We start from the raw sequence: 71,538 nt of genomic DNA, 5'->3' as shown, positions 1-71,538 counted from the left end.
GTCCCCTCTCTGTCTTCTTGACCTTTGCTATTATGGGTCATCCTTACTTTCCCATTTTGCTCTCTGGCTCTTCTTCTTCATTTGCTCTTCTCTGAGCTCTAGCTTCTCATATGTTTCTGGTTTTCACTCTCCTCTAAATTGTTATCAGGTTTGTTGTCTCTTAATCTTGGTTTCATTTCAACTCCTTGTTGCTTAGTCTCTCTTGCTTTCCCTTCTTTCATAGCCTTTCTTCTCTGTCGCTCTGTCCTTGCTTTTCTTTCACAACTCTACTGTCAAAATCGTAAATTTCCCATATTTTCTTGTTTCCATCTCAAAAGACCTCTAGAAGCTATAGTTCCCTCTGCATTCTCTTCCACATCAAAATGCCTCCTTCATACTTCCCTCTGCGGTGGGAGAGCACAGGAGATCAGTGGTGGTACGCCTCCCCAATCGACTGGGCTGCTGCCAACGGCCACTATGACCTGGTCAGGGAGCTTCTCCATCTCGACACCAACCAACTCATCAAGCTCACCTCCCTCAGGCGAATTCGCCGTCTTGAAACCGTCTGGGACGACGAAACCCAGTTCAAGCATGTCGCCAAGTGTCGTTCTCAGGTTGCTCGGAAGCTGTTCGTAGAATGTGAGAGCAAGAGAGGAAACAACTCCCTCATACGTGCAGGCTACGGTGGATGGGTTCTGTACACTGCTGCCTCCGCTGGGGACTTGGGGTTTGTCAAGGAATTGCTCGACAGGGACCCTCTGTTAGTATTTGGGGAAGGAGAGTTCGGTGTCACGGATATCTTTTACGCTGCTGCAAGGAGCAGGAATTCTGAGGTGTTCAGGGTCCTGTTTGATTTCGCAGTCTCACCAAGGTGTTTGATGGGAAGTGGAGGAGAAACAGAGCAGCAGCCAGAGGAGGTTCCTTCGGTTTTTAGGTGGGAGATGGTGAACAGGGCTGTTCATGCAGCAGCTAGAGGAGGTAACTTGGAGATCCTCAGGGAGCTTCTTACAGATTGTACTGATGTCTTGGCTTATAAGGATCTTCAGGGTTCAACGATCTTGCATGCTGCCTCTGGCAGGGGACAGGTTGAGGTGAGCCTTCCAGCCATCGACTGCTTGCTTCTTCTTTTTTCTTAAATTAATTACCTTAACAAGTCCCTCTGAACCCAACCCTGCTCAAGTTTCTTAATGTTTAGGTGAAGTGGTTGTTGTGTGACTTGTGTCTGCTTTTTCCTTGTGTGATATTGAAGTTTAAGTAATCTGTGAAGTATCATCTCAGTTTAATTAATCATTTTCTGTTATTGCAATTGGGGTTTTCAGTAACGGCAAAAAGGGGCTGTATGTTGATCCTAGTCTGTTTAAACCACTGTTCTAGGTAATACTGATACGGATCAATTGTATCGGCCAAAAACTGGATTTTTTATCTTGAATCTGCCAGATACGGGCTGATACAGCCGATCCATACTAGTATCGGCATTGGTATTAGCAGAGACCGATATTATACCCGTCGTACCCGATACCGTGTTTATAACCTTGGTTTTTTTATTCACATCTGCACTATGTTGCCAAGTCTGAAAGGAACTTCAGGAAGCATTTTAGATCCTGAACACTCTTTAAGAATAATTATATGGGCTTTCATCTTAATTTGGCATGAATTATGTTTGGTGGTTATATACATTAAAAAATGACAATTTTATGTTATAGTGTTATTCACCTGTGGTTGTGGACATGGTCAAAGATGAAATTATGCAAGATCATGTTAGGTTCTGATTGTAGTCCTTTGTTTCAGTAAAGTAAATGTATGAGAAGATTTAAGGGGTTACTCAGTTAAATCAAGCCCTGGTGGTGGTAGGTATCTGGGGGAACCTAGTATTGGTGTGAACTTTTCTTTTGTTCCTTAAACTTTATCTTGTTATGTTACTCCTAGGACACATGCTAAACTGATAAGAAATGTCAGATAAGAGCATTGACAGTAACACAGCCTATACCCCTTAGCATTCATATATTTGTTTTTGTGTTTCTGATGGAACCATAGTGTGATAAATAATCTTTTTGACATTCACTTTATCTTCCAATTTTCAGCTCTGGGGGATGAAGAACCAGAGCCTTACCATTGAACATATTGGTATCTTCAAACTACTTTAGGTCCTTATCTGTTTGGGTATTGTCCAAGCATTTGGTCATACACTTTATTATATGCTATTAAGTAGTTAAGCATTTCAACCAGTTGATGTCTTCAAGAGTCGCATGATTTTAAAGAACATCCAGGGCAATGTAAAACTGCTGAGTAAAGGCTGGAAAAGATGTCCTGATTGAGTATAATTTTGGTCCTAAGAGAACATGTGATGGTTGAGTTTCCATATGGCTCTTCTCTCTGATTTTTTTTTTTCTCTTATAAATTTGCTAAATCCCATTTTCTTCCTTTTACCTTGCTCTTTATAGCAACCATCAGGATTCCTCTGTGGAACATCTTAGGGTCTGGTTTATTGGGGATATCTTTTTGTAAAATTCATGGTAGCAAAGGAAGTGAAAGGTTCCCTACGTAGTTATGATAATGTTAGTTACTTGGCTAGATAGAGTTTGGAGGTGCGGAGACTTTAGAAGCCTGATTGAACCTGAAGAGACGTGATGTTTTTGATAATTAGTAAGGAATTTTAGGTTTTGAAGACTAGTTCTTGAGGTTGGAGTGACAGCCATGGAAGCAAAAAAAGTCATGTTTCATCGGGTGAAGTACCGACATACACCTAATCTGTGTATGTAAATTATCATCATATCTCTAGTCCAGAAAACATAAATGGATTCATGGTTCTTATTGATAAACTGAGTTGAAATTTATCATTTTCTGAGAGCTGTTCAGAATGTGTGTATATGTCATGGAAATTTATCCACTTTTGAGATATTCGAATCAGAAATCTTTCTTCTCTTTCTTCGCTGCTGAAATTTTCTGGGACAGGTCAAGTTCTAAGTATATATGACTAGGATTTTATAACAGTAGTGGGAGAAAGGATACAAGCACCAGTGAAATATAAATTTTGAACCATGGTGCATATCTTGGAAAAGCTTTAACAGTGGATTTTTCTTTTTTGTTTTATAATAGAGACCTATGTTCCTCGAGTGAGATAATGGAGGCTGGAGCTAGTTATGGGGTTTGAAATAGGTTAAAGTTGTTGACATCAGTTCACTTTGCTTCTTTTATCAGTTTTTATTGATGTTCTGGTGTTTTAACCATTATATCATTGCATCAATTAATATGTAAGGGTTATTCATTTGATGGAGCTAAAAGAGGTAGGAGCAGGCCTAAAATGACTATTGGGGAAGTGGTAAGAAAGGATATGCATATAGTAGGGCTCGATCCTGGTATGATCGCAGATAGAGTTGTTTGGAGGACAAGGACCCGTGTAGCTGACCCCTTGTAGGGGGATGTTCCTAGGATGCTGCTTTGACTTCTTCCTCTATTTATTTTCCTTTCACTTCCTTTACTCCTTTTTACTTCTTTCTACTTCTCTATTTTTTACTATTGTCATAGCCTCTATCGGATCCATGTAGCCAACCCCATTTAGTTGGGATAAGGTTATGGTTGTTGTTTTGTTGTTGGTAGTTTATTCATTTGTTATATTTTTAGTGTTCCATATATACTACTAAGCTGTATTTTGAATACTGAACAAGCTATTACATTTTCCCCTATTTCAAGATTTGATCCTGACTTTCAAGAAACCTATAGTTCATTTCTCTTTAGGGTCCTGGATCATGACAGCTCCCTACAGGTTGCATGAAAATTGTATATCTACCGTTGGATTCTTATACTCATGCATGAAATGAATCTTCATGCATGTCTTACAAATTCAGGAACTTGGAACCAGAGTTCATTAAGTCCAACTGGGGTATCTCGTTTCCAAAAAACATTTTACCCTTTTTTTAAATGTCAAAGTCAACCTGACTGGATAATGTTTTCCTTGCAATGCATATAGTATCTTCTTCACTGCTCAATTAACAAGGAAAGAAACAAGGAGAATATTTGTTTCTCTATGCCATATATTAGTGGTTACAATCATCCAATTGTGTTGTAACTTGAGTTTGGAAAACTTGTACATGCCTTCTAATGGTGTTTGAGTTCCTAGGCCTAAATGGTTTTGCTTGTCTGGATATCTTGTTTATACACTGTAAGACTATTCATATAAACAAAAACAAACTCTTATCAACCATATATACACTCCAGAATATTTATATCCAAACATCCCTTGGAGATAGCTTTCTCAAAGTTCAATGTGAGGGATGATTGTGGTCATTTATCTCTGAACTTCTTATTATTGATCCCTCAACATCTCTTATTTTCCCCCCAACCACCCTAATCCTGGTCTTTTATGCAGGTAGTCAAGTATCTAGTGGCATCCTTTGACATCATCACCTCAACTGACAATCAAGGAAACACGGCATTGCATGTGGCTGCTTACAGGGGTCACTTAGCAGTGTTAGAGGCTCTAATTCTTGCGTCGCCTTCATCCAGCTCTTTGAAAAACAATGGGGGAGATACCTTCCTCCATATGGCTGTGGCTGGTTTCCGCACTCCAGGTTTCCGAAGGTTGGACAGACAGATTGATCTCATGAAGCAGTTGGTCTGTGGAAAGATCATAAGTATGCAAGATGTCATTAATATCAGAAACAATGATGGAAGAACTCCCCTTCATATGGCTGTTCTTGAGAATATGCACTCTAATCTGGTGGAACTCCTAATGAGGGTACCGTCAATTGATTTGAACATACGTGATGTTTATGGCATGACGCCGCTAGATCTCCTCAGACAAGGGCCAAAATCTGCATTATCTGAATTACTGATTAAGCAGTTGATTTCTGCTGGTGGAATGTCCAATTGTCAGGACTATACGGCTAGAAATGCCATCGTTTCTCACCTAAAGATGCAAGGCATTGGAAGCAGTCCTGGAACTTCCTTTAAAATCTCTGATGCAGAGATATTCTTGTACACAGGCATTGAGAATGCATCAGATGCTGGTGGTGATCTGGGAAGTGCAACGTGCTCAAGTGAAATAAGTAACTTTGACTCAGCCGATGGGAGCCATGGCTCTTTTGATAATAAAAAGCCTAATTCTGTAAACTATGCAGCAAGACGTCTAAAAATTCTCCTCCAATGGTCAAGGCGAAAAGAAAAGAAAACTGAAGATTTGAAGAAGTTGGGAGATGATGATTCAGTAGGATCATGTAAGAAACAGAGAAATTTGGATGACACTGCAACGCCACTCAGGCAAAGATTCTCAAAACCCTCATCTCTTCCGAACAACAAAAGGGCTCTTTCTGTCAGGAGTAATCTTCCAAGTCCATCCCGCAAGAAGAAGCTTGCTGTAGGACTAATCCATGGTGTTGTTCAGGCCATACCACAGTTATCTGTTCCCACCAGATCATCTACCAGTTCTTTCTCAAACTCACCGATTCCGTCACCTACTTCATTGGATAAACAAAAAGGTGTGCATACTGGAAATGAAAGTGCTGATCCCTCTTGCTCTAAGCAATCTCTAATTGGTGGAGCAGTGGACATGAGCCAAAAACAAACCCCAGTAAAAAGGAGGTTGATGAACCAGTACTTCTGTTTCGGTGCACAAAGCTTGGCTGTACATGACCCTGCTATGGGGCCTCCGTCAAACCAGGGTTATAAGCGTTCACTTCTATCAGTGTCTTGATTGAGTTGGTCTAAAAGGATGGTGCCTGTGTGGCTCCTGCCATTAGAGACTGTTCAAAATCATCTCATCAGGTTTACTTCACCTTTAAATGCATTAGATCAATAGAGATCTGAAGATGTTATTTTGTTCTCATTCTTGTGAGACAGTCATAACGTCTATTGTATTTGTAGTGTGAACCTTCCTTCGTTATTTAGTCTGAAATCCGAAAATGTTTTTATGTCAATTGGCTCTATGTCGAGGCACGATGAGAACTAAGCTTCTACATGAAATTGTTTCCCTTTGGAACTAACAAGTGCGCAGCAAAGAGCTTTATGCAGTTTGGTTTGGAGTCTAGCATTTTTGGCCATGTATGTGGATTCCATCTTTCAATACAAACCTAGAAGAGAAGATTATTCAGCATTTCTAGTTTTAGAGGGTTACCCACTGGTCCTAGTTTGCTTGAATCATTCCTCATTGGATCACCATAGGCTACATACAGTTCCTGGCTGCAGATTGTGGAAAACCCAGTGCAGAATTCAATCCAAATAGGCAGTGTTTTTAACTCTCAAACTGCAGGTCAGCCCTGGAATCATGTGTGCCAAATGAATAGTACTGTTCTATTGATTGTCATGCCAATATTCCCTGGAGATACCTTATGGATTGTCTTAAAACAAGATTGGTTCAATCGGCACAAGTTCTGTAGCAAGTTCTGTAGAGATTCCTATGCACTGGTTTGATTCACTAATGGGAAACCTTAGTTTTGTGGCGCTGCCAAAAATAAAATGGCGCACCCAGTGAACGACGCTCTCACTACTGCAGGTTCTTGGGGAGGGACATATGTACGCAGCCTTACCCTTATTTTTATGGAGAGGCTGTTTTCTTGTTTGAACTGCGACCAACAGATTGTAATGTAGCAACCTTACAGTTGCTTTGAGGCGCACCCTCTTGTGGCCCTGCCAAGAATTTCCAACAAAAAAATCTCTGTTACATTCAACCTTGGCTTCCACCTTCATGAACCAAAAGTAGAAGTTTGGGGTGGGGAGCTTCAGGTAATATGTGCAAGACCCATAGGCCATCATATGGACAAACAAAGCCTCTCATGCTTGCAGGCATCGACCTTCTCTCCAGGGAGCCCAGTGCCGAGGGGGTGCCCAAGGGGGGGGGCATCCAACAGCTGGGCTGTGTCGTACACATCCCGACAACTGACTGGCACACACCCTAGGGGCTGGGCTCATAGCCGTTTGTCAAATTTCAGGCCATCCATGCACTTTCATGAACCCTCCTGTAATCCTTACATTTGATTTATTTTGCCACTCGGTAAACTTTGTTTGAGATAAACCAAGTGATGTTTGGGCCATCCTAATCAAGATTATAAAAATCAAAATTGGGGACGAATTAGTTCCTACCATTTTGATTCAGATTCCGATTTTTGAAACTATGGTCCCAATAACAGAGAATTAACCCTGTTTTTGTTCTTGTTCGGGTTTTTGAAAATTCAACAAATTCTAGAGAATGAATGAAAGAGAATCATAAGACAATTGAAAGACATGGATTGAGAGTGAATCATGTGAATCATATTCATTGGGGGGGGGGGGGGGGGAGGAAGGTCCGAGTTACAAAAAATAAGGGATGTAAAGGGATAGTCAAAAATCCGGATTTGATTCTCATCTATGTCCATTTAGGGCCATCTGTATCTGGTTAAGGAATATCTCGATCCAATCACATCCTTTCCGTATCCAATCACTTCCGATCCGTTTACATCTCTAATTTTTTGTCCTCTTCCCCAGTAATTCCGTGTAAACGTAAATTATTAAAGATTGAGGTCTCTGATTCTGGTCGATTTGTACTTGTTACAAGGTTCAAACCGATTCCGAATTGATTTTTGTCGAATTCAAGGTTTTAAAACAACGAATCAATATCTGAATCGGGTCCAACAGATTCCAAACAAATTCCATTCTGAATTGATCAGAATTGGTCAGAAAATCAGCCAAAATCGGTCAGATTCACCTGAACCCTAGAAATGTAGTGGCGAATCAGAATCAGAATAAAAATCAAAATCAAAATCAAAATCAGATTACAATTTGAATCTGCCAATTTGCCCAATCCGATTACAATTTTGAATCAGAATCAGAATCAGAATCAAAATCAGAATCAAAATCAAAATCAAAATCCATTTCGTTACCAACCAAACCCTTTCTCGGCCCAAAACCCAATTGCCCTCTTATCATATGCGAACCCAATCAACCCCTTTCTTTCTTTTTATGATGGCCCACAGAGAACCACAGCAAATATGAATATCTAATCCTCTGTATCATCGTCAAGTTACAGTGGCTTATGCTGGAAGAATCTTTAATCGTTACTGAATTATTATTTAATTAGTACTAATGATTCTCTCTTCCCTTCTGTCTTCTTTGAATCTTTGCTTACATAGCTTTGCTTTGCCATCATCATGATCTCAGCTTTTTATGCGTACATGAAACGTATGTATCAATCAATCCGGTATTCTAAGAAGTCTCCAATCCTTATTTTTGTCAATAGTTGACGTAAACTTGATTCATACTCTCTCTCTCTCTCTCTCTCTTTCTTTCTTTCTTGTTATTGGTGAAGCTTGATCTCAATCCAGAAAGTGTAGTGGGAATCTTTGGAGGACCGTTTTGGCTTCGAATCGTGTCCAGATGGCCTGGCAGTCCTATGGAGTTCATTGAGACCTTCGAAATGCCTTTATAGCGTTCTTATTTCGTTGAAAGGGAGGTGTGAGATTTGAGGGAAACCATATTTTATCGCCGATCGTGGATGTAGCCTACATTCTTGGGGTTGAACACGTAAAATCCTTGTGTTGTGTGTTTGTTCTTCTCTTCTTTTTTGTTTTTTTCTACAAATCCCATTTTTGGGCGCTGGTTTTCTAACATAGAATTAAGTTTCACAACAATGGACGTTTTCTTATAACATTCAAAGGTTCTGTTAGAAGAAGAAGAAGAAGACGTTCATGTAATTACAGAGTTTTCGCCATCACAGAGTCACATTCACAAGCGACAATAGATTAGTTTCAGAGCAAATGCCTAAAAGTCTTGGAAACAAAGAGTTACTCCAAAATGGGTTTTCAAAAAAATTATTGGGTTTTGGTTGTTTTCTTGCCAACAAATTTGAATGAAAATCTGCTGGCGATTTCGATTATGGAATATAAATTCCATTCGACTTTTCTTATTTTCTCAGAATGCATATTTGTGGAGAGACTGTTTTCTTGTTTGAATTTGCGACCACTAGATTACAATAGAGTAACTTTACAGTTGCACTGAGGCCCGTTTTGTGGTCCCTATATTTTGAAAATTTTATTTTGTTACTTGACAAATTTAGTTTAAGATAAGGCTTTAATTGTTGACTTGTACTCCTCAAGGTCCAAATAAAAACCCTTTTTAAACAGGCTACCCCAAAACCCATCTAATTAGACCTTGTGGACCTTTCCCTTTCCCGTAGAGCTTGAGGCTATTGTAACTCTTGTTGCAGCCCATAGGCTTGATGAATAAAAAATTTGGCTTGGAAATTGGGAACCCAAAATTAAAAAGAGGTAAGAAATTGTCATCTGGTTGTCTAGCATCTGCACCAATGTGGGGTCAATAAGAGCGCATGCAGGGGCATTTGATTGAATGAGATTTTTTAATTCAATGGGGAGGGGGGGATGAGGGATAAATTCGTATGGTCATAGATTTTTTAATTCTAGGTGTGACCGCGTTCTATTTTTTTCATAAAATAAATGAATGAAAAACCATAGCAATTATAGTCCTCTTCCTCTAAGAATACATTGTAGACCCAGAATTTATTACGATAATGCATACGAAACAAACCCTTAATAACTATTAAGGATTGAGAGTTTACCTTCATTCATGGTGAATTAAGAATCTCTCAACCTACCACCACCAAGGCCCTTGGCATTATTCCAATAGTCCCTTGCAAACACTAGATCCCTGATTAAAATATTCTCTATTCATGATTGGTGAAGGATTTAGATAATGAGAACCTAAAACGATGCAGAAAAGAATAGAAATTGCTAAGAAACAATCAATCATACACAATGCACACAAGGATCTATGTAATTCGATAAGATTGCATACATCTAAGGTGAGACGAGATCTACTTCACTATCTATGGAGAATACGATTACAATCGTTCATCCTCACACCTCTCTCAAATTGATTAAAGAGAAAGAACCCTCGTTATAAAAATATAGCAAAACCTTATACAGACAATTTACCGAAATACCCATATAGCCCTAAAAAAAAGTCTTACTACCTCTTCCATGAATCAAGTATGAATACAGATATCCGCCATTCCACAGCTCTAAAAGTCGATTAACTTTTAGGAATGATGTGTGGTTTGTGTGATTACACTTTCATCTTCTTTCTTCTTCATTTTCTTTTCAATATTTCTCTATCTTATTCCTAGTTGCATCACTTGCCAACAGAACTACAACAATTAGGAATATCTTAGAAGAAGAAGACTTTCATATAATTACAAAGTTTTTGCCATCACAGATTCAAATTCACACAAGACAATAGATTAGTTTGCAGAGCAATTAAATGCCAAAAAGTCTTCGAAACTAAGAGTTTCTCCAATTGGGTTTTCAAAAAAAGGGTTTTAGTTGTCTTCTTGTCCACAAATTTGAATGAAAAACTGCTGGCGGTTTCGATTATGGAATATAAATTCGAATTGACTTTTCTTACTTTCTTAGAAAATCATAAGGAAGACTAATCTGCAAACTTACGATTTAAAAAGTTGTTTTTGAGTCTTAAACAACTACTACTACTGTTAATAATTATAGGATTAGTCTTCGATCTTTAGGTCTTATCCTTATAGATAGATCCAAGGAAATTGGCTGGAAAATTAATTAATATAAACTATGGGGGTTTGACTCTAAATTTAATGGTAATGCAAGTCGTGTTTTGAGTTTTGATTAGGTAAGTGATTGTGTTGTCTCGGTAGAGAAGACAGAGATGGTTGTGTCACAACAGGACGTGTTGACCACCAAAGCCTGCAGAGAATCTTTGGCAGCAGGAGATATGGGGGTGTTGCGGATTATTATCCATTCCTTTTCCCTGAAGCTCGGCAGTACTGAAGCAGTGTTAGGTGGAGTGTCGACACATGGCAGCTCAGACATTCAACGGTCGTTCTTTGTTTCTCTCATATCACTGAAGCCCAAGCGATAAGCTCGGATAGCACATTTGAAGATTCAAAAAATTCAAATCGAATCGATTGACCCCGTATAGATACAACAAAATGGTTTCATATATAGGAGGGTAGCAAGGTCATTTCACTTGAAGAGGAGAGAAATAGAGAGGGTGCTAGCCTGATGTATCAGAGAACTCCCCCCCCCCCCAAACCCCAAAACACGCACACAAAAAAAAGAGAACAATGTTTATATTTTAGGACCAAGGTTTCCTACGACGCTAGAGTGAGAAACTGTATCAATAAGACGAGAAATGGATTAGTCTAGAAAATATCAACATTTTGTTTGAAGACAAAGAGTGTCTGTGTGGACCCCATGATTCATTATTTCTCTCCTCTCTTTTTAAAACTCGTTTGCTTGTGAGGTCCCACCAAGAGTCTCTGACACCCCTGCCCCCACTAAAGACTATTTGGGCAGAGATTTCTTACGACATCATAATGAAAAACTGCACCAAGAAGAAGATGGGAAACAGATTCGTTTAATAAGGAGTCCACATTTTGTCTGAAGAAAAAGAGTGTTAGTGTGAATCCTACGCGAGAAGGCATGAGAAGGAATCCCCACATGCCTTTCAATATTACATTTATCAAAAGGAAAAAAATATATATATAACTATAACCCAATAACTCATATTTGGGAAAAACTTCCTCACAACATCATATTCCTGATTATTTTTTGGGAGAAAGTTCTCCGTCCGGGAGTGTGGGCTACGCCAGCACTCCCATGAGTCTATCTCTCTACCCCCTTGTTTTGAGGAGGAGAGAAATAGACATATGGGAGTGCTGGCGTAGGCCACACTCCCGGATAGAGAACTACTTCCCTTTTATGGAGAAAATAATTTATCTATGAGAAATTATACCATTCACGCCTAAGCACAAAGAAGGAGCGAAATGATCACCTAGCCCCATGAAAGGCAGAAATACTGCCCTTCATGGTGCCAACAGGCACGCAGAGTCAACGTTCCCCACCAGAGAATGCCAACCCTTTTAATTTTTTTTTATATTTTTTTTTCATCTGTTCTGACAATGTGATTTCCATGTAAATGATACTTTTTTAGAACAACCATTGATATCATAGTTAGATTCCTCCCCTACAATGGCAGCATGAGAAACCCTGTTCCCTTTTATATTTTATTTTGAATATTATTGGCCGGAGTTGTGGGAGAGAAAATTCAAAAAGCTAAGAATAATAAGAAGATTCAAAAAAGGATGGCTCTTCTAGTCTTCTCCTACCCACTGACTCACTTTCCCCACTTGAATTGAACACTGAAAACCCACAAACACAAACACTTTTCTATTTGAACATTCACATTTGCCAAAAAGCTTACATGATAACTACATCTTCTTTGGACTTTATAGGCCACCCCCACCTTTTTTTTACTTGAAAAGTCAGGTTTGGAGGTCTGAGTGCTCATCTTTTTTACAAGTCAAGAAAGGGAAAGGAGATAAAAGAGATTTGAAAAATTGTCCGTACCGTATAAACTCATCTACCTCGTTAGGGTCTCACCTTATCATTAATCCATTCTTTTTTGTTTGACTTCTTGAGATTATCATTTAAAAATTGAAATTATCAAATCAATCTTATGATATGATTTGTTATAATTAAATTGGGTTGGGTGAAAACTGCACCAATGAAAAGTAGAGAATCCATATTTTGTCTTGTCTTCAAATATCCATGTGGTGAATAAGTGATTAGCGCACTTGGTAGCTTGTGGTGTGTAAAAGCCACACCAATTAAGAATCGTTCCGTCATTCAGCCAATTTACTATCGATACTTAGAACCATGGTGTGAATCCCATAGCTTATAACATGAGTGGGTATGGGATGGAATTCTCACTCCAGTATCATGAGGGTCTTTTTTCCTTAAATTTGGGATTAATATTTAATTCCATTACTTTACACTTGATTGTTTAGATTGAGTTCTAATCCTAATATTCATCTTAATTTCTTATTCAAATCATTTAATTGCACACTTTTTCAAAAAGAGAACCGTGCAGGTAATTGATTTGTGTTCAAGTCAAGAATTGCTACCCCCTTTATCAGATCAGGAGCAATGAAATAACTTTGCCCTAAAAGTATAATGTTTCAATGTTTTATATTATAATTAAGGGAGAGGGTTACCTGAGCAAGCGGCATAAGGGAGCACACCAATAAGGTGCAACAAAATGATACCGTCCGTAGGAGGACAATAACGTCAATTCTTGTAAAGAAAAGAGAGATAGACACAAAGATGTTAGCGCATCATGTCCCAGCGGCTCAAAACGACCTTTTCCCTATAATTAGAGTGCTATAATATGAACATGGGCAGGTATATATTATAGCACTTTTTTTCAGTCGTATTACCACGGTTATACTTTGTAAGTGTTATCCTGGTGGGAATTACAGAGTTATACTCTTACATTGGTTTGTTCAGGTCCTTGGTATCAGAGTCATTTCTCGGTCATCTTTCCTTTAAGGTTTTGTGTTACATTGGAACCTCTTATATGATATCAGAACAAACCAACGTGAAACTATAATTCTATAATTCCCAACATCTCTTACATACAAACATTAATTGGAGAGAGCTCCTCAAGTATGTGAAGGCATCAAAGACTAGAACAAATTGATGAGGGCAAGAGAAAGAAAAAAAAAAAAAGAAGGAGAAATTGAGTCATCATCATTATATCGTAAGAAGATTTCAGATTTAGAATCACATTTCTTCCATTAGAATTCAATATGCTATTGGGACGGCTGGTATGTAAACATCTCAAAAACAAATTAGAAAACAAAAAGGGATCAAATTTCCCTTCACCCATGGCGAAGGAACTTTCCTTCATCTCAGGGCTCAATAATACTCAAATGGGACCTAGGGGCATTTTGATCTCGTACTGTAGGGGAGAAGTAATTAATACCCTAGGATGGTGGGTGAACCCTCCTCCTCGGTTGGAAGAAATCTTTTCTAAAAATAAAAAAAACAGAAAAAATCAAACATTAAATTGTAGAGGAGTGAACTGCAAGGAGAAGAAAAACTTTCCCCAAAATGATAATTGAAGACAAAAGAAATCTTTCTCTGTATATGAAATATAAAAGGATGACTTCAAGCTGACAACAAAAAAAAAAAAAAAACCCCTCCTTGTCTTTTAAATATGGGGTTGTGGGTAGGATTGGAGATTTAAATGTTACCTTCACAATGACTATAGAATCAGAGTGATCGTAGCATCATTGTTTATTCAAATAAATTTGAAAAAAAAATCCTTTACACGTTTCAATTTTAGAATGCCTTTTAAAATGGTCCATTATTTTGAATCACGTGAAGAGAAAATGTGGCAATTCGGACTATTGGATAGATAATATTTTAGTTTGCGTTGATATGAATATTCATGTTTGTCCATGCAAGTCCATAGTTTTCTAACTACTATCTTGCACTCTCTTCTAGTGGACCATTTAAAAAACATTTACCAATATTTTAGTTAAAAGAAACAAAGAGAAGATGTATACGAATGAGATATCTAGCAACAAGAAGAAGGAAAGGGATTGAATAGAAGAACTCCCAAGCATTTGGTGATCACAGATGTGTCCATATCAACGGAACAGGTGACTCATTATTTCGATGAATCATTTCTTCGAAAAAAAGAAGATTATGGAAACACTTACTCAAAATCTCACTTATCAGATTCCATTGTGGAAGACACCATTTTTTCTGAGGAATTGGCCACGAGATATCTGATCCATGCATACTGAGTTTCTATACACCCATAACGAAAAGGAACCTTCACACCTTCTCCCCATCCATACCATCGGATTGCATTAGGGAGGGATAAGGAATATGAGTGTAACAATGATCCAAAAGTCCAATCACCCGCATGGTTTTAGTAATCGATATCAGTAATGGTAATATGTCAAACCATGATCATGGTTCTAAGTATCGGTATCATATCACCCGTATCGGGCGATACATATCGATTTTGCTAGTCATCGATGCCAATACCATATCGGTAGCACGGTACCGACAAAGGGTAAAATGATTAGAAAACTTATTTTTTAAGAAAATTCAAGAGTAATTTTATCCGATACACCCGATCTAGATCGATACCGTTTCAGCATCGTAACGTTTTTGCATGTTGCCAATACCCGTTCTAATAGCATGCACTAAAACCATGACCATGATGCAATGATATTTTTCTTATCTTTCCCTCAAAAGATGAAAAGTCAATGGGCTTTTCATTACTATTATACGTACGGCTGCAATGTTTATGTGATAGCTTGGGAAAAGATAAGAATTATAAGTAGGGCTGGTAAGGCATCTTTTGTTCTAATGTGTGGAAGTTAGAAAAAAAAAAAAATAGAGATATCGTCCAATTGTGTACAAGGCGCATGACTGGGTAGCGTTCTTTCTTTCAAAAACTAATAATAATAAAAATAAAAAATAAACCGTAGTCAATCGTGTGGTTAGCATGGCCCTTGATCAGTATCGAACGTCAAAATTTTGAATCGATCATTGTCAATTCCAATCTGAAATGACCAATTCGATCAATCTGATTCTGATTTTGAAATAGAATCATCATATCAAAGGTGGTTTCAAGAAATGGGAGAGATACAATAATTTAAAAAAATCCATGTGAGAGGACGATAGTACATTGGTGTCGTGGAAGAATCTTTTCTAATAATTAATTGAAGAATTTATTTCACGAGATGTTAATAGATGTGAAGTAAAAATTTCTTCTATGTATGTATATATTGATCATTGTACACATTTTACATTAAAATAAATGAAACCTAAGTGTCAAATAATTTTTTTTATACATAAGAAAAATAGAAAATTAAAATTAACAAAATAAGTCAACTACATGAAAAATAAAAATAAAAACCCTACACTGCTTCCAATAAACTAAACATGATAAAGGAGTTAACATAGGCATCACACATCAAGTTTTATATGTAAAGTTTAAACTTATTTTATCATTTGAGAATGTGAAATCGACCTAGAATGCATATTAAACGTAATTTTTAAAATTTTCAAAATATCTAGAATATGAACCATCTTCCATTGCCAAACCCTATGGTCTTCAACCTTAAACCAACTAGAGAACAATCTCTTCAAAATCAATCCATATCTCTACCGTCGAACACCCCACGTGCAATGCCCTCTACACACCCTGTTGGATTCACTTGAATTGTTGAAATAGAAAGATATAGCAGCACATCCACCATTAATTAGAGGTATTTGAGTCAAAACTTCCATGTGCTATCAAAACTAGATGATCCGTAACAAGCAAATCATGGAAAACTGATTTCAACTGCCCTAGAAGGGTTTGGTTTAAGTCCAGTCCAATTTGTTTAAGAAGACCTTTCAGAACATTTATATTTATTTATTTATTTAGTATACTTGTGCAGTTCTTATTAATCTCTCTCTATCTCTCTTTTGTTTTCGTAAGATTAAGAAATGTTGGTTTGGTGGGGGTGCGTTGCGTGTACACAATGGAAACAGGAATATTATTATTATTATTTTTTGGTAAATTGGGAATAGAAATATTGGATGGATGCTACACAATGTCATGATCTACACGTCTAGTATCGACGATGGGAATCTCTATATGTATTGAGTACAACTTGTTGACTTTTGAGTTTGAATTTGTTTAAATATTGAATTGCCGTTGTTTCAGATATAAATAATGAGGTGGAGAGAGAGAGAGAGAGAGGTGACTATTTTAGATACTTGGGGTCAATCATACATAAAGAATGTGGCATAATCATATAAAGGATAATGTTTCATAGAAAATTGAAGTGGGATGGATGAAGTGGAGATGTGTATTTGGAGTGTTGTGTGACCGACATATTATTTTAAAGCTTAAAGGAAAATTTTATAGGACTGTTGTGCGACCAGCTTGATGTATGGGACGGAAGGTTGGACAGTTAAAAAATGTCATATAGAGAAATTAGGTGTAACAGATATGAGGATGTTAAGATGGATGTATAGTAAAACTAGGAAGGATAAAGTTAGGAATGCGCGTATTAGAGCTAATCTAGGAGTTGCCCTGATTAATGACAAACTCCAAAAAAGTCGTTTAAGGTGGTATGGTCATGTCCAACGAAGGTCTCGGGATGCCCCAATAATGAAGAGTGATCTAATTCAGATTGAAGTAGGGGCAAACCTAAATTGACCACAGGAGAAGTTGCAAGAAATGACAAGCTTACTCAGCCTTGTCCCAAGTATGACCTTTGGTAGAATTGAGTAGAGGGTAAGGATCCATGTAGCTGAGATTTTCTTGTGTTGTTTGGTTGTGGTTTTATCTTTTTACTTTCATACATTCTATTACCATTTCACCCCCTTTTTTTTCATATTTTGTTTTTGCTTAGATCCATGTAGTCAGTCGACCTCATTAAGTTGGGATAAGGCTGAGTTTATTATTGTTGTTGTTTATTACAGATATAGATAGTAAAACAGTACAAATTCTTCTTAATGACCTATGATTTATTACCCAAAAAAAAAAAGGATGAGAAAATAAATAGTCCAATATGTAGTTTAACGAGAAGAGAGAGTGTGTCAAGTCCATGGACAGGATGAAAATTTGCTCATTGGCATCGTGGCAATTCTTTTCCATTAATTTTATAAAAGCATAGGGCTTCAAAGAGCGGGAATCGATCTAATCTCAATCTGGATCAGCCAAAATCTACCAAATTCTGCCCTAAACCTAGAAATGGAGTAAGGCTTGGCCTTTTAAAACCTTGTACTAGGGTCAAGAGCCGATCATATGTGCAGTAGACCCGGACTCCTTCAAGGATGGATCATTATGACCCAATCTTAATGTATTTTGGGGCATCACAATGACAATGGTTTTTTGTGGTACCATTTTTATGAGATTATCATTTTGGTTTATAAATTAGGGTAAAATGTATCTAAATGTGATTTAGGTATGCTAACACTTTTTCTTTCTCTCTGACACTCTCTCTCCTCCATCCATACTTACTACCAACAAATCCAATTGACATCCATTGATTAATCCGCTCCCTCATACCATTAGCTCAAAGAACATAAGCCTATAAATTAATATCCCTAAGTCCAACTAGTGATTAATTATATAATTAAAATTAATTAAAATGGGATACAACTACCACTTGGATTGCTTCTTTCCTTTTGCTTATTATAAGATTAAGGGTAATTTACACATACCACCCATGAGGTTTGCCGAAAGGATGATTTTACCTCCCAGTTTTGAAAAATTTTGCGTATCCCTGAGATTTACAAACGGTAACAAATAAATCCATTCCATCAGTTTATGACTAACACTGTTAAAATCAAAAGGTAAAGTAACAAAAATGTCCTTTCAAGGAGAAAAAAAAAAAAAAAAAAAAAAAAACCTGCAACTCATCTTTCCCAAATGGATTAGGGAAGATGAGTTTCAGGTATCCCATCGATTGCTCCATCCATGGCTTCTAATGGATCATCTCCGGTGAGCTTCCAGTGGATCATCCCTGGTGAGCTACCGGTGTTCATTTGGATTAACGAAACTAGGGTTTTCTTGATTTTTAGCATAATTCCAATGATTTATTCTTCTGTGCAAGAAAACAACAGTTTGGGTGAGTGGAAACGTCTGACGACCAAAGATGGAGATGGAGGGAAATGAAGAAGAGACCGTCACCCTATTCGAGTACGTTCGCATCAATGGGAAGCTGACGCCGGTGTCACTCTCTAGCGACGGAAAGCTTCGGTGGACGGAGCACAGAAAGCGCTGCTTAAACCTGGATAAGGAGGTTTTGGGTTTCACACAGGAAGGTTCTAAGATCACGATTCGGGCTTTCGTCGAGAATTATTGAAAACACAAATGGGGCTTTTGGTTTATGAGGAACTAACCACAGATTTATAAGCAACGAAGTCCATTAAGGCAGGTCTGCAATTTCCGGTGGGTCGTGTTGCCCTTTTCTTGATGAAAGATCGTGCCAAATGCATTTGCAGGTTTCAATTCTCACAGCAGGGATGGATTTACACCGTGAGGCTCTAAGGGTTTGTTCGCCCAAGGAAGAGCTACCTTCAACACAAATCTCAGGGAGAAAAGGCAACGCACTTCAATGGATTCAGATTCTGGATATTTACAGATGAGATAATGGCGTGGGAGAGCATAGCCCCTGACATCTTTGAGAAGGTCTTCGGGGGCTTCAACTTTGACGGCGACTGCACGGCCATTTTGGGCTTCGCCAACCACTCGCCCGCTATATTTGGTGGCGAATCGGCGTTTGGAGACGAAATAGCATATCCCAATTAACTGATGCCACTGGTGCCTCACAATTCACAGTCATAGTCAATGTCTCTGTTTCATCAGTTTCTCATAAGTTTCAGTAATAAACATTCTAATTCTATTTTTTAAGATGATAACCATAAAAAGAAGAAGAGAAATTGAAATCTGAAATCTGAAAAAGGTAGAATGTGAAACCTTAAAGCTAAGCGTCCTTGAGCTTATCCTCGTCTTTCTCCATTGAAGTCTCACTTGAAACATTAAACCCTAGACTTCAAAGTTGAAACGAAGAGTTTTGTTTTGAGAGACTTGCACAGACTCCATCCTTGCAAAAGGGTTTTGAGAAGCCAGTGCTCCATCCTTGCAAAAGGGTTTGATTTGGGATTTTTTCCCAATTTGAAACCCTAAATTCCTTAAGGGTTGAAAGGGTTTTGAAACCTGCAACATATCTCCCCCAATCGATTTAGAGAAGATGAGTTGCAGGTTTTTTTTTATTTTTTTTTATTTTAGAAAGGTAATTTTGTCAGTTCACCTCTTATTTGTTACTGTTTGCAAACCTCAGGGGTTACGTAAAATTTTTTTAAATTGGGAGGTAAAATTATCCTTTCGTCAAACCTTAACGGTGGTATGGATAAATTACCCTAAGATTAATTATATTCGCCATTCCTCGGTTCTAAAAGTCGATTAATCTTTTAGGGGTGGTATGGATAAATTACCCTAAGATTAATTATATTCGCCATTCCTCGGTTCTAAAAGTCGATTAATCTTTTGAGATAAATACGTAGATTATGATGATTACACTTTCGTTAAAAAAAATTACCACTTGGATTGAGAAGCGTGTAACCTTAGTCCTACACTAATTGTAATTGATACCCATAGTCTATATTAGAGAGAGAGAGACAGGGGAGACTTGAGAGTCTTCAACATGGACAGCTCCATTGAGAAAGGAAGAGGTAGTGGGTAGTGGGTAGTGGGGTAGTGTGAGTCTTACTGTTTACATCTCAATCAACTATTTATCAAGGTTTTTAAATTCGGAATCGGGAATGGAAACTGTCTGAGAGGATTTTGATCCGAATCGGGTCAAAATTGGTCTGAATCGGTTAAAGAATAGAGATTTAAACTATTTTATAATGAAAAAATCGATCTAGGAATCGAAAAATCTACCAACGAATTGATCAAATTCAAAATGGTTTATAAAGAAAATGACTAAGAATCATCCGATCCAATTCCAATTCAGAAAGCAACGATTAGAAACGGTGGAAACCAGGATTGGTGTCATCCTCAGTTTCTTCCTCTGCTCTCTCCTTACAGTGCTGCGGCCTTTACTGGAAAGGAGAGAGAAGGGGTCCACAAGGAAAGACGCGTTACCGACATATCATATACCTCATTTATTTCCATTAAATACCTTCTTCCAATTAAGGTAATATCATTATCTTATCATCAAAAAAAAAAAAAAAAAAAAAAAGAAGAAGGTAATATCATTATGTATATATATCATATCATCTCCTCCTCCTCGATTTCCAAATATGGAAATATTGCTAACTTCGTGGGAGTCATAATGGAGCAGAACATTTCAAATCCAATACTAACGCATCTTCTAAAATCTAAATATAGTAAATTAGTGGGTGAGAAATAAATATGTTCTGTAAATAATAAAATTATTTTTTTTTTCTAAATAACTAATTAATTTGTTCCCCACATACTGATATTTTTGTTAAAATATTATTTAGAGAGAATTCATGGGGAAGCGGAATAGTGGCGTACATCAATGAGATGCGATAAAATTGTATCATAATTCGTACATGAAAGAGCAACGATATCATTTCATGTGAAAAGGAGATACAGAGAACCTATCTCCAATATTATATTAGAGTAAAAGTTTTTCTTTGCTGTAGATGAAGAGAAGAGAATCTAACCATTGATGCATGTTTTGTTATTCTCTCTAATCCCCCCCCCCTCCCTTATTGTATGAAGTTTGAAATACTCATAGCATTGTTTCAGGAGTCTCATCCAACCACCATAACTATTCTCTCTTCACCAAGGGTGAAAGGAAACTCGTTTAGTTATGATAAATTCCTTTATTGTTCTTAGTTTAATTGCCCATGCTTTCTTTATATGTATGATCGGAAGACTTTCATGGTCAATCATATTGTAAATCCTCTCTTATTGTATTGCGGAGGACTACAACTATGTTTGGAAGGCAATACAAAAAAAAGAACAAACCCATTTTGAAAATTTTCGAAAAGAAAAGAGAGAAAAAAACATAAAGGTAGGTTGCATGGTTATAAATATCAGTATCAAGATATACCGATGCCAATAATGATGTACCGAACCATATTGGATAATTTTGCTCTCAATTTCAAATAAAAAAATTTATTTTTTTTAATAGATTCACCGTTGATAAGAACCGTTCCACTGATACAAGATCAAACAAGCATCAATATCGAGTATGGCGGATAGCCGTTATTGGACACCAATATTTATAACCATGGTAGGGCATATCAGTAGTAGTAGAGTCCACAGATGAGATCATAAGATCAAAGTAGCCATATTTGACCGCCATATTTTTTATAAGAATGAACCAAATCTACAGCCTCAATTGTCAAAAGTTCATATTTTGATTTCTATGATTCTTATTATTCAACCCACCCAAATAGTCTAAGGACTCTATCTCAAATCGAATTTTTATCCATTATTGTGCACTACAGCACTGATGTGCCATTGTACGGCGCAACAGTGGCCATGTGTGCACATCGGGTTCCACTGTACACACATGGCCGTTGTTGCACCGCACGATGGCACAGCAGCGGATAAAGATCCATCTCAAATCCCTTCCCATAGAAAAGTGGGAAAAAATAATCATAAAAACAAAGAAAGAGAAACATCAAATAAACCAGAGTGGAAATGTGCAGTAGTGTGTGTGTGCACATATTAGCCATTGTGGCTAAAGTTCCAAACTCAAAAGGATCAACAACAGTAGTTAAATTCCACTCTCCCCTCTCATTTCAACTACTCTTAACTGTCTATGAACTTCCTATATTGTACTCTTGTTTACTTTCCTTTTCTTAATTTATGATTTCTTTCAATCTACTTCTTTATTGGCAACAATCTCATCCCTCTTCTTAGTTATTTGTATAATGTATCATCGAAATACTATACCATTCATGCATGAATATTCATTTCAAAAGCTCAAACTATTAGATGGAGAAACATTGCAAATATACGAGGGCATAGAAGGTCTCAACTCAAGGGTAACTGATATAGAACTATTCTTTCATCACTCCCAGTCACGTGTAGGCAAGATGAAACTACGTACATATGAATAGATTAACAGATGCAAGTCTAAATACATGTATAGCAAGATTGGAGAAAACCTACTTTGATAACGTTGTTAATTAAACTTTTTTAACAAAATTCACAGTACTTAGGTTGTTTTAAAAAAAAAAAATTTTAAAAACAACTACGCCAAAACCTAGAGCACTTCCTTCCAAGAATTTTCGGCGAAGAAAAAGGTTTATAGTATATAAATAAATTATTATACGATGTACAAGTTGTTCCTTTGCTTAACTTTCTTTTAAATTTCCTCACATTAAAAAATGGAGAAAGTTTTCTTCCCCTATGACAAAGGATTCACCCATAAATTTAAGGTACTTCGAGGAGAATTGATAGGATTTTATTATTGGGAGAGAGTTTCCTACTCTGCCACATTGAGTGGAGAAATCCGCCACATCAATGGGTGTCCTAAAAATTATATTTTTCATATAAAATTCATATTTTAAGAGTAAGTAAGAAAAAAAAAAATTTCCCTGTGGAAGGAAACTACAATTTTTTTTATTTTATTTTTCAAAATAATGGCAAATGGGAACAATTTATTAGGAACTACAAGGTGGAAGTCAATGACCCAAAAACTTTTTTTTTTGTTTTGTTTGGGTGAAAGAGAGCCAAAAACGTCAACTTCAGAGACTTCAACAGTCACCCAATTACCCAATACCCTGCACCGCAGGGAAAAACTCCTTTAAATACAGGAATTCCTCTGCCATCTCTCGACCATCTTCTTCTTTTTTGAGGCCTCTGGTTTCGTCCTCCTGCTCCTCCTCCATTCTCCACATCCTCCCCTGTATAATTCTATTTTGAAGCAGCCATGGGAACTCAAGCTGCATCAGACGAAAGCCCTGTCAAGGTATGCTTAGTTTGATAAACTTTCTCTGGGTTTATTAAATTAGAATTTTCATGGTACTCAAAACTCCCTCTATGTCCTCATCTGGGGATCTCACTATCCTTCCATATTGGAAAATTAACCTCTCCTACCCTTCCATATCCCTCTCTTCTCTTGTATGATAGAACTAACAGAACAGAAATACAGATTGGGTAGTTCTTTTTTCCTCTTTTTTTTTTTTTTGATGGGGGGTTTCTTTCTTTTCTGTTCTCTTTCTGGTTAGTGTTTTAATTTGAACTCAGAAGCTAAGGTAGTAGATTGACTGCTATAAAGTCTATTAATTTCATGGTTCACTGGAGTTGGGAATTGGATTTTGGGTTTTGCACTGAAAAACTTGTCATCAACCTTTGTTATTATCTGTAACTTGCAGCAGTAGATTAGTCTTACTATATATGGACTCCTTCTCTACTCTTCTCAAGATTTGCATTTCTTCAATAATTGAGCTCTAGAAGAAAGATCCTAGATTGGTCCTTCACCTGTCTATATTATTAAAAATTGGAATCATCAACTTACAGAGCTTGAATTCTGGTGTTTGTGTTTGTATTAGTTGTCCTTTTCAGTTTTCTCCACCTGCAGTTCCCTACCCAATTCCCATAACACACGGTGTTCTATGATCCTATCAGAAAATGTTAAATTTGTTGACTGACTTGAGCTGGGTTTGTCTCAAAGTCCCTTTCATGAGATGGGGGTCCTTCAAATTTTGGGCTTATCTTTCCACTCACCTTCTGGCCTCTGGGCCTTCAATTTTTTGATTTGAAAACAAAGAGAACAAAATACATAAAAGATAGCTGCCATTGACTTGGCATTTTTTTTTTGGTAGAACCATTGAGTTTGCATTTTGATTTTGGGTTTTTGCTAACCTTCTCTCTCTCTCTCTTTCTTTTCCTTGAGGTGTGATTGGGCTGTGAGGCTGACAGAAACTGTGATTATAGTTAGCATCTTGGTTTCATCAAATTTTTTGGATGCATTCATTATAGATATGTAGATATTTTACCATAGCTTCAGTTGAGATTCAAATAAGTTTGAGTCTGAGTTTCGGTTTGCATTTGGATTTGGGTTTTAGGTTTGAGTTTGAGTTATCTATTTGGTGGTGGAGGAATGGGTTCATTGTTACAGTATTTCTTGATTGGTTCTAAACTTGCATGCAGAATTCCTGTATCCTTTTGGTAATCCTAAGTCCTTATTTATGAGAAAAAAGGATTCAATTTCTCTTAACTTATGGTGAAAACAGAATATCGTCATCCATGGGTCTAACCCTCTGTTTGGACTCAAGAAAAGTGTTTCAGACCCTCAACAATAAGGGGTGAGAGTCCAATCAAATCACCATTGGATATCTCAAGAAAAATTGAGTCAAATAAAAAGATAACAAAGAGAGAGAGAAATTGAGGAAATTTAGGCTTCCCAGCTGTTGAAGAACGTGCACCCACCGAAGGATCTCTTTTTTTTCCTTTCTTTGTTGTTCCCTTCCCTCTTGGGGGTGGTGGAGCTGGGTCAAACAATAATATAAAATAGATTATTAGATTTATTTATTATAATCATTAGTAAGGAGAGGGATACTTGAAAAGTTTTGGGACGTGTAAGGAGATGAGAGGGAAAAGAGAAAAAGACAAAAGAACAAATCCGGAATGTTCCCTCTCTGAGTTTTGGAGGCGATCCCAAGCTACCATACACATGCCCAGTTCAGATCTTATAAGTTACAACGCTCTTCTTAATTTCCTGTGCTTAGTTTGGTCTTCCCTCCTGTGGTGTTGGCAGTTGTGAGTTATTGGCTATTTCTTAATTTTACTTACTGGGTCTCCACCCACTGATCTCTAAAGAAAGAGTAGACTGGCTAGAAGGGTTAAGAGTATAGGGTCAGCATGAGCTGGCTCAATCTGTTATTGGTGGATTCATGGATCAATCACAGACTTTGGTAAGAGATTCATTACTGGGTCTCCACCTCAAATGTGTATTGTTGACTTCTGAATCCAATTAAGAATCTATTCTTTTCTTCCTCCAATGAAGGAACTAGGAAGGAAGACCATGGATGGTTTCCATATTTCATTACTTGAAAGTTTTCTTCATAATAGTATTAATTTCCCTGTGTTTCTGGAAGTTGCCTGGGTTCCATTCTCTGGATATTTTTTTTCCAATTGTCTTAGGATTTTTCATGGCATGCTTTATTTTTTGCATGTCACTTGTTTGTTGTTATGATCTGATTCCGTGTCCTCTTTATTTTCCTGATTTGTTTGTGTTTGGGGGTTACCCAATGGCAGAACACATCTGATAAAGAAAAGGCCATCAATGACTGGCTTCCCATCTCTTCTTCTCGGAATGCCAAATGGTGGTATTCCGCCTTCCACAATGTCACTGCTATGGTTGGTGCTGGTGTTCTCAGCCTTCCCTATGCCATGGCCGAGCTTGGATGGTTAGTGCTTCTTTTACCCATTCACTTTCTCATAAAACATTAATTTTGGTATCATTCTATGGATTTTGTAGTAACAGTACTTCAGGTTTATGGCTGCTTTCAAATGGATTTTGATAAACTTTTATTACCCCTTGATGTGTCTTTACATTATTTAACATCAAATAACATTCCTCTTTTACATTTCCTTTTTTTTTTTTTTTTCTCTTTCTGGGTTTATTTCAGGGGTCCTGGTGTGGTTATTCTTATTTTATCCTGGGTGATCACTCTGTACACTCTATGGCAAATGGTTGAGATGCATGAAATGGTCCCGGGGAAGCGATTCGACAGGTACCATGAGTTGGGTCAGCATGCTTTTGGTGAAAAGCTTGGCCTATGGATTGTTGTTCCACAGCAACTGATAGTGGAAGTTGGTCTGGGCATAGTATATATGGTCACAGGAGGGAAATCACTGAAGAAGTTCCATGACACTGTGAGCCCCAACGCCCCAAACATCAGGCTCACCTACTTTATCATGATCTTTGGCTCTTGTCACTTTATTCTCTCTTTCCTTCCCAACTTGAACTCCATCTCCGGTGTCTCCTTGGCTGCAGCTGTCATGTCCTTGAGGTAATTCTCTTTCTCCTTATTGTCCTATGATACAAGCTATATATGGTTTCTGGCCTGAACCACTCTACTCTAACGGTGTCAATCGGTTTGGTTTTGGTTCAGATAATGATACAATATGTACAAATCGAAATTGAATTGAATTGGTTTGGTTTTATTTGGTTTCTACTTTCTAAATTCAGTTCATATATGGTCTCAGTAATTCGGTTCAAATTTAGTTTAAGCGGAATAACCTGATGAAACAAATAGAGTTGGGAAGAAAACTACAACCTCATGCAGATATAGTCCCACAATGTCAAATCTGTACCTTTCAACCCTTTTTACTAAAGTCAGCAAAGAAACCCATATTAGATAATTTCACACGACTATGTGGCATATGATTGTAGTGTTTAGTATGGTTTAGGTTCGGTTTGGATTCGGTTTATTCAGGTTACACTACATTCAGTTCAGTTTGATTCAACCAACGGTTTTTAGTCAATACTGGAATCAAACCAAATGAAATTTCACTTTTCAAAACCAAAAACGAATTTTTCTATTCGATTCAGTTTGGTTTTAAACGACCGATTTCGTTTCCGGTTCTTAATTGACTGACACCCTTAGTTTCTAGCCAGAACCACCTATTGAGTCCTACTCTTTAGATGATCTCATGAAATTAGGTGACAATTCTATTGGTTCAACTGGTTTATAATGCTTTTGTTGTTCATATATACAGTTATTCCACCATTGCTTGGACAGCTTCAGTTCACAAGGGGGTTCAAAACGATGTGAGCTATGCCTACATAGCCTCAACCTCAACAGGGAAAGTCTTTGGCTTCTTTAGTGCCCTTGGTGATGTAGCTTTTGCCTATGCTGGGCACAATGTGGTCTTAGAGATCCAGGCAACAATTCCCTCTACACCTGAAAAGCCTTCAAAGAAGCCTATGTGGAGGGGTGTGATCGTCGCCTATATCGTTGTTGCCATTTGTTACTTCCCTGTTGCACTTGTTGGGTACTATGTTTTTGGCAATAGTGTGAAAGACAACATTCTTATCTCACTAGATAAACCCAGGTGGTTGATTGCTATGGCTAACATGTTTGTTGTCATTCATGTTATTGGGAGTTATCAGGTGCAGTTCTTATTCCTTGATAGCTTTGATTACAGCTTTGATTACTTCATTTTTTTCTAGCCAGTGTTCATCTAATCCTGTATCTTCCTTTTGTTTTGTTGGATTCAGATTTATGCAATGCCAGTGTTTGACATGATGGAAACTGTGTTGGTGAAGAAGTTGCATTTCACTCCTTGCTTTAGACTTCGCTTCTTTTCAAGGACAACATATGTTGGTAATATATCTCTCCTCACTTCATTGAATGGGTTTTTTGAAATCTTACTAATATTCACTGCTTAGGCTCTTCTGGTTGCTGTTAATGTTTGTTTTTATTCTTGGGAGTGCAGCATTTACTATGTTCGCTGCTATGTCCTTCCCATTCTTTGGTGGGCTTCTTGGGTTCTTTGGAGGCTTTGCTTTTGCACCTACAACTTACTTTGTAAGTCTAAAATTTCCCTCCTCTTCCTTTCTGAAACAGCCCAAATGCTTTTTCTCTTTCTGAAACAAAGAATCCATTTTAACATTTCGTCTCCCTTTCCTTCTGAACTTTCAGCTCCCTTGCGTCATGTGGCTTGCAATCTACAAGCCAAGAAAATTCAGCTTATCTTGGTTCGCAAATTGGGTATGTATGGACAGGAATTTAGTCCTTTCTCTCTCTCTCTCTGGAGTTACAGTTGTTTATTAACTTTGGGTTCATGGGTTTTTGCAGATCTGCATCATACTGGGAATTATGTTGATGGTTGTAGCACCCATTGGTGCACTTAGGCAGATTATCCTTGATGCCAAGACCTACCAGTTCTACTCATAGATCATCTCGGCACAAGATGTGGTTATTTATAGAGGAACCAACAAAGAAGAAGAAGAAGAAGAAGATGCAAGTGATGAACAGGCCTCACCTGGCTGAGAAACGTTAGTCTTTGTAAAAAGATGAGATTTTCAATTGGGAGGATAAATCCTTGGATGGGCCCTTTTCCACTTGTAGTTTTGGGGTTTACATTATTTGAATGACTGGTGTTATTATTTGTAAGTTTGAATTCTCTAAGGTCAAAAAATGGATGTAAATGATGTTTTGTCCCTCTGTACCTCAAGTCCTGTATTTGTTTCAAACAAGAATAGAATGTCAAAGGCTCCCTTCTCTGGTGGCTTTTAACAATTATCATATTTCAAAATGAGTTATATTGGATCCGGATCCTCTACTGCCGAGCTGCACCCCAACTGCCCTTGTGAGTTCAGATCTGATACCCACATGGGGACGGGAGGGGACAGATCTGAACCCTCCATGGGGGTGTGGGACCCATGCCCCATGGAGGAGTCAGATCTGTCCCTACCCATCCCCATGTGGGTAGCTGATCCGGATTCCTGCCTTGCTGTGTCTGCGCAGCACCGCGTAGGACGGGCAGCTTGGCAGTAGAGGATCCAAATTGGAGTTATATAGGCCATGATAAACCCAAATTCATACAGACCAATCAGAAGCTGCCACGCATCCCGGGCCAACAAGGTGGGCCGGCTCAGAACCAGTGGAGAACCAGGTAGGCGCGGACCAAGGATGAAGACCAAGCGTTGGGCGCGAACCCCTCGGGCGGACACCCTCGGACGCGAACCCCTTGGGAGTGAACCCCTCGGGTGTCGACCCCTGGGCGCGGCCTCCACGGGTGCGGTCTCCATGGGATGGACGGCCTGTGGACGTGAACCCCAGACACGCATGAACCCAAGCGGGGGTACAGACCACCCTCAACGGACCTGGACTAAGACTAGGTTACTACCACTGTCATCAATAAGACCTACACCATCTCCAGGACTCTATACCATCACCTATTAACTACACAATCCAAGACGGATACAAGCACCTCATCTCACAACACATCTACGTTTATCTATCGGAGACATCATCTTTATCAGGATACTGTTTCCCCGTAGAGAGGCAACCAACAATGGAAGACCCTTGACACTCCGGGACTCTATCTACTACGGGGATTATTCGCCATCAACAGGGACTCTCCACACCGCCACACTCCACTATAAAAGCAGAGGTACTCTACCCCCATCAACCCATCTTGAATATCTTGAATTCTATTATTCATCTGTTTGCTCAAAGAGATTTAACTTAGGCATCGAAAAGTGCTAGGCCGGAACCACACCGGTTCTCCTTTGTCACCCAGGCCTTTTGCAGGTAACAGCACGCGAAGGGACCACCGAATGATTTCTTGACGCAACACCCCCGCTGCCTGGTGTGCCTCTCTGACCTATCACCCCTGGGGGGTGACCTCCTAGGGTTCTGCTCCTGTCGAGGGATAGGTTCCATCCTTGGTGGTGGCAACGTTCTACGGCGGTGGGACGTCATACGCTACCGCAGGTAGTCTCGAAAGAGTCGCTGGTCATCGAGGATCTGCCTCTGCAAGTTATTGATCTAACCCACAGTAGCTGGTGCATTAGGAACAGGTACTAGCTCCACGGCTGCCTCAGGGTTGAGGTCGACTACCTAAACCTATTGGTTCTCTTGGACCTCCCTCTCCTGAGAGACATGGTCATTGGTTCTGCGACGCGAGCTCTCTGGAGGAGGTGATCCATTCCCCTCCCTCGCAGCATTGTTGGTGGAGGGAGTGGTCTTCTTACCCCGTGGTGCCATTGAGTAGTTATGGAATCGAGCTAGTAGGTACGATGGCTAGCGTCGTTCCCATAGACGGCGCCAATCTGTTGCGTCCGATGGTCCTTCGAGTGTCGTTACCTGCAAAAGAACCTAGGTGACAAAGGAAAACCGATGTGGTTCCTGCCTAGGACTCTCCGATACCTAAGTTAGATCTCTCTAAGCAAACAGATGAATCATTGAATTCAAGATATTCAAGATGGGGTAGACTACCTCTGCTTTTATAGTGGAGTGTGGCGGTGTGAAGAGTCCCAGTTGATGGCGAATAATCCCCGATTTCCCGTAGTAGATAGAGTCCCGGAGTGTCAGGGGTCTTCCATGGTTGGTTGCCTCTCTACGGGGAAACAGTATCCCAATAAAGATGATGTCTCCGATAGATAAACGTAGATGTGTTGTGAGATGAGGTGCTTGTATCCGTCTTGGATTGTGTAGTTAATAGGTGATGGTATAGAGTCCTGGAGATGGTGTAGGTCTTATTGATGACGGTGGTAGTAACCTAGTCTTAGTCCAAGTCCGTGGAGGGTGGTTTGTACCCCCGCTTGGGTTCACGCGTGTTTGGGGTTCACGTCCACAGGCCGTCCACGCCCATGGAGACCGCACCCGTGGAGGCCACGCCCAAGTAGACCGCGCCCAAGGGGGTCCGCGCCCAGGGGTCGGCACCCGAGGGGTTCGCGCCCAAGGGGTTCACGTTCGAGGGTGTCCGCCCGAGGGGTTCGCGCCCAGCGCCTGGTCTTCGTCCTTGGTCCAAGCCTACCTGGTTCTGAGCCGGCCCACCTTGTTGGCCTGGGACGCGTGGCGGCTTCTAATTGGTCTGTATGAATTTGGGTTTATCAGACCAGTAGGGAAAAGATCACTGAAACTGAAACAGATAGCTATCAGTCCAGTCGGTTTTGAGTTTCGATCCAATATCATTTTCTTTCAACGGTCTATTAACTAAGGTCTGGTCTTGCTTTTCAAGTATAAAAAAAGGAGAGTTTTCTCCCTGTCACTATGTCTAGTGAAGTATAACAGTTTTCTATTTGTCACATGTTAACCCATGTGATAGAAGACCAGGCAAGCATCTCATTGGTATTATTTCAACTTAGAGTCGCTAGCTCTATATTAATCTCCATGGCATTTTGATAATTTTATTAAAACTTTGAATCAAATTTTATTAGAGAAATTTACAAATACCTCCCTGAGGTATGGATTTTTTACCAATGCATCCATTTGTACTTTGGGATGTAAACGGATATTCGTAAATCCGTATTCGATCCGCGTTTGTATCCGTTTAGGAGAATCCAAATCCGTCCGAAACTAATCAGAAACGAATATGATAATCCCCTTATCCGACCGATTATTATCCAATCCATTTAGCATTCCAACGGTAATAAAATATCTGAAATATCTTTGTGTTCATCTATCCTTTTAAGTTACCCTATTGGATTTTGTTGTCTTATTTTTATAAATTTATAAGTTAAGATAATGTGATTCTTTTTCTAGGTTTTCTATTGGTTTATATATATTATTTTACGCAATGTGATACATGGAATCACATATTTATTAAAATAATTACAAGATAAAATCAAAAGTAAAAAATGTAAGAAAATGAAAGACTAAGAAGAGTAGAAGAAAAGGTAGTTGTTGAACTCTCAAGTCTCAACCCAAACCCTCATCATAAAAATGGTAAAGATGTCAATGGATATTCGAAAATTCGTATTTGATCCATGTTCATATCCATTTAGAAGAATCTGTTTTCAAAAAATCACTATCCGGAAACTATCCAAATCCATCCGAAAATCGATAGGATATTATCCGATTCCGTCCGAATATAATCGGATACGAATATGATAATGCCACTATCCGACCGAATTCGATCCGTTTACATCCCTAAATTTTGCACGCACCATTTACACTTACCGCCCCTACTTTTCATATTAATTGATAAGTTAGTCCAAGCAGTTAATTGTTCCCCAAAAACACGTTAAAATTTTAACTAAACTGACCATATTGCCCTTCAATACAAACTAAAACCTCTGCCATTCTTTTATACTTGAACCATTGTAACAAATCGAAAGGAGAAGAAGGAAGAGGCGGAGGCGGTGGCGGTGGCGCTGGTTCTGGCGTCGTTCAAGCCTCAAATGGTTTCTTAGATCAAAATCCAACAATTAGAGTACAATGACCTTGAAACCGCCACTAATCCACCACTAATGGTTTCTCAGATCAGAAACTACTACTGGGCAGATCATCATTCTAGGGATATCATTCTCATCCATCCATTTCTTAACGCCAGTCCTCTCTGCATAATTGCTCTCTTCCAGATGCAATTTCAGAGATATTACAACATCTTTACCCTCAATTTTGATTTATTAAAAGAAAAGGATAGATCCTGAAAGAAATCCAACGATCATAACGACAATCAACCCAACAGCCATAATAGTTTTCAACCTATTGAGAATCCCACGACTTAGGAAAGTGCTAATTAAGTTGGGTTCGGCAAAAGCTACTGGTTTTCAGAGAAGAGACAGCGGATATGGTGGAATCGACAGTACCAGAAGTGAACATGAAACCTGAGACCAGAAGCATAAGAGACCCCAAATTAACCACCAATCTGCTCATAAGCAATAAGGAAGACTCCAAAAGAGACGAGCCATTGTACAAGGTTGGAGAACCGATTCCTGGCCTTTGCGGGAACCTCCGTTTCTTCACCGCGGCGGCAGAGAACGAGGATCATCACATAGTGATCATGTGATCTGGTTTCAATACAAAGAATAATGGAATGTGAGTGGATCACATGTTTGATGTGGTTCCATATAAAGAATAATGGAGTATTGAGTGGATCACATATGATCTGGTTCCCATACAGAGAAAGAACAAAGTAATATTTGAGTGGAATTGTGATCACGTGTGTGTGTGTCTTGATAGATATAACGAAACCCCTAAAAATGAAAACAGGGACGACTAGAACAATTTCCGTGAGCCTGCTTTCAAGGGTACGTTGAGACCAAAAATCGACGAGGGTATCCTGAGTACCTCTGAGAGGGATGGGAACAGATGACTGCCCATTAATAGAAGCCGATCGATCAGGTGATCAAGCAAAGGCGACCCTTACTCCAAAGTCCAAATTCTCAAGAGGAACAAGGAGAGAAAAGGGTTTTCTATTTCAAGTTTCAACATTTCAGCAAGCGTAGAAATAGGGGAGAAGACGAGGTTTGGTCCACGAGGAGGGAAGAAGGAGAAACAAATCTGCTGGAGGAAGCTTAAGGCAGAGGAGGTCTGTTAGTGCAGAAGAGGAGGACATTAATGTCATTTTACTCTATCTAGGGTATATTGGTCCTAAATTTTTTATAAAACACCTATCGTTTGTCACTAACAGGAACAACTAACGGCTTGAACTAACTTATCAATTAATATGAAAAGTAGGGGAAGTACGTGTAAATGGTGCGTATAGATGGATGCATCAATAAAAAAATCCATACCTCAGGGGGGTATTCGTAAATTTCCCATTTAATTAAAACTTTGAATCAAAGTTCAATTAACTTTCCTTGTTGGATTGTTTGGATGCCAAGAAAAGAAAATTATAATGAGACAAAAATCATAAAGATGTACATAAATGATGGGTAAATTTCACGGACTCCCCCTCTAAGTATGCAATATATCACAAACATGCCAAACTTTGAAAAAATATCACAGACTACCCTTCTTTTATGATTATATTTCAACTTAGTCCACTCCACAGTTAAGTTGCTGTTAATTTTTTTATAATGCCCAAATTACCCTTAATAAGGGATGAACTTACCAACACCGGAATGATCAAAACCCTAGATATTGGAATCAGACGACGGCGCTGAATTCCGACTACCTGGAGTGTTCTTTGCCGCCTGTGGAGAGTTAGTAGAACGGCATGGATCCTGAAGAGGGAATCCACACAATGAGGGATTGTCGAGGAACGTAGTTGGCCCTTGGTTGGCAAAAGTCCCATACTGAGGAATCTCGCCGCTGAGATTGTTATGCTGAAGATTGAAACTCACGGCCTGAGAAGTGATTGAAAGAGAGGTTTCAAGCTCTAATGATCCCTTAAAACCCAAAAGCTCAGAGAAGCAAAAGAAGAAATTATTATTACAAGTTCTATGATTGCAAGTGTTCTTGAGAGCTAACATGAATTTAAATTGATCAGTTAATCATTCTCAAATGGGAATGAAGAATTTAACTATAACAAAGAGAGTTTCTCTTCTCTGTTTCAATTATACTTATAAATGTAAGCATTTGGTATTCTAAAAAAAAATCAGAATTGCAGATAAGAAGTACAAACAGAGAAGAAGCAGAAACAGAGAAACAAGAATTCATGTTGATAGACTCACCTGAGAATTGAAGCTAAGCTAGCTAGAGTCTTCTTCTTGAGAAGGGAGTCCAAGGCTTCAAGAGCATGAAATGGAGGATCTCAGAGAGGAATTAATGGAGGACTCTTAAGGTTAGGAGATGGGTTGAAGACAGTTTCGTGTAATAGTATCAAAATTCTACGTGGGCAACTCGCCAAGGTCCGAGGGAACCGATCCGCTGAAGCCGTTCGACGAGAGGTCGAGCTGAACCAGACTCAACAGTTTGGGCCAAATTCCCACTGGAATTTGGCCGGAGAACTTGTTTTGGTTGAGAATGAAGCGCTGCAACTGGCCACAGTTGCCGAGATCCCTCGGGAGGGTACCGGAGACAGAATTCTGGGAGAGGTCGAGGTTCTAAAGGCGAGGGGGGTGGCAGAGGAATTAATGGAGGACTCTTAAGGTTAGGAGATGGGTTGAAGACAGTTTCGTGTAATAGTATCAAAATTCTACGTGGGCAACTCGCCAAGGTCCGAGGGAACCGATCCGCTGAAGCCGTTCGACGAGAGGTCGAGCTGAACCAGACTCAACAGTTTGGGCCAAATTCCCACTGGAATTTGGCCGGAGAACTTGTTTTGGTTGAGAATGAAGCGCTGCAACTGGCCACAGTTGCCGAGATCCCTCGGGAGGGTACCGGAGACAGAATTCTGGGAGAGGTCGAGGTTCTAAAGGCGAGGGGGGTGGCAGAGGGAAGGAGGAAGGGGACCAGAGAGGCTGTTGCCGTAGAGGAAGATGCTGTGGAGGGAAGAAGCATTGAAGAGCGATCAGGGATGGTGCCATAAAAGTGGTTGCCGAGAGGTTGAGACGGCGGAGGTAGAAAAGGGAGCCCAGCTCGGAGGGGATATAGGCACAGAGGTTGCGGCCGGCGATGGAGATGGCGACGACGCCTGGATGTTATTTTATCTTTTTTTATTTAAATAAGTGCGTAAAATGGTAATTTTCACTTTGGGTGCTAACTGAGCTTAACGTCCGGAGAAGTTGATATTTTGCCCAAGTTTGACATGTCTGTGACATAATGCATACTTAATGGGGTGCCCGTGAAATTTACCCATAAAAGATTGATTTGTGTCTCTCTCCTCAAATTCAAATTTTTTTTAGCAAATTAAATGCACCAAACCTCGTGTTTGAACCAAATTACACAAGGGGGGATGCGTGTAATTGGTTCAAACACGAGAGGGTGCATGTAATTTACTCCATTTTATATTTTTTTCTTTTTCTTTTATTATAACCTAAAATTTTGCCATTGAAATGTATGTAGGATCTTCTATCACGAATTCAGCTCTCCTCCAACCATAGCAAGAACTAAAGGATCCAACCCAACAAAACAAGAGGCGTTTGGGTCATTTCACAGGCAAGCTGAGCTGGATCCTCCAGCTCCCACTACAGCGGGAGGAGAGCCAGATCCTTCTATCTTCTATCACATGTACTTGTGCTGCCAAATGGTAAATAGTGAAATGTTATACTTCACTGGGCATAGCAACATGTATAAGAACCCAAAAAGAAAATGTAAAATCAATAAAATAGGAGACTTATGTTGTCTCTGTATGACTTTCTACATGGACCAAGTGAATACAATGGCCAGAATCTATTTGTAATATCTGTTCTTCGACATGGTGGCACTAGTTCCTAGATGGGACTCCCCAAAGAGACGGTGGTTCCCCAATTCCTTTTGTGATTACACACGCGCATAGAAATGCCACTCACAGGTCTTGTTCTGTTGTAGTCTGTAACAAGACTGACCTGCTTGCATTGGATCCTCATTAAGTTAATTCTCAATAGATTAAAACCTACTGTTAATAAGAGGTTGTTCTGATGAATCCGCACTAGACTCGGCAACAATGCTGTAAAGAAACTCATCTTCATCCTTCCCATCACTGTCCATTAATCCCTTAGAACAGGTTTCTCTGCACATCTGCTGCTTGATCACCGCAAGGTACTAACTCTTCAGTCCTGGATTTATATCCTTATAATTGAAGCACTTGTACTGTCCAGATTCCCATGATAATTTAGATGTACAAAGGTCCCTCCTCCAATACCCTTAGCCAACCTCCCAGGATTCACGCATATGCACTTTGATTGCTCGTCCCCATCTATTCTCCCGCCAACAGATAGTACCTGTGAAAAGCAAATGTGTTGTAGGCTTCAAATCCCTCTCAGTACAAGATTAAAAAACCATACACAAATTTCACCCAAAAAAATACCTTGCAATGAAATATCTAACAAGTCTCTTCTAGTATTTAAGAAAGAATTTCTCAGTAAATGTGCCCCTGCCACCGTGAAATGGTGCTGAGCACATGCAACCATTTACATAAGTAATCCTTTCCATGAGTGTGAACCTTGGTGCAATGGTAAAGTTGCTCCATTGTGACCAAGTGGTCACGGGTTCGAGTCTATGGAAACAGCCTCTCTGCAAAGCAGGGGTAAGGCTGCGTACATTATGACCCTCCCCAAACCCCGCAGTGACGGGACCCTCGTGCACTGGGATAAGGATCCACCACACTCAGTCTGAAAAAGACAGGAGACTGACAGGGCAATCATAATTACCTTCACAAATGGAGCCAGGTCTGAAGTCAGGACTAGAATATCAGGAATGGAAGATATCTGCATAGCTTCTGGAGCAAGTGACAGATCCAAGGGAACACCTTCTGAGGGTGGATACAAGGGGTAAAAGCTGTCAAAACAAAATAATTAGTTCTCTGATTATTGGAAACTACTGTCATCATTTAAAGTTAATAGGTTTCTTAAAAGAATAAGGCATAACACATGCCTACGCTGGCCAAGTAAATGAATGGCTAATCGACTCATTCGGTCACCAGATGATCCATTGGCTGGGTTTCGTGAGATTTCCTCCCCACTAAGCTGTCTCAGGATATCCACCGTGCAGCAACCTACCTTGACCTGAAGCTCAAAACTGTGATTCCATATACTCCCAAGATATACATAACTATCTAGAGATGACAGAAGGAAATCCTCTAAAGCATAAAACAAATTATTTAATCAAAATTTCAATGATATCATGACATTCATAAATAGCATTGTCCAAAGGAAATTTCTAGTGACTGGCGTTACTAATTCTTGTAAAACTCTAGAAACTCATCCTGAGAGTTTAACTTGAAGAATTAGAAAATTACTTAGCTCAGTCACCTATAACTACCCAGCTATCCAACCATGCCGTAATCATAAAATTTTTATAGAAACTGAATAGGCACAGACAAAATAATATGGAATTCAAGTATCTACTCCTTTGATTTTGGAACAAAAGGAAGGTCATTGGTCAACTCTCACTGATCTTTTCTACATGGTAGGTTTCTGTCAAATGAACAAAAGAACCACCTTCCTTTAGGTGCAGTTGTCAAGTGAGATACGAGGGAACCATATTTTACTTCCATTTTTTCTTTTGACAGGCTTTTGATACTGCATCTACAAGTGCTATCGAATTTATCATTTTCATACAACCTTGCATGGGATTGGGATAATGCATCGCCACATACAAGATTAAGAGGCTAAAAACACAATGTATCAGCCAACTTCAAGACGTATAGAGCACTTTTGACCAGCTCAGTTGTTCCCCTTTCGCACCCAAAACAACCTGACCTTCAACTTTCCTTTTCAAAGCTTGTCAAATGTCATATCCAAGGTTACTAGGTTTTGGTTGTCTAGTGGATACCTCACACTGCAACTTCATGCATGTGTCAAGTAGGAGTTACTGTTGGTCGTCCACATAACTTGATCAAGCTTTTGGTTCTTCCCTTCACAGACATTAAGAAGCAGTGCGAGATCATGACAATAAGTGACATGGATAAATTCCTCATGATTAAAGCTATCGTGCATGAACCATGAAGGCTATTTATGTTGTTAAAATAGACCTGGGCTTGGACACCTACTTTACCCACTAGCCCTGCTTACCTGCCCAATCCTTGCCCTCCTCCCCAACACCACACACACACACGAATAAAGTAATGATAGAAAGGGATATTCAGGATGTACCTCATTTGCATAGAAAAGGCCTGGATTTGAAAGACTACTTATCTGGATCAAAACAAATTCGAATTCAAGATTTATTGGATTTCAATAATAATCAAGACCAGGAAGATCTTCATGATCCGATATTTTCGAAATGTGATAAATCCAACAAAAGGGCACATACCTGATTTTTTAGATCAGAAAGATGGATATCAAATGCAGGCTGTAAAACCAAAATTAACATAATCTGAGTCCCAATTTTGCATATTTGGATGGCCTTTTGAACACAAGTCAACGGATTAAATCAGTGCAGGAAATAAACTTATAAAACCCAGGGGAAAAAAAACACCTGAGGGAAAACAAAATCATGGTTTGCATCTCGTATGGATGGGACAAGAATCACGTGTGCAGCAGAACCCATAAATTCAGCATAATCTTGCAACTGCATCAGAAGATAGAGATAAGAAAATTAAACGTCTCCTTCTAAACAGTTTTACAAATGTAGGACTACTAACCCTTCTAAGAATTTCCACATGGAAAAAATCTGCAAAGCTTCTATCAACAGTTCCTTTCTTAATCTCTGGATGTTCAGAATCAACAAATGGCCCCAGCTGCCAAAAGATTTCAAGAAGTTTTTTAAAAAAATGAAACTTTGTTAGTCAACTATTAACGTAAAAATTCTATATGCTAACTGAATTGAGCAATTTAAGGTTGTTACCAGCATAAGCAATTGAGGCTGTTTTCTGCTTGCATAAGCTAGCAGTTCTACTAAAGGCTCAAATAACAAGTTATCAGTTGTCGTGAAGGGACCTGCCGCAATAACCTGTCAAAAATTTCCAGAGCTAGTGTAAAGACACCAAGAAAGGATCTGCATGTAAAATCATGACGAGGAAATAAATGCAGCACCTCCAACAGCTATGTATTTGAACACTGGTTTACATGACATTAACGAAATACAGCTGTCAGAGCATGCTCGGCCATAAGAACGATAATATCTAATCATAGGTATGTACAGTAGGTAACATGTCAATTGTTCCTTTCATCTTTCCAATAATTAGACCATATGAAAAGTAAGGAAATAAAATTGATTATACACCACAGTTCTAAGATAATTTACTGTTACCATTCATTTTAGTTAATACCATATGCACAATAGTGACAAGGCACAATGTGTTGTTTGTGTATCTTAATCTCAGGTGACATTCAAATACACGCTTACATACCAATGATAGCTCCCCATGCATAGTGGAAGGAGTTGCCTGAAATTCTTGGTCAAGAGCTTGCTTCTTTGTAGGAGGCAAACCCATGTCAGTAGGAGCCAAGAAAGGAATAGCATCTACTACTGTAGATGCAACCAAACAGTGTCCACTGGGATTGTGACCCTCGACACGAACCACCTGCAACAAATCAATTCCTCCAAATTTCACTTAATTCATTAACCTGACAAGAACTGAAATTTCACTGACCAAGAAGGAAAATAAAAACTGAGCTTCAAGTTATGGATAATCTGAATATTACCTGTCCTGGGAAGAAGGAAAACTGGGTCAATTTCTGTACGTCAAGACGCACGTGTTGACCACCAGAATGCTCAACACTGCCAAAAAGTCAAAACTCAAAAGTAGCAACAAAGTTTATGGCAACTGTAACAGGGCAGGAGAGGACGAAGTGTCATCTGTGGGAATTTGATCAAGTGTCCACTACTTGTGTCCAACCAAAGCATTTTTAAGCTGAAAAAAAGGATGCACGCAGTGCATGAGGCTCCCACCATTGCGGGGTCTGGGAAGGTCATAATGCACGCAGCCTAACCTCTGCTTTCGCAGAGAGGCTGTTTCCAGACTCAAATCTGTGACCACTTGGTCACAATGGAGCAACATATTTAAGCTAAAAAGCTACCAAACAATGCTCCTAATTGGCCTCTTTCTGTGTACCCTACCCTGGTCATCAAAATATCACGGGTGGACCAGTTTACACATAAAACCTTTTGGCCTGTTCTGTTATGAGAAACAGCTTCTTCCTGTCCTCCATTCCTTTTGCAATAATTCTTTGAGCCAAACATTCAGACTCATTGTAACTGAGATTTCCTATCCATACAGTGCCTGTAAATAAATGATGGGGAAGGAGAATTGCTCCCTACCTGCCTTGCAACAGAATGGACTTCTCATTCAGACGACCTTCTCCATCACAACAGATCATGCCAACTGAAAACACATTGTTCTGAAATAACAGAATTTGTCAAGAGCATGGGATGTGTGACTAAATCAAGTCAACAATTAATTTAATTGGAAATTGAAGCACAAAGAAAATGCCAACAGCATTAAAGCTATAATTGATGAGTGAATTTATCAGTACCAAAACCAAACTTCTAAATTCAAATGAAATGCAGCAGAGGGGCATTTCATTTAACTTCAAAATTGAAACTTCAGATACAAAAACCAAAATTGCAAACTCAGTGATTAGTACAAAGAGTTAAAACTAGCATATTTTGCACACTATTTCTTCTAAACATTTCATAACCCCAAGTGGGGTAAAAATCCTTATGGAAAACATATGATTTGAGAAAAAACAAAGAGGTTCATGAAACAGCCCAATCACCTGAGAGGCCACTGTGGGATCCGTTGGTTCCTCATAGAGTCCAGAAGCAACAAGTGCATTTGCATACTTTATGATGCGGTCTTCAAGGGAACTGAACTGAATCATCAAAAATTGATTTAAGGATAGCATACTAGACATCAATTAGAGTAAAACCTAGATAACAAAGACACAGAAACTGGTGTCAGTGACCTACATGGCACCCAATGTGAAAACCAATATAAGGCTATGTAGAAGATTTTTTTTAAAAAATGAGGTTCCAGAGATGGCATTATTTCACAAATAAATAGAGTTTTTTGGATAAATAAAAACTTTCCAGATGTACTTACCCTGTCTTCAATTCTGTCATACATGAATCTGCAACCGGGTTTTGGCTGTGACATGTGAATTTGCAAGGAACACTTCTCACTGGGTCTGACCCTCCTGATGACATCATCCTCAAGACTCTCAAAAGTGTCCTCTTTTATGCCATTCTCTATACCTGGTGGGTTATTGAAAGAAAGTTGTACCACGAACTTGGTTTTCCTTTGTCCAAAAGGAGTGATATGGTTACTCGCAAGTTTTAATTGTTTTCCAGATGTGGACTTCCCATTTATTCCAGGTGTAAAATTAGATAAGTCTGAATGGATTATTTCAGATCTATCCACTGGAGTACCAAGAATACCTTCTTTTGTATCTTCAGGTTCATCATTTAGAATCCTACAAAAAGGTTGTTCTTTGTTGGTTGACATGTAGATAATCTCTGTTAATTGTTAATATTTGTAAACACAAAGGATGAGTAAAATGGATGAAAACTACCAAAAAAAGAATAGAGAAGATAATAATATTGGATGATCAAAGAAAGGTATGGACCTATCACACCTTAATGGAGCACTGACACACTTGTTTGTATCCATAGGTAGGCCAAAAAGAGAAATTGACAAGAACATTTAAATCTCTACTTTCATCAACATCACCCTCCACACCCATCTAAAAGGTTATTAGGGTAAAAGGTTTCTTTGAAGGTCAGGTGAGAGGTTATGCTGAAATGCCAAATTGCTTAATAACAAAGTAAGAAGGAAAAAAAAATTCATTCTCATGTCTTGACCTGACTATTTGGGATGGAAATAATAATTTGAAAGCTTATAAACTAAATTCGATGCTCACATATCGACATCATTACTGGAATAGATGTGCAACTGGGGATCCTCTTTAATAACCACGTCCTTCTGTTCATTTTGAAGGTGTAATAAGAAACCATCCATGTGAGCATTCTGCACCGAGGTTACGCTAAGTTGCCTGTTGAAAAACAGAAAAATTCAAAAGTATTAATAGACCTATCTGGAGTATAATACCCCTGAAGACTAATGAACTTCATAGTATTCCTCTACAGCTCTCTCTCCAAGCACGCACTAGTACTTAACACTAGTACTAAATCAATAATTTCTACCAAAAATTAAGAAAACGAATGAAGATCGTCACACTAGTACTAAATAGTAATTCTCAATTTCTCACACAACGGTCCCTACATGCCTTGGATAAAATGAAAATAAGTTGGTGAACAAAAATATACCAAATAAGCTGAGAATTCGAGATTGCGGGAACTGGTTTACCTATTGAGATAGTAAACCTCCCAGCTTGAAACGAGATCGGAAGGTTTGAGCTTGAAATTTATGCAGAAAGTGAGACCTAAACAAAGCAACATACATTTCAATAGATTTGCAGGAAACGGGAAAGTGACAACATAAGGGAACGGAAAAGAACTAACATTTCTTGAGTACTTCTTCCTCATCATCGAGAGAAAAACCACTCCTTTCAAACTCTGCTTTGATCTCTTCCTCCATAGTAGCGATCTAGGGTTTGCTTTCAGGCTTGAGTGCAAACTCACAAATAGCCAGTGACGGACAAAAAAAGGTAACGAAGAAATAATAGGCGGGAAATTTGTTTTGGGCCCATAAATACTTTTGAAGGACCCAAAAGCTTTGTTTTTTTTGTTTTTGTTTTTTTATTTGGTTATTTGTGGGTACAAGGACAAAACAAAAAATAACGACAGGAAAAAAACCGGCCCGATTAGATAAACGAGCTGGTTCTGACCTGAATCCCTGATCCCTTAGACCTGGAATTGATTAAGAACTGGATCGATTTACCACCTTACTTTTACTCTGGTGTTGATTACCGTTTGAGCACACCCTGTGTTTTGCTACATGGAAGAGTGATGTAACAATTCTAATCATTAGATGCCAAAGAATGCTATGTATTGAGCGATATGTAAAATTTCAAAACAGAAAAGTAATATATCCACCAAGATGCAGGCTTACCCTTCCGCAGATATCTATCACTGTTTTAGGTATCGGTATTGGATTAGTCGTATCGGATACATTGTGACCAATTCTGACGGTTTTAGATATCAGTATTGGATTAGTCGTAATGGATACATTGTGACCTATTTAGATAGAACGATAGGTACAGATACTGTATTTTGATGAAGAAAATGGAGTTTTGATCTTCAATTAGACCAATACAACTCAATACAACTTACTGATCATGTGAATTATAACCATGATATCTGCCACCATTCCGGTTTCAATAGATGGCCACTATCTACACTGATACCCGTAGATATTGCTAATATCAATCAAGGAAAGAGAATGCTACCTAGGCACGTGTGGTGCACTGTTCCTACGCCCAAACACAGAGACGCATGAAATGATTGTCCCATCCCTAGGAATTTACGCTTTTCCATGGGGTGCCAAAAAGGGCAATCGTCAAGATTCCCTACTTATAAAAAATAAAATTAAACCAAAAATACCAATTAATAAAAATTATCCTATTTGTTATTATTCCCAAAAAAAATAATTTTAAGACAATTTTCCTACACCCATATAGGATGATTCACCCACCATCCTAGGGTTCACAAACCCCTCATAGGGTTTTAATATGTTCCAAAATATACTCCCAATACGCATTCCCACCTTCTCCTGCCCCTCGGTGAATGGGATCCCATTCACCATGGGTGGATGGAACCTGTGTCCTATTTTTAGATAAATGCCCCTCTCCTTTAAAGTATGAACACACTGCAAAACATAAATCAGGTATACACGTCTAAATCTTACTTGGTGCTTGTTTCTGTAAGCTTATGGGATCTCTCTGCTGCCATATTTTGGTTGATGACATGTTATTGAAACTCAAAAACCCCATAGCAGGGGATTTTAAAAGTCGGATTGAAATCAGCTCAAGAACATTTGTATGCTCAAATGAACCCGTCTATTTGAATGAGTACTTATAATGTGAGGGATTTTCATTGTGCTTCAGATATCTTGGTTTTTAAATCCCATTCCAATCTAACATTTGAAATAACATCAGACAAAAATTTCAACCTGCAGGTCATTGTCAACGGAATCCCAAGGTTACAACAACTATAAAACAAGTATACGCAGAAACCACCAAAATTTTACGATCCTTCCGTTCAAGTTCATGATCTATCAGATCCAACGGAGATGCACTGATTTAAACAGATTTTGTGATGCACTAACATAATCAGCTCCAAGATTTTTCAACCCTGTACAAGTACATCACCTTCACTATGAAGCCAGAACATAGTAAAGAAGGGACCGCATGAAGCACTAATGAAAAGGCGCACTCATGGATTGAAGAATATAAGGAATTCCATTCCAATGTATCTCAGAATCTCTAAACAAACAACCCCCCCCCCCCACCACCCTCCTTTTTCTACAGTATGGGAATGAGTCAAAATGAGGTTCTCCTCCTCCACCTTTGTATCACAGCCCCTTGAAATGCATCTTTTACCTTGAGGCACGAGTACTAGTGAATTGTCTTTACAGACAAAGGCTAATCATTAGATAAGATTAGCCACAAGAAGAGAAACCTTGCAACCCAAATCCCCCCAAAGAGAAACCTTGCAACCACAAAGGCTAAGCACTAGATAAGATTAGCCACAAGAAGAGACATAATTATGGTAAGATCTGCTTCAACGGCAAAACTGTCTTCAACCACAAATTCATCTCAATCCCAGAGCAATAGTCACGCTTCTGCCAGATCAAAATGTAATCAGTTCCAGTGGCTCACAGAAATAGGACCGCTTATTCTTGTCACCCGTTCCAGAAAGCGCCTAACAAGTACCTGGAGGACGGACTTCCAGGCAAAATTTTCTGAATCAAACCCCCCGCCAGTGCATGACATAAAGGCAGAAGAACCGAACCTGATCAGTCGATTTCTCCTTCCTCAACATCCTTCACTGGGTCAGGGACACTCTGTGGCTCACCTTCCTCCTCATCATCATCATCCACTTTCATGTATAATCCTAGTTGCTCCAAAGGGTTACTATTTCCCTGCAGTGTGAAACAGCCTATGCCATCTTGAGAGTGATCTGGGCTTGTTTCATCTATAGAGCTTGGTAAATGCTTGGTAGGGGCACCCCTAAGCATTTCTAAGTCCTCCAGAAACTGACAATTCTCATTAATTTCAACAGTCTTTTCCATCTGTAGATTTGCCAGAAGATTTCAATCAAACAGGAGAGCAATGAGAAGGACAGTGTAATTGGTTCCCCAACATCAAAACACATCTTAGTTTACCTTCTGCAAAGCTTGACGTGCCGCTTCTCTCTCAAGCTCCCTCTGCCGCTTGGCTTCAGCTGCAGCCTCTGCTTCGGCTTGTCTTCGAGCATCTTCTGCAGCTTTGGCTTCTGCTTGCAGCCGAACTTTTTCTGGTTACAAAATTTAGTAGAAAACAATAAGAGTTGATGCTTTTATGTTTCTTATACCAGCCAATCAGATCTTTCTAATATTAGTTTAAAACAAAGCCTTCACTCATCATGCCAAAAATGCAAGCAACCAAGTGTTTGAAGGTTAACTTGTGTACCTTCCCTCTGCTGTCTCTCAAGTTCTTCCCTCTCACGTCGTAGTTTCTCAGGATCCCCCTTTTCACCCTGAAGTCAGCAAATCAAACCGTACCCGATCACAATCGAAGTGGAATTAACTTTGAAAATGGACAGGGATAAATAGGTTAAATTTACAATGAGTTGCTCAAACTTGTAACCAACCTGATCAAGTGCCTTTTCTCGAGCTTTGAGGATGGTATCAGCGAAACGACTCCTCAATAAAGCTGCACGGTAGAGCTTTTCGGGGGAGACCTGCCTCTCAGATGGAGCACTCTCCCCTAAAAATGTTATTGGAGAAAAGGTAAGATGACAAACTAGAATGAAAAGAACCTCGATTCCTGTCAGTTTCTCATATAGCATTCATGCTTACCACCTTGATGACCATCTGCATCCACAGAAACTGGCCTGGTTTGGGGATTTTGCTCAAGTTGATCCACCCCACTAACAGATTCTGTGCATCCAGGGAATACAAGTATTAAACACGATTTTAAAGCAACCTTAGATTAATTCCCACTCTAGTTATGACTTATGAGAACATATGGGGAATAAATAGAACCCAGAAACTCACGAATTCCATCATATGGATCAATTAAGTCACTTCTCCTTTGTTCTATATCTTCTCCAGAACCTAAGTTCTCCTGAACACAAGAAAATCATAAGAATATAAAGTATTTGAGAACAGCAAAAGATTGAAGGAAACCGCAAAAGGATATCAACTCCCATTGCCACTTGAGCAAAAAAATGTATACAGCACACTTTTCAATATCAGCATTTACACGACTAACAATTTTTTTACAGCACGCCTTTTCATTATCAGCATTTTAAAAAACAAATAATCTGTTACATCCAATAATTTTTGGAGGAACAAAGCTGGTTCCAGAGTTTATGCCCAAAATTCTTGCAAATTCGGACAATTCCATATCCATTGTTATTTATAAGGAATTTAGAGTGTGCCTGTATCACTCCTACTTTGCTAAGCTTTCTACTCAAATAATTTTTTGGAGGAACAAAGCTGGTTCCAGAGCTTATGCCCAAAACTCTTGCAGATTCGGACAATTCCAAATCCATTGTTATTTATAAGAAGGAATTTAGAGTGTGCCTGCATCACTCCTACTTTGCTAATTTTTCTACTCAAATAGAGGTGAAAAGTAAGTAATTTTACTTAAATTTTGATACTGGCCCAAACCAATCAGTCTTCCTGATGCAGATCTATCACCAAACTGGGCTTCTTTGTTTAGGAATAAGTCTTGGGGTTGGGTAGTATATATGTTGGGCCTTTGATCCCATGGATTTTCAATGTAATAGTTCACTTTTAGGGAGCCAAAGTAAGGGTAATAGGGTTCCATACGGGATTAGCTGTTTTAGTTTCATAGTTAGTTTTTTTTTTATTTTTATTTTTATTTTATGTTAAGTCATGTGACTACTTAAGTGGTCACACATGACCCTTTTAATTTTGAATTAGTTTATAAGTCATGTGACTTTTAAGTTGTCACATTAATTTGTCACCTCATAGAATCGGCTAGGCTAGTTCTAAGCTATTTAGTAGTCATGTGACCACTTTAATTAGTCACATGATCTTTGAATTGTTGTCTATGTATAGGAATCGGCTAGGGGGGCTTCTTAGTCTCCTAGGCTGAATAGGAGTATGGCCTTTGGCCCTTATAAATAAAAGCGAAATTCGTAGGCCTCTTCTTTACATCACTATTTTGAAAATAACTCTCTCCAAAGCTGCTGCTCTGCACCTTTTATCTTCTTAGCTGAAGATTTGGTCTTGTGTTTGATCAAGGCTGGTGAGATTGGTGTTTGATCCAATCGACACCTTGTGGTGTTAAGCCCGGGTGGTTCGTTTTAGCTCCTCTTTATTCTTCAACATTGTTCAAGTTCTGATTTTCAAGGATCGTTCATTCAAACAAGTTGGCAGTGCAAGTACTGCTTCAACAACTAGTGAGTTTGAATCATACCAAACCCTAGCCTTTCTACTTCTAATCCTCTAAACATCCAAACCTTAGAATCCCCACTCATCTCCCTTTCCAATACCTAACCCTAACTCCAAAACCTTGCTGCTGATTCTGTCCAGCAGTCTTAGACTAGTTATTTGTTAACGAGACCTTCACTAGAAGACTCCCCTACATCAATTTACCCCAACCCTAACATCAAACCCTAGACCCCACTAAACCCTTACTCTAAATTTGACCTTTTCCATTAATTTAACCCTAACCGAATTACCCTTTGAAGAACAGATCCTGGTTTGGCTCCTAGTTGGATTATATTCAATCTTGGACTACATTAAATTGGGGTAAAAGGGCAACCCTATTACCCATACTTTAGGTCCATAAGAGTGACCTACTGAAAACCCATGGATCAAAGGCCCAAGATGTATACAACCCAGCCCTAGACTTATTCCTAAGCAAAGAAGCCTAGTTTGGTGATAAATCTGCATCACTTCCTGCTAGTCTGTTACCCTCCATCTTCAAGGCCCCAAACCAATCTGTACATAGTAGATAAGGATCTCTTCTTGTTAATTGTTACTTTCCATCTTCATTGCCACAATCCATTTGTTTAATGGGCTAACCTATCTTTCTTTTTTAAGTTCACCGAACCCAAACTACAGAAGTTGCTAAGGAAATTGGATGTCTAACCCACCCCCCCCCCCCCCAAAAAAAAAAAAAAAACTGTAAAATCAAATATGGTAGGAAACAAAATATGGCTTAACAATTCTCGCGGCTATCTTCTAAATTAATAAAATTTTCTTCCAGCAAGACCACTAGTTGCAATTGCCCCAGTATATTCTAACCAAACATTAAAAAAATCGAGCCACCAATGCTCCCAAATTAATTACACCAGGCTACAGATAAATAGATAATTCCATTGTATAATGATGTACCTTTGTGGGATTCACTGGAGATGAAGCTTTAGCACCCTCAGATTCATTTCCAGAAGAACTGCCGGACTCTGAATCTGCAAATAAAAAAAAAGAACGTCAAAATCTAAAAGTACAACCCGAATCTAAATCTGCAAATAAAAGAATGTCAAAAACAAGGTTTTAAGTATCTTAACATATCCGCTGATACGTATCTTATTTTTAGGGTATCGATACGATATGGCACTGATACGATACTTAAAAAGTATCAGCTGTACAGGGTCGATACGTGACCCAATATGGTTAATACTCTTCGATACGATACGATACGATACATCTCTTAAAATCACCTTTCCGATACGATACCCGATACCGATACCGATAGCGATACTTTAAACCTTAGACAAAAACTAAAAAGCAGCCTAGAAAAAAGACTTCAAGTGAACCTATATCAGGCAAAAATAACCCTAAACAGTGAACTTTCGCAATCGAACTATAGAAACTATCAATTTACATTTTTCTGGTAAGTCTTTACTGACAAAGAAAGGGAGTGAAATTAAGTGACATTTGAGCTTGGCCCAAGACGACATATGCCAAAAGTTGTCTAAGGTAGCAATAAACAGAGACCACATGTAAAACCGATTAACAATGGAAGCAAGATGGAAAAATTGATTAACCCGTGAATACAAGAACTAACATAATATAAGAACTTTAAAATAAGTTGTTAAAATCAAAAGAAATTTATATTCAAATTTTATTTTTTAGGGGTACCATAAAGTATATTTCATTGAGCAAGGTTCTTGAAAGCAAATTAATAAGCAATAGTATCCTATGATTACCCCTGAAGACAGTCTCAAGACTTGCAAATGGACCCCTCCCCACCCCCCAACCCTCAAAAAGAAAAAGGATGGACATAAACAAGGTAACATTATGGTTAATAATACCAAATACCAGAAAGCATGAGGAGCTTCAAACTAATCAAGTAAGCACATCTGAACTTCAGAACTCCAAATGAGGCAGATAAATCAGCAAAAGTGGGCTTATTTCAGTTGAAATAAACCTTGAATTGGGTGTTATACATGTTGGGTGTTTGGTGACTTGGTCCAATGGGTTTCTACTTTGTAATAGGCCACTTTAATGGGCCAAATTATGGGTAGGAGTTAGGAATACGGGATTTATTTTAGTAGGTTAGTTTGAGTTGTTTATTTTCTCAATTAATTGTTATTTTACTTGGTTGCTAAAGATAAGATAAAGCCTTACATGAATAGAACTTTTTTCCTTACTTTGGATAGAGTTTTAACCTTGTGGGACACCAATTTTACCTACTGAGTTAAGATAGAGTTTTATTTAGGAGGGGAAAGGGATCAAAGGCCCAACATGGACACAACCCAACCCTAGACTTATTCCTAAGCAAAGAAGCCCAATTTGGTGATAAATCTGCATGATTGCAAGTTTGAGTGACTTGAAGAAAACCTTATATAAAAGACTCAAAAATAGACTCCTACACTAAAAAGAAAAGGTCTATCCCAATCCTTAACCTATTAGGTAACTTAAATTGACTAGAAAACTAAAATAGACTCAAAACAGAGTCCTAATCCACCCCAACTTAAATACTTAAAAGAAAACTACTAAAATCACTTAAATTGAACCATTGGTTGAACCGGTTCAATTTATGAACAAATACACCAAAATAAAACCAAGTATGGAACTAAAACAACTAATCCCGTATGCAACCTAATTACCCATAGTTTAAGCCCATAAAAGTGGCCTATTACATTGAAAACCCATGGGATCAAAGGCCCAACATGTATACAACCCAACCCTAGATCTATTCCTAAGCAAAGCAAGCCAGTATGGTGACAAAACTGCATCATTGCAGGTTTGAGAGATTTTTAAATAGCAGCAGTAAAAGACCTCAGATTGACCCAAAACTCAGGTCGAGTTTCACTCCTAGGCAGCCCTTAAAAACGCCAATATTGCCCTGATCTGCCCAGTCAATAATAGGCCTGCGATTGGGTCTCAAGAACAGCCCAAAAACAGGGTATGTTCAGTATAGAAAACCAGAAATTAATCAATGATTGATCTTACCTGACATTGTGGATCTTTTAGGTATTGCAATAGGGCAGAATCATTGAAGATAACATTAGTAAAATCATTGAAACACAAATCAGAACAGGGTCTGGCTATCAATCTCGCACTTTTGGTTTTTAGCAATGTTTTACCATATTAAAATTTATGGAATTTATAGATTTGAGAAAAACCCCAGCATTAGAAAGTTGAAAATTTCACCTACCGCCGAAAATCCAGTTTTTGTTCTTGAACTGGGGGGTTGACTTCTTATCCTTTTGTAATTTGATTTTTTATCCTTTCGTAATTTGATTTTTTAACTATTTTTCTTGGATTCAAATAGGGGGTATTTGCTTATTTATGAATAATATCTTAAGTAAATACAAAAACATTTACTTAAATGATATTTGGCATAAATAAGTGCCTGTCCTAACAACTAAGATTCTCAGTACACTGTGCGTACAATAGTAAACTGGGGTCAAAAACCACAAGTACCATTTTGAGTGTTTTTTTTTGTGAAAATAGTTCATGCATTGTGTTTACAATGTCAAAAATATGCTGTATACAAAAAATCAGAACTAAAAAGCCATTTCTGGGCCTCGAAATCACTATCTCGAGTTGGCTGGGAAAAAGTACCAGGTTTCGACCTGGTTTCGGTAGGTTTCAACCATATCTCGGTTTCAGCCTGATCGAAACCCGAGATCTTGAACCTTGTGAACACTAAGGATGCATCCCTCCACCTCATCCACCCCATTCTAATTCTTTGTGAAGCATCATCCTTTATTTCTCCTCCTGCATTTATGATTGAACTACCTAAAATTATCATTTTGCAATATCTCCCTAACATCAATTGTCACCAATTCCCCTTTAGCCCTATTGTTACTAAAGTTACAAACCATATCCATTCTACTTATCTTAAAACCTTTTGATTCCAAGGTTCAACAACAACAACTCAACCTATTAAATGGGGTCGGCTACATAAATCCTTACCCTCCAATCAATTCTATTCAAGAACATACAAGGCCTAAGGTATACATGTCTTTCCTCACCACTTCCCCCAAGGTCACTTTAGGTCTACCCCTGGCTCTTTAGTTCCTTCAATCTGAATCAAATCACTCCTCCACACTGGAGCATCTAAAGGCCTCCGTTGAACATGGCCATGCCACCTCAAACAACTTTCTCGTAGCTTATCAGTTACGGAGCTACTCTCAAATCAGCTCTAATACAATCATTCCTTACTATATCCTTCCATGTTTTGCCACTCATCCATCTCCGCTAGCACCGAGTTTAACTATAGGATGCTTCTTAATTGCCCAAAATTCCGCACCATACATCATAGCCAGTCGCATGATTGTACTATAAAACTTCTTACTATATCCTTCCATGTTTTACACAACACTACAAAGGCACCCTGATGCAGAGAGGCATTGGGTAAATTAGAAGTTATTTTATTTATTTTCTTTTTTTTAGTTCAGCCGTAGGTAGAAGTAGAGTTTGAGTCAAAATTTGTTTCAATTGAGTCCATAATAGAGTCTAACTCTATTATGTTTCAATTAGGATTTCTTGTTTCAGTTTTAGAGTAGGAGTCTTCGATTATTTTCTCTAAATACTATTGTAATCCAACAATAGTCAGATTTGAGAGCTTTGAAATGAAATTTTGTTTGGGTTAACCAATGATTTGAGAGTTTTGGAATGAAATTTTGTTTGGGTTAACCAATGACTGCCATGAGCCTTGCATGCATCTCCTCCCTCCGTTGATTTCTTCTTCTTCCTTCCTCTTCTTTTACCCAGCTACTGTTTGCATTACTGTTGACATTACCAGGCTGAGAAAGGAGTGATCGAATTCCTTGCTGCTCTTTGGTTTTGGCCTGAGATCCTAATTAAAGGCAGTACCCACATAGGCGATCCTAATCCAAGGGTTTCATCGCCCAAATCAACCTCTGTTTTGAAGATCAATTCGAAGCAAGGATCTGCTTCCCTGTTTTACCGCCAGATCTAGTTTCAGGTCTCTTCGGTTCCTCTTCTGCTACTATATTCTAACTGGTTGTTTGTGCTATTGAGAGGCCTTGGGGGTGTGGTTGCTACTCTTAAAATTTCAGAACGAAAGACCTCCAGATGAGAGAGATCTCACAAAAAGATTGAAGTCCTGTGTCTGCCTGGTTCTGTGGTATCAGAGCCGAAATTCCCTATTTACGATCGCATTCGACCCTGAATTTATTACTCTTTCGGAGCATTTGGTAAATGAATATCGGGATGGATTCTCCGATATCAAATCATGTTTGCGAGAATTAATAGAAAATACCAAATGCTTCTGTGATCAAGCATGCAGCGTGTTGGAAGCCTTAGAGGACGAATTATTGGTGATAGAAAAGGTGGACAACTAGAGTGTCGATCAAGCAAAAGTGCACGGTTCGATCAAAGTTGCAGTTGAAGACTTGATCGACAGTCCGATTTTAGTTGTGAAACCCCACGATCAGATTCCCATCAAAGAGATGTCATCTGCTACTAGACATCAAAAGATCGTGACAGTTGATTGTGAGATGCACTGGATCATCAACCCATCAAAGTCGATGTTTATGGATGCCGATCGAGTGGTGTTGATCCTCTCATTTTACAAAACTCATTGATGCAACACCATGTGCCCACACCCGAAGGAAGAAGAAGAAGAAGAAGCAGCCCTAAAATTAGGGCTTAGTTTGGGAGCCATGGCTTAGTTTAGGAGCCATAGCTTAGGTTTACATTTAGTAGGTTCTATACTTAGTTTTATTTCAGCTTATTTGTTTTAAATTATTAGGGGTAAATAGGTCTTTTAACCTTTTAAAATTTTAAGTTGTTTTAATTAGGTCCACCCCTCCACGATTTAGTGAGGGAGTGTTTTGTTTAGATTAGGATTTGGCCTATGGGCTTTTATTATAAAAGTTCAAATCGTGGAAGGCTCCCCCACAAGTTTATGAATTAAAAAAATCATGTTTGCTGCCATTTTTGCTGCTGCTGCTGCTGCTCCTTGTGAATGTTTGCCTTGTGGTTCTATCAAGGAAGAAAGGGTATGTGGATCTCCTACGACTCCTTGCGCCGTGACGGCCGGGAGGGACCCTAAGAGTGCGTTTGGTAACGTTCAGAACAGCGTTCTGAACAGTTCTTTTGTTAAAAAAGAACCAAAAAACATGAAAAAGTGTTTGGCATTGCGGTTCATTTTTTCGTTCTTTTAGAACGAACCGGAGATCTTGAGCACCAAAAGAACAAAGAACTCGCGTCTGACAAATCACAAAACCCGTGATTTTTTTGAGAGAAATGACGACAGTCGTCTCTCTCGCTCTGCTGATTACCAGAGAAGAGGAGAGGTGTTGTGTGTTATCTGTAGGGAGAGAAGGGAAGAGATGTTCCTTCAGAGGTTCGCTGGGCCATTGTTGGCGAAGGTGAAGGAGACGACTGGGATCGTAGGCCTGGATGTGGTGCCGAACGCAAGGGAAGTGTTGATCTCACTCTACTCGAAGACCTTGAAAGAGATCCAAACCGTTCCTGAGGACGAAGGTTACAGGAAGGCTGTGGAGAGCTTCACAAGGCATCGGCTCAAGGTATGCCAGGAAGAAGAGGATTGGGAGCAGATCGAGAACCGCATCGGTTGTGGTCAGGTCGAGGAGTTCATCGAGGAAGCCCAGGACGAGCTTAAATTCATGGCCAAGATGATGGGTTCGTATTATTCCCTTGCTCTACTTTCGAATTAATTGATTGAGGATATATCGGATAGATACATCGCGGGCAATTATACCAACAACGTCAAGAACAGATACTTAATTTGGATTGTGTGATGCCCCAGATGGTTTCGCGCTCGAGGTCCTGTTCTTAAACAATAATCTGGGGCTTGTAGTGCTCGCTTATTACTTGATATAATTCCGCAACGTAATTTTAGGATATATAATTGGGAGTTGGAATTGAAGGATTGAATTTCACTACATTTTGATGGAGAAATTAGTTCTCTACCGTGGCAATTTTGAATTTCATGGAGAGATAAGTTACATGGTTGGTATTTGAAAGGGAGAAGAGAAGTGGGTTTGGAAGAGGAGAACAGGGCTTTAATGGAAAATAGAATCCAACCCCTGTCTCTCAGGTTCGATGAGAAGGTCTCAATTGAATCCAGGCTCAATGGGTTCAATGGATTTCGTGAACAAGAACTCACATCTTCTGATGATCTTTCTCTGCTCCCAAAATCCTTTTTTTCTTCCTTGTACTAATTCAGAGATGAGTTGATTCTTTAAGTTTGGTTGTGTGACTCCACAGGCTGAAATATTACTTGGGTATCTGAGAGAACCGAGGCAAGAGGCATCCTCTTCTAACCCTTTGTAGAGGTAATGAAATTCTTAAGTGGGTTCTTGTCTATTTGACTCTGTACATAGCTGAGTGAGTGTTCTTCTCATGATTTTGTTTGTACAGTCTGTGAACTAACTGATGCAGATTCATCATCAAATAGGGCTTGTTTCATTGGGAATAAGTGTAGGGTTGGGATATATATATGTTGGGCCTTTGTTCCCAAGGGTTTTTTATGTATTAGGCCACTTTAGTGGGCCTGAAATAGGGGTATATAGGTTGCATACGGGATTAGCCCAATACTTAGTTTTTATTTTGTGTTTTTAATTGAACCGGTTTAAATTGGTTGCATCCAATTGGTTCAATTGATCTAATTTAAGTGAAGTGGTCCTATTGGCTAAGAGGTTCTTATATCCTATTGCCTACTAGGGAATCTTCTTTATTTTAAGTAGTTTAAGTTGTTTTAAGTCATTAGGACTCTATTTGGAGTCTATTAGCGTTTCCTAGTCAGTTTAAGTTGCCTAATAGGTTAGGGATAAGGTTAGGCCATTCCTTTTTAGTGTCTAAGTCTATTGTTGAGTCTTCTATATAAGTTTGTAAGAGAGGCCAGCATTGGATACGAATTTGATTAATAAAAATTAGCTTTATGCTTGCTGCCTTTGCTCCATCGTGAGTGTGCCTTGTGAGTAATATCAAGGTTGAAGGGATTGGTGGATCTCCAATCGACTCCTTGCATCGTGAAGATCGGGAGGACTGCTACTTATCTCCTTGCATTGTGAAGATCGGGAGACCCCATTGTTCATCTTCAAAGTTGTTGCCATTGAAGACCTGTAACAGGTAAGAAATTCTGCAACTATTCTTCTTCCTTCTAGAAGGTCACATACAAGGTGATTTTCGTGAGAATTTTGCCCAGCCAAATCTAACCATTAGAATCTGCTAAAAATTTGATCAAGTCTTTCTCAAATCCTAAGAGAGACTCGATTCAAATTTCAGCACCATCCACCCAGCCGATTGTCTGAAATTACAGTTTTACCCCTCTCTCCTACTTCTACTAGGAAACCTCCATAACTCCAAATCTGTCCATCAGTTTCAAACCAAACTTTCAGCATACATCCCTTACATCATTGTTGACACTCGATCCAAGTTTCAGCCCCAAACTCCCACTTTATCCCCTCCATTCCTTCACTCCATTAAAACCCAAAACTTGTAACACAATTCTGTCCAGAACTGCAGAATTTTAAAACCTTCCCAAATCCTATTATTTTCATACCATATTGACCCCCTAGACCTGCCCATTAATACCCTATAAACCCCTTTCCCAATATCCAACCCTAACCCTAGGAATTGACCTAAATCCTAGTGCTGTCCATTCGAACCAGCAGCCCCTATTTTTATTTGATCCTGTTGTTTGGCTCCTAGTAGGCCTCCTACCTATCTAGGACTACATTACTAACTTAGGTTATATCTAAACTAAAACTAGATGTGGAGTGTGTTATGTCTTGGTGGATTAAAAAGGGTTTGGGTTGTGATCATGGGTTTTGTATGGGAGATCCAAATTTCTACTGAAACACATAAAAGAGTTTTGTTTTAGGCCTTACAAGATCGATCTTAAAACCACCATAGCCTTCTCATGTGTAGCCTTCTCTCTCGCACACACACACACACACACATAAGTTTGCTGGTTCTTGAATGTAATAACCCCTCTTTGTTGTATTGGTTCTTAAGGAACCCAATAGCAATTTTTCCATTGTGATCTCTCATTCTATAAATTTCCTACTGTGAGCTTATTATCTCTTTTGTATGTAGTTTGGTTGCATAAATTGCTTGAATGTGTTTCCTATTTTTTTTTTCAATGAACTCATGGTAGAGAGTGGAGACTGTTTCAGTAGATTTTGGAGGAAAATTTGGTTGCATAAATTCTCAAGCTAGTAGTTCTTTCTTTAACCACATTGTTCAGTGCACCTTTCTTCTCCGCATCCAATAATATGGCATTGGAGGAAAATTTGGTTGCATAAATTCCTGTTTTAGTTCTCCAGATTCTAGTCCAATCTCTTGGATGAGGAGAGAGTCCAAACCCTCTAAGATTTTGGTTGCAAGATCAGAAAGTATTGCTTCTGCCATCCTTAATTTCTTGGTTAATTAGGAAGGCCAAAGAGCTCTTGGGGAAGACAATTGTGAGAGATTGCTCCTTAAGCTTATTATAGTGTGTCATTTGGGAACCTAGAGTCAGATAATTAGGGTTTTTTTTTTTTTTTTTAGTAGTTAATCCTTAGTTTTTTGTTTCCAAACTATCTATTATTCCTATGAATCTGATTGTAATTCCATTTTTAACAATTAATCCTTAGTTCTTTCTATAATCCAAAATAATGGAGAATATAATTTGGTTTAATCTGTTGTGTTAATTCATTGACAACTTGATAGGTCTTTAGCTCAAATTGGTAGAGCACTTGGAACATGAGCATGTTCCAAGAGGATGGTGGTTCGAGTCCACCGAGGCCCTCTTTATTCAACTGTTCATAGCATAATTAGTTATGCCACTAATCCACACAAGAACCCAATTTTAATGGCATCTTTGAAATTTGACCTCTTTTTATACTTACTTTGGTTATGTTAACGAGATATTTTAATTTTATGCTAAGGTTGGTAAGAGAAAAGGATTTTACAAGTCTTTTTTTTATATAATTGACAAAGAAATGGTATTATTGTAATTAATATCAAATAGGGAAGAACAGGTTTTACCAAACACCATTTTCGTTCTGAACGACGTTCTTGAGACCATTACCAAACGATCATTTTCGGTCTCAGAACGCCGTTCTAGACCAAGAATGCAAAAGAACGTTTCTAGTCAAGAACGGGCGTTCTTTGTTCAGACCGTTACCAAACGCAGCCTAAGATTGAAGGTGGTTCTATCCTTCTCCATTGCTAAACCTCATCTTCAAGCTGTTGTTACTGGAATTCTGCAACATCCAGTAAGTTATTTAATTTTTCCTGCAACATCCCTTCTTATTCTAATCCTCCAATCTAGCCCTAACCCATCCCCATCGATCTCCACTAAACCCTAGGTTATCTAGAGACTGTTCAGCCCTATTCTACAATCCATATCCTTTCAAACTTCAAGCATAACACCCCCATAGTAGCCCCTACACTCGATCCAGATCGTACCCCCATTCCTAGCTCAAAACCCTAAAATCCCCTCATCTCTACAAAACCATAAAAACCCTAAATCCTTCCTAGACCTAACCATCCATCAGAATTGAACCAAACCACTGCCGAACCATCCTCTTGTTGCCCCTAGGACTCTGCTAGAACCCCTGCCCAAAATTCCCAATCCAAACCCTAAATTCACCCATTTTCCTAATTTTCAAAACCCGAAACCCTAACACTAAATTTCTGAATTTTATTTTTTTATTAAAACTTCATCAAACCTATACCATTAGCTTCTCCTAGACCTACCTATTAAAACCACATAAAATTTGACCCCATTCTCATAAACCTAACCCTAATTCCCTAATTCCGCCCATTCGAACCGGCAGCCCCTTTTTGATCTTGTTGCTTGGCCTCTAGTAGGATCCTTCTCCTATCTAGAGCTACATTACTCATGGTCGAGTTTTTCTCAACACCGGGAGAGTTGACGCAGATGCACTGCCCTAGACTGACCCAAACGCATCTGGGTATTCAGACGGAGATGAACCAGGCCCAATTTGGATCTTTGGCTAGTAGGATTTTAGGATTTTATTTATTTTGGGATTAACATGCAATCTTTTATTTTAATAGTTTAAGTAGGAGATAGGTACTAGGATTTAGTTTCCTAATTAATTTGTGTTTGCAATTTAGAGTAGGTTTCCTTTTCATGTTGGGTTTCTTGTTTTTATTTAAATACATGTAACCGTGCAATTAGAAGGCAGATTTGATGAATGAAATTTTTAATGAGTTGTAACCGTTCTTTTTTTCTGGTTTCTCCCCTGTTTCTGGCCACAGCAGATCCTGTTTTGGTCCTTCGTTATCTCTTCCCTCCTCTCTTTTCTCCCTGTGATTAGGGTTGAAGAACCCCTTTCTTGGGGAGCAATTCAAACTGTAAAACCCCCATCCCATTCCGCGTTCCTATTGTGAGTAACCCAGGAATCTGATCTGGTTGAGAGACCATTCCGCCAGATATGTTGCAGCCGTTCGTTGCTTGGAACATATCGTTTGGATATGAAATTAGGGGATTCATGAGGGCTTTGGATTACACGATTCCTTGATTGAAATATCAGAGTAAACAAAGTTCAGTCAAGTAAGTTCCCTTGAGACCAAATCTGGTTTTCACGAGTTGCAATTTTGTCCCAAGGTTGAAGACGACAACCTCCTCTCCCCAACAATTCTATTTTATCCCCTTAGTTTATAATTTTTATTTAACTTTCCAAACATACTCATTCCTTTAGCTTTTATTCCCCACTATCCCTGGTCTTAACTCTCATTCCAAGATTGTCCTTCTTACCTTAGTGCTTGACTTTTCCCCTTAGTTCCTATTTCGTGTGATTTATATCTCCAATAATTACGATATTGCCATTCCTTTCAATTGATCACAACTTATTATTTATGGTGGGCCCATAAGCGATCCAAGTCGGGTATTGGAACCCCGGGTCTGCATTACACCCTCTTAATGCAGATCCGGGGTTCAGAGGACCAAAATCGGATTGCTTACAGCCCACCCAAGTTATATAACTCAAAACATAAGCACCAGTGGCAGAAAAGTAAATATTGAAGTTGTAGAGAAGCAATGGCAGAATGGTAAATAACTGACATAATATTGGAATGGCAGTATTATAATTAATGGAAGTCAATTTAGTAAGGCAAGCAAACCAGCAAGTGGGACAGCACGTTTGATGAGGAAAGGGTACCTGTGGAAGAAGAAAGAAATAGAACTTAAATGGGAATACAATGCAAACGTGGGGGTACTAATGGAAATTGGGATTAAAAAGGGTAATAAATCAATCGTGGGAGGGGGAAGAGGAAACATAAAGTCATCTTCTTCCTAGTATCGTGCAAAACCAGCGGAGAACCCAAACTCCATTCAAATGAGGAATCTTTGCCAATAGCTATCCAATCCACTCAAAATTTCAGGCAGGGATATCTAACCTGGAGGGCTATGGAATCGTTTCAACCAGAATCCAAAGATCAAGCAAAATAATATAGTTTAATGACTGAAACTGAGTGTGGTGGTAACATTAGTTTCAGACCAGAAACGGAGATGCAATCTCACGATGGAAAGGACTTCAGATGTCAGGATTTGGGGGATCTGAGTCGCCCAGATAAAAGCTTCCTTCGTCTAAAATTTCAGTTGAAATGGCTGGCTCACAGGTGGGAATCGATCAACTTATGTGGGGACTGTTAGGTCGCCCAGAATAGAGTAACAGCATTGGAATAAATAAACAGAAATACAGAAGAGAAAGGAGGGAAGAAGAAGAAGAAAGGATGCAAGAGAGAGGGGGGGGGGGGGGGGATATGGTCACACGACCTTGTTGTACCAATCTGGTAACAAAACAAATCAAAATTCATTTCATCAAATCTGCCTTCTAGTTACACGGTTACATGTATTTAAATTTTAACAAAAAAAACTACTCTAAATTGGAAACTCAAATTAATTAGGAAACTAATCCTAGTGCCTATCTCCTACTTAATTATTAAAATAAAAAATTGCAAGTTAATCCCAAAATAAATAAAAATTCTAAAATCCTACTAGGACCCAAATTGGACCTGGTTCATCTTCATCTAGATACCCAAATGGGGTTTGGGTCGGTCCAGGGTAGTGCACCTGCATCAACTCTCCACTTCATCCATCCTATTTTAATTCTCAGTGAAACATCATCCTCTATATCAGCTTCTTTATTTTTTATTTCAAGTGTTGATCCCAACTTTGCATTTATCCCTGCTTTTGTTTCGTCCACCAAAACAACATCATAAGCAAAAAACATACACCAAGAAATCTGATCTCGAATGTCTCAGTCAGCTCATCTATAATTAGTACAAACAATATGACCATAAAGCTTATCCTTGATGTAATCCAATTGTAATCGGGAATTCACTACGCTGCCCCCCCCCCCCCCCAAAAAAAAAATTTCTTACACTAGTCGCTACACCATTATACATATATTTAACCATTTCCACATATTTACTCAGAAAAGTTTTCTTCTCTAATACTTGCCAAATTAACTCTCTAGATACTCTGTCAAAAGCTTTTTCTAAGCCAATAAAGACCATACAAATCTCATCTTACATTATTTAAATCTTTTCATTAGTCTCCTAAGCAAATAAATATCTTTTGTAGTTGATCTTCCTGGCATAAACCAAATTGATTATCCGAAATATCAGTTTCTTGTCTCAGGCGTGTTTCAATTACTGTCCCCCATTATTTTATAGTATAACACATAAGTTTTATTCCTCTATAGCTATTACAGTTTTGAATATCACCTTTACTTTTATAAATCAGAACCACAATGCTTTCCCTCCATTCATTTGGCATTTTTTTTGTGTGCTCATAATCTTATTAAACAACTTAGTCAGCCAAGCTTCCTTTACTTCAGACATGAGACACCCTAATTTTTCATATATATCTAACATTTGTAGTATCTTGACGGTTATTCCAACCTCTAAAATATTATTACTTGTCTTGTTTCCATTAAAAACCCGTTTGGTAACAATCTTGGGATCGTTTTTTCTCGTTCTTTATTCCATTTGGGAACAAAATTTTGGAATAGTGTTTGGTAACTTGAAACCGGTTTTTTTGTGCCCGAGGACCAAACCGGGTCCAAAACTGCTCCGAAGCTCACTTTTACGAAACATGGTAACCCATGTTTCTCACTCCAGGGACCATTTTAGGGTAACAGTTCTATTTTATGGTCCGTCAAAACCTGATGCGAAGACCCCTTTAAAGCACATCGCTGCTACAACTACTCCGCTTCGTCTCATCCCCTATGTGATCTCCATTGATGCAGAGGAGGAGATGCAACTACTCCGCTTGTCTCATCCCCTGTGCGATCTACATTGAAGCACAACGCCGCCGCAACTACTCTGGACCTTTATCCCCTGAGGTTCGTTGACCGGTACAGTTATGCGGTTCCTCTCATAGGGGGGGCCACCATTCCACCCCCTGACCGAACACACTGCCCAAGTGGGGTCCACCCCCTTTTATTAGAGGCACTAGGGAACCGTAGCGGGCAGGGGAACCGCAGGTGATAAAAATTCAACTACTCTACTCGTTGGCTTGACACATCACGCATGAACCCTCTCTGTCGTTGCCATTCTCTTCCTTCTTCCCTAGGTGAGTGAGCAAAGAAATTGTTGTGGAAACCAAGTACGCTGACCGCTTTCTACTTATTATTTTTTTCCTCCATTTGGGTTTAGGATTTAGGGTTCCCTCTCAATACTAGAAGTCGTGAGACCTTCTGATTTCATGAGGTTTTTTTTAATTTGGTCTGTTGGGATCTCTTGTTTGTTTCAGTTCACTGAGTACCCTTTGCAACCATCTCTCCCCCCTCCCACGTCACCCTCCGCTCCCTCTCGCACCACTTTGATTGCAACCCCACCCTTTGTTCTTCCATTTGGGTTTAGGATTTAGGGTTCTCTCTCAATACTGGAAGTCGTGAGACCTTCTGATTTCATGAGGTTTTTTTTAATTTGGTCTCTTGGGATCTCTTGTTTGTTTCAGTTCACTGAGTACCCTTTGCAACCATCTCTCCCCCCTCCCACGTCACCCTCTGCTCCCTCTCGCACCACTTTGATTGCAACCCCACCCTTTGTTCTTCCATTTGGGTTTAGGATTTAGGGTTCTCTCTCAATACTGGAAGTCGTGAGACCTTCTGATTTCATGAGGTTTTTTTTAATTTGGTCTCTTGGGATCTCTTGTTTGTTTCAGTTCACTGAGTACCCTTTGTAACCTTCTCTCAGTTCACTGAGTACCCTTTGCAACAATCTCTCCCCCCTCCCACGTCACCCTTCGCTCCCTCTCGCACCACTTTGATTGCAACCCCACCCTTTGTTCTTCCTCACCACCCCCTCCAAGTATCGCTTTTTTAAAAACATTGATTGTTTATCAATCTTGCTTCAATTTATTACTTTACATATGCTCCGTATATGATCTGTATATTGTTTTGGTTTCTTTTCTATGTAATCAAGCTACATATGTCAAATTTTCCCTTTGAAACTTTGGTTTTCCTGCAATTATTGTCCTGTCTCAGATCATCCGCCTTTCTGGATTTAGGAAAGTATTCAGCATAAATCCAAATAGAGATTTGATAATTGGCAGGTGCTTGTAATCCCCTTATGAGGTTTTGATATCTATTTCCATTTGTTGGATCCAGATGCAATGTTGAAACCCAAATGCTGAAGGCCAGCCAGCTAGAAACAGCTCAACTTCATTTTTCTTTTTATTAAATCCTGCAATGTATGGATTATCTTCAGATTCGATCAGATTAGTATTTCCTTAAATCCAATTATATACAATCTACATTGCAGTTTTTAAGTTTTTGCAAATCAGCATTGAAGTTAGATTGGATCCTCCTACTTTTTCTTTCAAATTTCAATCTTGTATCTTATCATCACTTATGTAATTGACCAAGAAGACTTCCAACTCAGTTTTGTCCAGTTTCAAGGCCAATTTCTATACCATATAGGCTTGAAACTAAGCATTTCATCTGCTGCAACTTTGGTGTCCTCTCCTCTAATATGGTTGTGAAACTCCATTTTCCCTGAGTTCAAAATTGGTGAGATTAATTAAGAATGAATTAAACATACATTGACCTGATGAGAGTACTTAACTACCTATACATGAATAGTTCCACCTTAGGAGACTGATGGTGTAAAACTTCAAATTTTTGTAACTTTTTGTTATAAGGTCAAATGGATATTGATGAAAATGGTCCAAACCTTATGGCCACTAATATACATAATGGCTTTATGTAAATATTGGTAATAGTATTAAATTTCTGTACCAGACCATGTTTTACCAAATACCAATTGGTTCAGTAATGATCCCGAGAACAGTTCTAGCATGGGTTTACTAAACGCCCAACAATAGGTAAAAAATGATCTTTCCATGGAGAAATAGCAAAAGATCATTTTGTTGAAGAACAGTGTTCCCAGAACGGAATCGTTACCAAACGGGCTCTTAGTAAGTTGTAGAAATAGTTTTTCCATCTCTTTTTATTATCCTCATCACTTATTACTTATTAATACTTTATCATCTTCACTTTTCATGCATCTCATATGATTGAAAATTGAAAATAGTTGTTTTAAATCCCCTTGGAATCCTCCATTAAAAACCAGATTTGAGTTCATTTCCAAGGAAGAAATCCTAAAAAAAAAACCTTAGTAACTGACTCTCTTTTAAGTAATAGTCCCAATAATAAGGCTAAGGATATCCACATTTTCCACTTAATTGACACATAACAAGCATACAATAACAACAACAAACTCAGCCTTATCCCAATAATGGGGTCAGCTACATGGATTCTTGCAAAACAAGGTAGGAAAAACTGACTGAAAGTAAGAGGAACAAAAAAATGAAGACAAAAGAGATGAGAAGTGTGAAATGACATGTAACAAGAATGATAAAAGAGAAAGAAAAATACAGAGAGAAACTCCGAAAGACCATAGAGATCTAAACCATTAAACTAGGAATCTTTTACAACTGTTTACATTTAGAAAAATGATTAAACCCAAAGATCTACATCACTCGAGTCCAGAAGACATTGATATTAGTTATTGACCCAATTCTTATAGGGTATGGTATGCTCCCACGTCACATCCACGAAAAATATTGTTATTTATATCAAATGCATGATATTCTGCATCATATTGGACTTGAGAGAAAGTTTCGTAGTAAATGCAAGACGTTGAATAACTAATAGTATTCCCCTTGCACAACATTTTACAGAAAATCCTGTCAAAATTTGGTGTTGAATGATCTTCTAAAGCTCAAAACAATATAATGGTTAAAAAATTTCCAGACATTAATCTAGGGAACACCCCCTAAATCCTGGTTTCAAGCCCTCTATGCAAATCAAAAAACTCTACCGTTGCATGGTAAATATGCATAAAAAGTACAGTCAGTAAATTACTGAGGAACTTCAACAAATAATAACAAAGAGTATTTATTAATGCCATTGCATATTTCAACAACTAAAATGAAGGTCTTACAATTAATGGAAAGCAGAAACATGAAAGGAAAGAATTTGGAAACAGTTATTGGGGACTTTACAAGTCAAAAATTTACTACTAAATAGAACTTTATCTGCCAACAAAATAAGTTATTCAACCTAAATCATTGCCAGCATTAAAGCTAGAGTTACACATTCAAAACACAATAAAAATAAAATAAAGTGGTAGTTTGGGAAGAAAATAAAGTAACAGATACATACCACTAGACGAAGAGCCAGATTCACTACTGGAGCTATTTGAACTACTGCATTTACTGTTTCTGAGGGCTGTATCTTTTTCTATCTCTACTGGAGGGTAACTAGAAACAGGAGGATCATTCCCACCAATATCTACATCCTCATCAACAGGTTCGTTGCCTGTCCATGTACAACAAATTTAGAAGAAAAAAAAAAAGTGTTTGAGAAAATATCCGACTCAAGTGTTAAAAAAATATCCAATGTCAACAAATTAATCATGAACAAATCAAAAACTAACCTTTGCAAGGCATTGATGAATTGCTAAGCCCAGAGTCATTCAAAATCTGCAAAATTATTTTAATAAAAAATAGACAGACGATCAAATGCATTATCAGCCAAGAAACGGGATCTAAATAAGGGGATCAACATCAGACTTACAAATAAAGAAAATTAGTAAGGATACCTCCATTTCACAAGGCTCAACTTTTGCCTGATTTATTTGTTTGTCCCGCAAATAGTCATCAAGAAGCTTCCGTAGTGTGAACAATGTATCATCGCTGAGAGCATCAATATCAACCTCAATCTCATCCTCCCCAGTTTGGCATCCATTGAAACTATGCCTCCTTAGGAAATCAACAATGTGCTCTGGCATATCTCCCAGCAAAGATTCCAATTCTCTACTAAGGTTCTGTTTTTCTACATCTGTCATGATCCGTTTAACAGGCTCTGTCATGACATTCTGGTTTATCGCAGAGATCTTCCTTTTCTTTGAAGGTTGCATTGGCTTAGCAGTTTCTATTTCTCTAGGGGCACTAGGTTTAGCAGGCACTGCTCGTAAATCAGCAGACAGAAATTTCTTCTCAATAGATTCCCATCTTTTCTCAAAATATTTTCTCAGTGTATCAGCCATGATATGGACATCATTTCCAGGAGGATTGTAAGTCATTGCATTTGAGAAAGTGAGCCTTACATCAGTAACAAAACCCAATGGACTAGAGTATGCTCCTGAAGCTATCTTTCTCTTTATTGTCCCCAAGTCCATCGGATGCCTGATAACTTGGAAATAATCTGGAATGTTCAACTTCTCTGCATCCACAGGAGTGTTGAAGACCCAACCAAACTGGTGTTTCATCAGACGTTCCAACAATGTCTCACACTGTTTCATCAACATAACATTTGAGGTTCTTGAAGGAGCACCCTGCTTCACAGATTCAAATTTCCCTGAAATGTCCCTTTTCAAGTGGGCACCATTGTGGCCTGGGGGAAACCGTTTCTTCCCCTGCCCAGATGACAATTCAGAAGATCTTGGAAAATTCTCTAGTGGGGGCATTCTTTGTCCATCACTGCAACTACGGATATCATTGGAAGATGACAGTGCAACAACACCATTTGTACTCCGCAAGACAATTCTTTTCTGAAGAACCCTAACCTGCTCAAGTTCTCCTCGGAGCCTCATCTCTAAATCCTTTCTTGCAGACTGAGACATCTTTGATAATGGCAAGACCCGTAAGGGGACGCCAAAGCCATCACACCCATCAACGTTCAAACTAATACACTTCCTTTTCGGGACGAAAGAATCCACTGAAGCCGTTATCTCTGTGTCTACTCGACCTGAGCTACCAAACCCCTCAGATTCACCCATGGTTTCAACAGCATGACGATAGTCCGACACAAATCCAGACGAATGTGCTTTTGACTTCTTCTGTGATTTCCCCGTCATTGCGACCAAGACTTTCTGTGAGTACTTCTTTGATTCCTTCCGCCCATTGCACTCTAAATGAGAAGTCTGTGCCATAAGGTTGAACCCTTAATTCTGCACATATCAACCGCGGGAGTAAGAATTATCCCGCAAGACCAGTGCCACGAAACCCAGTTTTGCGTCGTAAATATGGCTTCTCTGCTTCTATTTGTTCCAGAATAAGATTAAATTCAATATTACCATCAAATGAAAGTTTCATTAATTACTTAGTTCTTTGCAGCAGATTTCAATCACCACACCACGTCAGGCGAAAATTAAAAGTCGAACCCGAAGTGATAGTTAAAATTAGCTTCAAACCAAGATGTAATCTCCTCCAATAAGATCAACTTCTAAATTTACAATTACAAAAGTTTCGATTACGACGTACCGCTCACAGTTTTTTTTTTTTTTAAACCCTAACCTTGATGCAGTCATTGGATTGAAACAGAAAAAAAGAAAACCAAAATGGGAGAAATGCAAAAGTAGAACCCACCCTACATTACGATTACCATCAGAACCCGCAAATCTCCTTTCATTCGAATGACTGGAAAAAACTCTCACCCTGTCCCCTCGTCACAAATCACGACCTCTTCGCCAAAGCGGACGCAAAAAAGATGGACAATGATTTAAGCATCAGAATTTTGCAAAGGAAAAAACAAACACACACACACAAAGCGAAAAATTATAGCACCCCGTAAACTCGAGCATAACCCCCCGGAAAGAGACCACTTGATCGGAAGAAAGAGAACAAATCGAAGTTCTGGAGAAACTGAAAGAGAGAAAGCAATGTCATAAACCCTAAAAACGCTTCATATAACCAATACAAAACCTGGATCTCGAGCAGAGCAGAGCAGCTCTCGAGCGGAAAGAAAACCCTAGAACCCTTTCTTCGTGGTTCTCCTCCAAAGAGAGAAAGGAGAGGAGTGGAGACCCAAACACTCGAAACGGAAAGAACAAATCCACGATCGCTCGACCAGTTGGTTCCTCTACTTAAAGGCCACGGCCACCCCTGCCTAGGCAATCGTAACCGTTGAAATCTCCAACTTGTCTAATCTAACGATTATTGTTTATCTCTTTTCACTGCCCTCCGATCAAGATCTTACAGGTAAAGCACTTCCCTTCTACGCTATACGTTATTCGTTTACCTTTTCTTTATCTTCCCCTTTTTGAAATATGGGAAAGAGAGCACCACCCGTCGTGCAGCGAACGCTGCCCCTGCACCCTGACATAGGGCACACGAAATTACCATCGCACCCCTTGAAACCAAGGAAATGATCAGGCATGTGATGAAATATTATTGTCGTGAGGGTTTGTTATTTTTTTTTTTTCAAATATTACAATGCATTATTTTGCCACATGAAAAGATGATATGTCTATTTTGACCATTAGATAGAGGGGATTTGGTATAGAAAATCCATTGCCTAGTTTAAAAATCTAACTCAATTAATTACCTCTTATGTATTGGCATCTAGTTTATGTTTGTCCATGTGCAATAGTAATTTTTTTAGGGAAATTTGCCCACATCCGCTAGATAAGAAGATTAGTTACAAGATAAATAGGTTTAAAATTTGTTTTACGTGCCCCCCCTTAAAACCCTTGATTTTCGTATCTAAATGTTTTGAAGACAAAAGTCTATATGAGTTACAATAAATTGAGATTAAAGAAGAAAGAGTGAGGATCATCTTGCCTCTCTATAATATGATCAAACCATAATGAAGCTCTTCTTCGTTGACTTGGATGGCGTATGATCAAATACCCTAACACCCTTTGGAGTAAACTCCTCAAAGCCAAATACTTTCCTCATTCATCTGTCCTTAACACCAATTTTAAACCAAAAAAAGGATCTTGAGTTTGGAACAGCATCAGCCACATCTTACCCAAGCTTCGAACCATGACTCAATGGAAAATTTGAAATGGAACTCTTATACCACTTTGGGACTCTAATTGGATCCTTGGAATTCCCTCTCCTTATTTGGATAATAACACTCCATCAAGACTACCTTACTCTTTTGTGTCTGATGTATTATGTGGCAGAGCTTGGAATTCTAATCTCATTCATTCTATTTTTCCTGCGGCCTTGGCTTCCCGTATTACCAAAATCCCAATTTCCCTCCACCCTCATGAGGACTTCATCTTTTGTCCTTTCACTAAATCAGGGGATCTTTCTACCAAACTGGCTCTCGCCTTTTGACTGCTTCCCAGTCCATTTCATTACCACTTCCACATCTCCCCCCCCCCCCCCCCAACTCCAAAAAACTTTGGAAGATCATCTGGTCCCTTAAAATTCATCCAAAATTCAAACTCTTTACTTGGAAGATCCTTCACAATGGAGTTGGAACAAGATCAATGCTTTCAAAATTCCTCCCAATCCAAGATACTTGTGTTCTTTGTAGGGCAAATCCTAAATCCATTTGGCATCTCTTCTTCTCTTGTGATTTTACAAAACACATCTGGCAGGCTAGACATTTAGGAATCCATACTGAATTTTTCCAAGCCCCATCCATCTTAGACCTTTTCATCTCTCTAATCTCTAATCCACCTTGGCCATCGTTTGATATAAAGTTTTTCTTTTCTATTTTCTCAATCACACAAGTTATTTCATCTGGAATGAACGCAATAAATGTTGGATTTCACATTCCTGACCCAATCCACTCACTATTCTCTCCAACATAAACAAATGGATAGGGGATTTACAACTCATCCCTACTTATCATGACCCATAGCCACCATCATCCTACTTCCCTTGCACCTTACAGGAACTAATAAATAATACTTTGTCTGATTCCTTTGCTCTCATTTGTGACGGTAGCTTTATGTCAGATTCAGGTAAAGCAGGCTGGACAGCAATTTTAATACATAACAATAAATTTATGTGTCTGTTCAAATTTTGGCTATGTAGAATCAGCACAAGAGGCAAAAGCTCAAGGGATCTTGCTCGGTCTTCAACAAATAAATTCAGGGGAAGGCGCATCCCTCAACATCTGGACTGACTGCCTTGATTTGGTGCACTGGCTTTCCCAACTGACTCAACAATGGCCTTGGGAATGTTTTACTCTTTTGTTAGACATTAAGAATTTATTAGAACCTTTTACTACTTATAATATATGTAAACAAAGTAGATGTACTATCCACTATGCAAATGAACTCGGCAATACATGCCAAATGTAGTAGGTCACAATTATGTATTATTGACTTTGTTTTTTTCAGTTAATGCTAATCTTAATTTTCTTATAAACAAAAAAAACTTCCGTCACATATGAAAATAGGTTAATCTGCAAAAGATAATCGCTGGTAGTCAACCAATGTTAAACATACTCATCATTGAGAATTGGTCTAGGTACAACAAGGGTTAAGACATTCAATTCATAAGCCCATCTAGATCTATTATGAACAATAGATAAAGGATGGGATTTAATATGATGGAAAAAACACTTACTATGAGACAACCAAGTATAGCATAATGAATCGCAAAAATAGACAAGATGACATATTTTTCAGATCTAGACATGGATAAATTAAGTAAAAGGGATTCAACTAAATTAGAAACGGAAGATGCTTGGAGATACTCCATATGCAATTCTAATGGTCTTGCAATCCAAATCCTTATAGAGAATTCACACGAAAAAAACTTATGTTAGTTTGATTCTAAATTCTTGTTACAGAAAACACGCATTGGATCTAATTTTTAAAAACGGGATAACTTTTTTCTAGTATTAAGAAAACAAATGCGAACTTTCCATAAAAGCATTTTAAATTGAAGATGGATTTTGAGATTTCAAATAAAATTCTACACCTTACTATTAAATTTAACAATGTTTTTCTGTAATTGAATGATCAATTTCTTGTAAAAGGGTAGCTCCAATAATGTTGAAGAGGTTGTTTACTTAAAGGAATACATAGAATAGGCCCAAGGGTGTCAATCGGTCTAGTTCCGGTGCGATTTACATTTTGACAATGTGAAATTAAAAACTAAACTAGATAGGAGTCAATCAAAACTAGAATCGATTTGCATTCAGTTCGGTGTAACTAGTTTCTATTTGATTTTTGTTATCCGATTCACTACCGGTTTACATGCGGTTTGTAGTACCAATTTTGAGAAATAGTAACAAAAACAACCTAAGCTTTTCAAACCTTATATGTTCCCATGTTTCCCCATTTTCTCCCGATCTCCCCTACTCATATTGTTTCACACGCCTGCGTGATAAAAAAAATCATCCTATCTTCACTCGTCCTTCTTTTCCTTTCATGTTCCTTGTTTTCCCATTTCTTCTCCACTCTTATATGATAGACAAACTATTTCTTTTATCAGCAACTATGGTTTTGTTAATCCATTTTAACATGATCCATCATTTTTCAATCCATATTTAAACATATATATTACAT

At 38.7% G+C, this 71,538-nt stretch overlaps 5 protein-coding genes across 7 annotated transcripts in view; 2 read left to right on the top strand and 3 right to left on the bottom strand.

Moving 5' to 3' along the window:
* The window catches only part of LOC122670939 (prohibitin-3, mitochondrial-like), an 18,360-nt gene extending 11,377 nt beyond the window's left edge, over window positions 1-6,983 (bottom strand). Inside the window, exon 1 of the mRNA XM_043867982.1 lies at window positions 6,961-6,983. The gene's annotated coding sequence lies outside the window, so the exon portion shown is untranslated. The remainder of the gene's footprint in view (window positions 1-6,960) is intronic.
* LOC122670936 (ankyrin-2-like) lies at window positions 200-5,803 on the top strand. The gene is made up of 2 exons (XM_043867980.1): window positions 200-1,070; window positions 4,346-5,803. The coding sequence occupies exons 1-2, from the start codon at window positions 363-365 to the stop codon at window positions 5,666-5,668; spliced, it is 2,031 nt and encodes a 676-aa protein (XP_043723915.1). The 5' UTR covers window positions 200-362; the 3' UTR covers window positions 5,669-5,803.
* Window positions 6,984-25,545: 18,562 nt separating the features above from the next.
* Window positions 25,546-28,307, top strand: LOC122670937 (lysine histidine transporter 1-like). The gene is made up of 7 exons (XM_043867981.1): window positions 25,546-25,697; window positions 25,920-26,303; window positions 27,013-27,406; window positions 27,515-27,620; window positions 27,733-27,824; window positions 27,939-28,007; window positions 28,095-28,307. Exons 1-7 carry the CDS (start codon window positions 25,645-25,647, stop codon window positions 28,191-28,193), a joined length of 1,197 nt encoding a protein of 398 aa, XP_043723916.1. The 5' UTR covers window positions 25,546-25,644; the 3' UTR covers window positions 28,194-28,307.
* A 7,952-nt stretch (window positions 28,308-36,259) lies between these two features.
* Window positions 36,260-42,858, bottom strand: LOC122670892 (DNA polymerase alpha subunit B). 3 transcript variants are annotated; one of them, XM_043867913.1, is made up of 16 exons: window positions 42,684-42,858; window positions 42,529-42,604; window positions 42,083-42,214; window positions 41,266-41,635; window positions 40,940-41,035; window positions 40,482-40,561; window positions 39,866-39,941; window positions 39,571-39,744; window positions 39,066-39,170; window positions 38,863-38,958; window positions 38,697-38,789; window positions 38,532-38,570; window positions 38,372-38,413; window positions 37,152-37,282; window positions 36,929-37,055; window positions 36,260-36,499 (listed from the first exon to the last, which is right to left on the bottom strand). In XM_043867913.1, exons 1-16 carry the CDS (start codon window positions 42,757-42,759, stop codon window positions 36,341-36,343), a joined length of 1,872 nt encoding a protein of 623 aa, XP_043723848.1. In that variant the 5' UTR covers window positions 42,760-42,858; the 3' UTR covers window positions 36,260-36,340. The 3 variants fall into 3 exon arrangements, with proteins under 3 accessions (XP_043723848.1, XP_043723849.1, XP_043723850.1); XM_043867914.1 differs by lacking the exon at window positions 38,372-38,413; XM_043867915.1 differs by lacking the exon at window positions 40,940-41,035.
* Window positions 42,859-44,884: 2,026 nt separating this feature from the next.
* Window positions 44,885-67,227, bottom strand: LOC122670891 (transcription factor GTE9-like). The gene is made up of 10 exons (XM_043867912.1): window positions 65,881-67,227; window positions 65,716-65,761; window positions 65,442-65,597; window positions 48,697-48,770; window positions 46,381-46,450; window positions 46,183-46,263; window positions 45,975-46,090; window positions 45,794-45,860; window positions 45,508-45,638; window positions 44,885-45,414 (listed from the first exon to the last, which is right to left on the bottom strand). The coding sequence occupies exons 1-10, from the start codon at window positions 67,210-67,212 to the stop codon at window positions 45,139-45,141; spliced, it is 2,349 nt and encodes a 782-aa protein (XP_043723847.1). The 5' UTR covers window positions 67,213-67,227; the 3' UTR covers window positions 44,885-45,138.
* Window positions 67,228-71,538: the final 4,311 nt, after the last annotated feature.

This window comes from Telopea speciosissima, chromosome 8, assembly GCF_018873765.1.
Source record: "Telopea speciosissima isolate NSW1024214 ecotype Mountain lineage chromosome 8, Tspe_v1, whole genome shotgun sequence".
NCBI lineage: Eukaryota > Viridiplantae > Streptophyta > Magnoliopsida > Proteales > Proteaceae > Telopea > Telopea speciosissima.
This window is presented reverse-complemented; position numbering and strand designations above follow the sequence as displayed.

Excerpts from the sequence above, each read along its gene's own strand:
- LOC122670891 (XM_043867912.1), bottom strand. The coding sequence starts at position 67,212 with ATGGCACAGACTTCTCATTTAGAGTGCAATGGGCGGAAGGAATCAAAG. Across the intron at positions 65,762-65,880 it reads TTGAGCCTTGTGAAATGGAG|ATTTTGAATGACTCTGGGCT; the intron begins GTATCCTTACTA and ends ATAATTTTGCAG. Across the intron at positions 46,264-46,380 it reads TGATCCATATGATGGAATTC|AATCTGTTAGTGGGGTGGAT; the intron begins GTGAGTTTCTGG and ends CTGGATGCACAG.
- LOC122670936 (XM_043867980.1), top strand. The coding sequence starts at position 363 with ATGCCTCCTTCATACTTCCCTCTGCGGTGGGAGAGCACAGGAGATCAG. Across the intron at positions 1,071-4,345 it reads CTGGCAGGGGACAGGTTGAG|GTAGTCAAGTATCTAGTGGC; the intron begins GTGAGCCTTCCA and ends TCTTTTATGCAG.
- LOC122670937 (XM_043867981.1), top strand. The coding sequence starts at position 25,645 with ATGGTTGGTGCTGGTGTTCTCAGCCTTCCCTATGCCATGGCCGAGCTT. Across the intron at positions 27,407-27,514 it reads ATGTTATTGGGAGTTATCAG|ATTTATGCAATGCCAGTGTT; the intron begins GTGCAGTTCTTA and ends TGTTGGATTCAG. Across the intron at positions 27,621-27,732 it reads TTCAAGGACAACATATGTTG|CATTTACTATGTTCGCTGCT; the intron begins GTAATATATCTC and ends TTGGGAGTGCAG.
- LOC122670892 (XM_043867913.1), bottom strand. The coding sequence starts at position 42,759 with ATGGAGGAAGAGATCAAAGCAGAGTTTGAAAGGAGTGGTTTTTCTCTC. Across the intron at positions 42,215-42,528 it reads GAGGTTTACTATCTCAATAG|GCAACTTAGCGTAACCTCGG; the intron begins GTAAACCAGTTC and ends GTTTTTCAACAG. Across the intron at positions 38,414-38,531 it reads TTTCTGATCTAAAAAATCAG|ATAAGTAGTCTTTCAAATCC; the intron begins GTATGTGCCCTT and ends GTTTTGATCCAG.